Source organism: Pelobates fuscus, chromosome 6 (genome assembly GCF_036172605.1).
Source record: "Pelobates fuscus isolate aPelFus1 chromosome 6, aPelFus1.pri, whole genome shotgun sequence".
Lineage (NCBI taxonomy): Eukaryota > Metazoa > Chordata > Amphibia > Anura > Pelobatidae > Pelobates > Pelobates fuscus.
In genome coordinates this window covers 23,407,666-23,479,754 of record NC_086322.1, presented here as the reverse complement: position 1 = coordinate 23,479,754, position 72,089 = coordinate 23,407,666, and the positions used below count along the sequence as shown (strand labels likewise).

The following is a 72,089-nucleotide window of genomic DNA, read 5'->3' as shown; positions in this document are numbered from 1 at the left end:
ATTCTCTGTCAAGTGTCCCACCACCAAGTGTTGGTAGAGGGTGGATATAGGTTTTCCCAGCGATGAGCCCCTTTCGCAGTGCCGTTCAAACCAGGTGAGGTCTCTGTGTAGTTTCTCCTTGTTGCGTACATTATTGTAGTAGTGCTGTACCTGCATATAACGTAGTGTGAGCAGAGGTGTCCGTGGCGATTGTCCCAGTAGGGAATCCAGGGATTTCAGGGCGCCATTACGCAGGACTGTGGATATGGGAACATGGGTGCGGCTCTCTGCAAAGGGCCATGCGCTTGGTGGGATGCCCCCGCCTAACGCCGGGTTATGGGTGATGGGGATTAAGGGACTAGGTGTGGGCGAGACATGTGGTTGTTCTCTCGCGTGTTTCCAGCTGATGAGCGTTTGTGTTATGATGCCTACCGAGTTCCCCTTGTCAACTGCCATAGGTCTTCCCGCCCAGATGGCGTATTTCAGTTGTGCCTCCTGCCCATCTTTAGTCAGTGTCACCCACTGTTTCTGGTGCGTGGTTGCATGCCATTCCAGGATGCGCTGGAGGGTCGTGGCCTGGTGGTATTTTTTAAAATCTGGCAATGCCAGTCCCCCACGGCATCGTGGTAAGCAAAGTAGATCGTGGCGGAGCCGCGGTCTCTCGCCTTTCCAGACATAGCGGAGAATTGCCGATCTCAGTGTGGAGAAGAAATGTGGAGGAATGGCCCAGGGTAGAGTTTGAAATGCATACAGGAGCCTGGGTAGAACATTCATTTTAAGGACAGCGATTCGTCCAAACCATGAAACGTGTGGGTATGCCAGGATCGTCTTCAAGAGTGGAGGGAAGTTTAGAGGGTATAGGTCGCTCGGGTCCGACGTGAGCCATATCCCAAGATATTTCATTTTACTGGGACACCAGCGGAAGGGGAACAGGGTATCCAAGGCCCAATATTCAGCTTCCGGAATGGTAATATTAAGTACCTCGCATTTGGACAGGTTAAGTTTGAAACCTGATATTGTGCCGAATCGCTCAAGCGCGGCCATCAAGCAGGGCATGGTGACGCGAGGTGAGGAAATGAAGAACAAAAGGTCATCCGCATATGCGGCCACCTTATGTTCCACCCCTCGCCACGAGTATCCCCTAACGTCTGGATGTTGTCGAATAGTTTGAAGTAAGGGTTCTAAGGACATGGCAAAGAGCAGGGGCGACAGTGGGCATCCCTGCCTTGTGCCGTTGGAGATTGCAAAATCCGCCGTTAGCGCCCCGTTCACACGAACCGCGGCCCGCGGATTGTGGTACAGCGCCCGTATCCATGTGAGGAACCCCTGTCCCAACCCCATAGCGCCAAGGGTGGTAAGCATGTATGGCCATTTCACCCTGTCAAACGCCTTCTCAGCGTCGGTGGAGAGGAGGAGGAGAGGTTGTCCCTGCGTGCGTGCTCTATGTTGAATTGCGAATGCCCTCAGGGTGCTATCTCTTGCCTCTCGGCCGGGGATGAATCCTGTCTGATCCATATGTATGAGTGCCGGTAGAACAGATCTGAGTCTTGTTGCAAGTGCCTTAGTAAATAGCTTAGCATCCACATTTAGAAGGGAAATTGGGCGATAATTGCTACATATCGTGGGGTCTTTTCCCGGTTTCGGCAGGACAGTGATAATAGCAGCCTGGGATTCCGTTCCGAAGGTCTCCCCTGTAGCTATCGCATTCAGAGCCTTCGTGAACCAAGGTAACAGTATGGTCGAGAATGCTTTATAGTACCCCACGGAAAATCCGTCTGGGCCCGGTGCCTTGCCCGTCTTGGTCGATTTCAAGGCCGTTTTTAATTCCTCCTCAGTGATCAGCCCGTCCAGCGTCTCTGCTGTATCGGGATCGATCGTCCTCTCCACCGACTCTCGCAAGTAGTTCCGCGTCAGGATGCCTTCGTCAAGTGCAGCAACATCGTCGTCTGTCGCGTGTATATTGTAAAGTGAGTGATAGTATTTCTTAAATTCCTCAGCTATCTCAGCCGGGAAGATCGTGGAGGTGCCCGAAGAGAGGCGTAGGCTGCGAACCTGTGAACGGGGGGCATTCCCCTTCAGGAGATGAGCTAGGTATTTCCCCCCCTTGTTGGCGTGAGTATAGAAGAACCCCCGATTGCGTTGTAGGGAATTGAGATAACGTTTTGTGAGAAGATCCTTCAGTTGTCGTCTGGCCTGCATGAGTTTCCCATATGTCTCCATTAGGTGAGAGTGTTTGTGTTGCTGTTCTAGAGCTGATATTGATTTGTATAGATCCGCCATTTCGAGTGCAGCTGCTTTCTTTTTGTGGGACGCTATTCGGATGAGTGTGCCTCTAATAACGCTTTTATGTGCCTCCCAAATCGACACTGGAGAGGTTTCCGGCACGTCGTTTTCTTGGAAATACTGTTCCAAAGCTTGGGCAATTTGGGCCTGTGTCCCAGGATCGAGTAGAAGGGCTTCATTCAGCCTCCACGACCACGACGAGGGCCGATAGAGAGGAGATTCAAGGTCCACTGTGACCGCGTTGTGATCTGACCACGTGGCTGGATCTATGGTAGCGGAGATGAGCCTCTGTAGGCCCAGTTGGCGAATAAAAACATAATCGATGCGGGAGTACCGATCATGCAACGCCGAATAATAGGTGTAGTCTTTGGTGGAGGGGTGAAGGGCCCTCCAGCAGTCTACCAGACCCATATCTCCCAGCGACCGTTTCATAGAACGCAAGTGTAGATGGGAGATACTGCTATGTCCCGTGGAGGTGTCCATGATGGGGTCCAGGGATGCGTTGAGATCCCCCCCCAGGATGAGTGCACCTTCCGAGAAGTTGTTTAGTTTATTCAGCATTCCTCTGAGGAACTGAGCTTGTCGGGCATTAGGTACGTAGGCCGTGGCAAACGTGTACATCATGCCCGAGATCGTCCCCTTCAGAAAAAGATAGCGTCCCTGTGAATCAAGCTGACTGTCCAGCTTCTGGAAGTCCAGGTGCGCTGCTATTAGGATGGCCACCCCTGCTTTCCGCGATGTCGGATGATCGCAGAAATAATTGATCGGGAAATGTTTGTTATGTAATCTGGGAGCTGCCCCAGTTCGGAAGTGCGTTTCCTGTAGCAACGCCACCGAGATATGATTCTTTTTTAATTCTCGAAGTAGATGGGTCCGTCGCTCAGGTATGTTCAGGCCTCTGCAGTTAATAGTGCGGACAGACAAGGGAGCAGGGCGATAAGCACCAGGCTCCGCACTCCCCTTTCCGGGATCCATTATAATGAAGTATACCCTCCCGTCACCTTAGGTGGGCAAATCCAGGGGGGGGTCACAACCGTCCTAGCGCGGGTCAAGGAGAGGCCCAGAGGGACAGACCACCCCGGGTGCAGGGCAGGAGGGGGTAGGTCAGAGGAGGGAGAGACTCAAGAACGAGGAGTGAAGATTAGAGAAGAGAAGTAAATGCCCGTGGTAACGGGTGTTACAGCTGAGACAGAAGGCGTCTCAGAAGATCCACCCCCTTATGGGGGGTGACTCGTGCTACGGTCGGAAGCACAGGGAGTCCGTACCGGCAGCTAGGCCAGGTATCAGGAGGCCCCAGGTTCCGCCGTGTAGGGTAAGCACGAGTGCGTGTTGGGATGTGCGGTTCGGCACCAGACAAGAGTGTTAGAGTATGTACGGGATTGGGAGGGTCCCCACACCCCAACCCCTGACAATGTGTTACGTGAAGTACAGATTAGCGCGATCCGTAAAAAATTTTTTTGTATGCGTGGATAATAGAACAGCCATAAGGGCATAACCGTAGCCCATGGATGATAATAATACAATAATTCAATAATTCAAAAGCCAGTAACTATGTAATTTAAGCGGTGTAATAACAAAGCGCCACAACTTTTGTCCTGCATCCCTACCAGGTGAGGCCCCAAGTAGCCACAGAGGTCTAGCCTGCCCCGTGTCATATGCATAGTCGTCGTCGGGGGACCTGGTGTCCAAGGGGGGGGGGGGGGGGAGATTCAATATTGTGACATAATACCGTGATCATTACTGGAGCCCCATTACTATGAGTGTTACTAAAGATACTATACCGTGAGTGTGACTAGAGACACAGTACTGTGAACTTTACTGGAGACACAATGCTGGGATTAGTACTGTAGACACATTACTGTGTGCATTACTGGAGGCACAATACTGTGATTATTACTGGAGACACATTACTGTGAACATCACTGGAGACACAATACTGTGAGTGTTACAGAAGGCACAATACTATGATCATTGCTGGATATACATTACTATGAGCATTACTGGAGACACAATACTGTGAGCATTATTGGAGACATAATACTGTGAGCATTACAGGAGACACAACACTGTGAGTGCTACAGACAATACAGTGACACAGTACCGTGTGCATTACTGGCTATACGCTGCTGTGTTACTGAAGACACATTACCGTGAGTGTTACTTGAGACACAGTACTGTGAGCATTACTGGAGACACAATACTGTGAGTATTACTGGAGACACATTACTGTGAACATTACTGGAGACACAATACTGTGAGTGTTACATAAGGTACAATGTTTTGAGCAATATTGGAGACACATTACTATGAGCATTATTGGAGATACAATCCTGTGAGCATTACTGGAGACTCAATACTGTGAGTATTAGTGAAGGTACATTACTGTGAGCATTACTGGAGACACAATACTGTGAACATTACAGAGAATACAGTGATACAGTACCGTGAGCATTACTGGCTATACACTGCTGTATTACTGAAGACACATTACCGTGAGTATTACTGGAGACACAGTACTGTGGGCATTACTGGAGACATATTACTGTGAGCATTGCCGGAGATACGATACTGCGAGTATTACTGGGGATACTGTACTGAGGATGTTACTGGAGACTCAACATTGTGAAAACTATTGGAGACAGAGCACTGTGAGTGTCATTGAAGATACAATATCGTGAGTACCATTGGAGACAGTATTCAGAGTGTCGCTGGATATACAACGCTGTGAGTACCGCTAGAGACATGGTATTGTGAGCATAATAAGAAACAATAACGATATAAAAGGGTGGGTGGAAAGTAGTGAGACCCATGTGCAAGCAAGCCCGTGTAAGGGGCACTCCAGCCCTAGTTACAAAATGTAAAAATAGAAAGTGCAGTGCGCAATAGACAGTAAGCTGATAATGCGGTAGCTGGGGGGGGGGGGGGAATATACAGGGAATATTTTTTTTTTTATTTTTTTTTTTTTTGCATAGTATTTTTTTTTTTTTTTTATTTATTTATTTATTTTTTTTTTTTTTGCTTTATTTATTTATAGGAGGGGGGGGGAAGGGGGGGGGGGAGAGACATGCATATTCTGGCGAATCCTTTATCGCTCTGAATAATATATCCTAAGTCTTGCTTACAGTGTGAATTTTTATAGAGGGGTCGTTTATTTATTATTATTTTCCCTTCCCTTTCTCTTTCTTTTCTCTTTATTCCTCTTTTTATTTATTTATTTTTATACGTATTGTATGTGGCTTGTATTTTTTATTCCTGACGTTTGATACCTTTGTCTAGTCGGGGGAGAGGAAAAAGAGGTGGGGGGGGCAAACAAGAGCATATGGGGGAGTGGTAAGACCCAATCACAGAGTAAAACACATCGTAGGCATAAGTCCCCACATCAACCATGCCTGCAATTATAGTCCAATGCATGCCGTCCCAAGACCCCCTCCCAAAACCCCCAGCGTCCAGAAGTGCATTCCTGCGATTCCAGGAACCAATTGCCCCCACGTTGACACTGTCCTGGCAAGGGGCAAGGGGTACAATACAGGCATAAGGATTACTGCATAGGGACGGTGCCCCGGAACCCCCAGTACCCACACCCCCCCAAACAAATAGAGTGTAACCACATCAGCCCTGTGATGATACCTTTGGCCCAGGAGGCTCCAATGTCACACGGGGGGGGGGGGGGGGGTGTGGCGGACCCAGCTCGGTAGGCACAAGGGGTGACCCAGGTAGGGGAGGACAGTACTTACTCAGCTTGGTCCCCGGAGCCCTGTCGACGACGCTGGTATGGTCGACCCATTGGAGATACGCCTCCGCGTCTGCGGGGAGCACCCCTCTGCCTAGGTTCCTGCCCTTGAGGGCCTAGGATCCAATTCATGACCGGAGTAGGTGGTAGATTAAGCTCTTGTAGGAACCGTGGAACGTCCTCAGGCCATCTAGCCGATATCCAGGTATTGTGGTGGTGTGCCATCAATGCAAAAGGAAATCCCCACTTGTAGGTGATGTTGTTTTCGCGGAGCATTGTTGTCACCGGCCGGAGCGCCCTCCTTGCTTCCAGAGTGAGTGGAGAAAGATCATTATATAGGGATATAGGAGTACCGTGGAAGAGCCATGTGGGCTGTGTCCTGGCCTTTTTCATGATCATGTCCTTAACAGGGAAGGATTGGAGGCAACAGATCATATCTCTTGGGCCATCATCCGCTGCCCGTGGTCGTAGTGCTCTATGTGCACGTTCAAAAGCAAACGTTTGAGGAGCTTCTGCGCCCAGTACGCTCGTGAAGAGCTCCGTGAGTAGGTCTTGGGGATTCTCCCTCCCTTCAGTCTCCGGGATCCCCCGGATCCTGATATTGTGCCTCCGGCCCCTATTATCCAGATCCTCCAAGTGCCGTCGCATGTGGAGGATTAAGTCTCCCTGTCTGGAGACAGCAAGGTCGGTAGCCGCGTGCTGTGCAGCCTGTGAGGCAGTAGAGTGTTCCAAGGCCTGTATACGGCCTGCCTGTTCTCCCACTTCCGACCGCAGCCCAGCCATCTCAGCTCTCATGGCGTCTTGGATCGTGGTGGTGAGGGTGAGGAGATCAGCCTTAGTAGCCATGGCAGCCATGGCAGCTGCCATGGTCCTCAGTTCGGTGCTGATCCGGTCCAGGGCTGGGGAGTCGCCACTTGCCATCGAGGTAGGTAACCGCGTGGTCGGGCTTGGGCCCGGGTTCTCAGTCTCACCCGGTGGATCACGAGGCGGCTGCAGAAAACCATCCATCGGCCCCTGCTGTGGGTTTGAGTGCGGGTTCTTGGGGGTCTGTGGGTTATCTGTGCGGCAGTTACGGCCCATTTGTGTTCTATTGCGTATGGGAGATCGCTTCATAGGGGTGAGGTGTAGCGGAGCTCAGACTCTAAGCAGCCATCTTAGTCGGTGTCGAAGCCACGCCCCCCAAAATATGCCTTTTGAAATACCCTGGGATGTCATCTTTAAGAAATAGTATAGCTTTATGGGGTATTTGGATTTTATAGCCTGGTAAAATACTCTAAAATGGAACATGGACACAGCGCAAAAATTTTAAGTTTGGAAAAAACTGGAATGGCTGTGTCCCAAATGTGCCCCTGCAATGTCCACATATACCTGGCAAAGGTACATACGGGGTATTGCTGTACTCAGCAGACATAGCTGAGCAACATATAAAGTATTATACAGTTGTAGCACACATAAGGTTTGCAAAATATACTGTGCAATCTCACTTTGTGTGTTTAAAAAAGGCAGAAAAAACGCTTATTACCACTACACTTGGTACAAGCTAGCGGACAAATGATCCGACGCTAAGGTTCAAAATATGCCTTTTGAAATACCCTGGGATGTGTTCTTTAAGAAATGGTAGGCCTTTATGGTGTAGTTGTAATATGTAGCCTGCTCAAGTGCTCCAAAGTGGGACACGGACACATCAAAACCCTCCATGAAAATTCACACTTAAAAACCTGAACTTGTCACGTCTCTTTTACAGCACTGTAACTTCACAAAAGAGTGTCTAGGTCATACATTGGGCATATTGTTTTACTGAGAAGACTTAGCTGAGCATAATTTGGGGGGTTTGAACTTAGTGGCACATATGAAATATACAAAATGCCCAGCAAAAATGTAATCCATATGTAAAAAATGCCCCAAATTATTTTTTACCACATACTTTGGCATATATAGGTGAAATAATGGGGGGATGTTAAGGCACAATATGCACCTTATGATATACCCTGGAGTGTCTACTTTTACAAATGGTAGGCCTTTGTGGGGCTTTTCTGAACAGTCAAACTGTTATAATACCCCAAATGGAAGCATAGGCTAATTAAATCCGTCTCTCAAAATTCTGAATACTGAATACTGAACAGGACAGGTCTCCTATATGGCTCTGTAGCTTCACAAAATAGTGCCAAAGACATACAATGGGGGTGTCATTTTACTCAGCAGATGTAACTGAACACAAAATAAAACTTTGTACAGGAATGGCACACACTAACTTTACAAAATACACATGAGAAGTTCTTTGTTATAAGTTTGTGTGACAAAAACAAAAAAAAACACAATTTTACTCCAATATTTAGCAGAGGTTGGCGGTAAAATGGCTACGTAGAAAGTGTCAAAACAACCTTAGGTAAATAGCCTGTGGTGTCTACTTTATATAAATATATACTTTTGTGTGGCAATTTTGTTTTCTTTTATGGCTATTAAGCTTACAAGACAAACATACCAAATTCTAAAATCGCTCAGGGCTGGTGCTAGGATTTTTAGTTACACAGGCGAAGATTCATTTTGGCGCCCCCAACCCTCATTAAAACAAAAAACAAAATGCATCTTCACCTGTGTGTCTTTCCTCCCAAGCCACAGGCATAATTTTTCAGTCACAAAGTCAAAGTCATACAGGTACACTGTCATACAAAGACAGAAATAATCATACAGAGAAATACAGACACATACAGTCAGAGACATACAAGCAGAGATATACATGCATACAGAGGCATACCGTCATACAGACACATACATACAGACAGGCATACAGAAACATACATACAAAGACATTCAGGCACATACATACAGACATACAGGCATAAAGAAACATACATACAGAGACATACAGGCATGCAGACACATACATACAACAGAGGCATACCGTCATACAGACACATACAGAGGCATACCGTCATACAGACACATACATACATACAGAAACATGCATACAAAGACATACAGGCATACAGAGACACACACATACGTACATACAGAGACATAAAGGCATACAGTTACATACATGCATACAGAGACATATATACAGACATTCAGAGACAAACATACATCCAGTTACATACATGCATACAGATGTTATGGTACTTTTTGAAAGTAAACCAAAATGTTCAAATGTCTATCTGTTCCTGTCCAAATCAATAAAATTAAATTGCGTATATACGCTGAAGTAATTAAGTCTGACACACAAGGTTCAGGTTAAAATAACTTCGAGAAAGTTTATTGGCAAGTGAAGTAAAAGCGGGCGCGCAGGCCCTTTTAAGAGGCATTTTGCGTCATCATTGATTATTAGAATATCAGCAAATAAACATCATCAATTGGATTAATTTGTTAAGTGTCGGGGTTAGTGTCTTACCTATTGGTTCAAAAAAATTAAGAGGTTAGTCCCGTGTCCACCCACCGGAGGTGGGATTATTCTGGACACGGGTGGGGATAAGGGGGTCCTGAGCGTCATTTTACACGGTCAATGATATCAGGCTTCATGTCCAGGTGCAAGGTCTCTTATGAATAGAACATTTCATTACTACTGTGTTCTCGTGGCCTTCAAACTATACTATCTTACAAGTCCTAAGGAGTAGCCGGCAAGTCTTAAGGAGTAGCCAGCACCTCCTGGTACTTGTCCTTGCAGGAAACACAGTCTTTGTCTACTGTACTAATTGGGTTGAGAAGTTCAGTCACGTAAGTTAGTTTTAAAATGAACAAGTTAAGTCATGAGAACAAAATGGAGGATTGAAGAAGTCAGGTTAGGAGGACAAAATGGAAGAAGAAGTCACAGTATAAAGTTAAAATGGAGTTAGTACAATAATTCAATACAAGTACAATAAAGATTTTTTAATAATTCCACATCAGTCCCCCCTATGAAATGTTAGATTCTAAGAGATAAAACTTTATTATGTTAGTATCAGAAGACGTGTTAACCCAAAGGCACAGAAACCCCGTGGCCGCTAGCTAGGTGTTAATGCAAAGTGCAAGTCTGTCCCTGGAGCTGACCCTAATAATAGGCTAACTCATCCATCAGTATGGCTCTCGAACACTTCACACCCATGGGTGTCCCATGGCAGCTAACCCACCACTTCTCCGCACGGGGCCTTTACCATTCACTGACAGATGCTGTCCCTGAGCTAGTCCCTTCCTAGAATTCCTGCACTTTATCAACAAAAGGGAATGTTTGCAGCGGCAGACAGGGTGAGTTGATGTCTTGGAATTCTTGGTCATCAACTTCGAGATGGGTCAAAGTGGGTGCTGCTTGGTCAACAGTCTTCATGAGGGATTTTCTCAGACATGGGAGGACACAACAAAAGAGAAGAGCAAAAATAAAAAGAAAAATTAGTATAGCCATACCAATCTGCATTAAAGCCTTTTGCCATCCTGTCATCCAACCAAACCATCTTTCCCAGGGATCTTTTATCCCAGAATTCCTTTTTAACTCTTCAGACAGGTCATTTAATTTTTCTATGGCTAATGTAACTTTACCATTAGGGCCTGTGTTTTCTGGGATATAGGTACAACATGTCATGGTGTCGGGCAAAATTTTACAAACCCCTCCTTTTTCGGCTAAGATCATATCTAGGGCCATTCTATTCTGGAAAGCCATTTGGGATGTGGCCTGCAGCTGTTCGGCCAACCCCTGGAGGGCGTCTCTGGTATAATTAACAAAACGCTGTTGATTATAATAAATGTAATTTATCCAATTCAAATTCTTGTTTGCGGTAACTATGGTAAAAATTGATTCAAATCCTGCGGCAACTTCATCCCTTGCTTTAAACTCATTGGGCACCCCCCTAGGCACTCCAATGGCATCAATATACACATGAGGATCAAAACTTCCTTTCACTGGGGCGTCACGCTTAACCTTAGTGTGTTTGGACCCATGGGTGACGAGGTGTGTGTCAGAGATGATATGTATAGGCATAATAGCTTTAGCCAAAGTACACTCCCCCCACCACTGTTTGTCCATTCTGGATCTTAGCTGTAAATCCCCACACAACCAGTAAATATCCCCTAATGACCTGGTGTGAAACTGCAACAAGTCCATAGAGACATTTCTGTAGGTAGCACAATACCCCTTGGAGAAGTTACCCAAGAATTTACCTATTCCATCGTAATTAACATAACAAGTGTAATTACCTTTATAAACGGTAATACCATCTGGGGGTTTGACATCCTGGGTTAGGAGAGGATACTCCTTTGTCCATGCAATACATATGGACCTGTTAAAATTATAGTGATAGGCAAAAAGGCTTAAAACACATTCTTCTATATCTACTGGTAGGATTAAAGGCACGGTACCCAGGTGAGGCCGGGCACCGCCACACACATAACATGCAGTTCTATTATGCTTATTAGCATTATATTTCATCCATTCTAACCATAGATTTACATCATTAAAACCTGTTTCAGCGGCCATGGTATCTTCAAAGGTGGGGTTAGCAATGGCCATCATGTCTTGAAAGGTCTGGATATGAGGTTTTAATGGGTTAGGGACCATATGGGTGGCCCCTTGCCACTCAGAAGAGTTGCACATATCTTTGAGGTAGAAATGCCCTAATTTTTGGTAGGAACCCTTTTTCCAATACATTCCCATCACGTACTGGTCTGCATCTGTTGGGCTTGGATGCTCAATGTTAAGGATTAATTTCATTGGTGTACTCCCCCCAGGCTTTCTCAAAGTCATTCTCTGGAGAAGAGATCTACCATGATCATCTACTTTAGCTACGGCACTTTTTGGTTTGTAACCCCAGGCGGGCCCGGCATTCCATCCCGCCGCCCCCCAATGGTCACAATTGTGCCCCCATTGCTTGTCAACTACACAAACATATGGGTCTTTCGAATGAGGGATATCTCTATAGATGCTCTGGATTTGTGGTGTGGGAAATGGGCATTCTACAATATCACAGTAATCAAAGGTATAAGTAGCCACCTGGGTGCACGATGAATTATACCAGAAGGTGTACCCACTAATATCTTTGGTAATGGCTACTTGCTGGGCCTTTATAAGGCTAATTAGGGAGAAGGTGTACCAGAGATACATGTTTGTGCGGTACTCGCTTCCTCTGGGGCAGGAGATTTCTTGCAGTGGGAAGCGTGGATCCAATTTGGCCTACCGGCAAGTTTGACGGAGGTTGCGGTAATCAGAAGAACTTGGAATGGACCGTCAAATCTTGGTTCCAGGGTATTTTTCCGCACAAACTTCTTGACCAGGACCCAATCTCCGGGAAGCAGGTTATGGGAACCTGTATCCAATTCGGGATCTGGAATTGAAGAGAAAACTTGGGCATGTATTTTGTTTAAGGCACTTGCAAGTTCAGTTACATAATCTACTAAAACATCTGATTGGAGCTGCAACTGTTGCGGATAATAACAACCTAGTCTGGGTGCTGTCCCAAATAGAACTTCATATGGGGACAGTGAATGCTTCCCTCTAGGTGTGTGCCTAACGCTAAATAAAGCTATTGGCAGGTTTTCTGGCCAGGGCATCTTTGTTTCTTGTGACATTTTTAACATTCTGGTTTTTAGAGTGCCATCCACTTTACCACTACTTTGTGGGTGGTAAGGGGTGTGGAAGGCTAGAGTCACCCCTAGAGCAGTCCAAATTTCTTTAGTCACTGTTGCTGTAAAGGCTGGGCCTTGGTCACTTTCAATGACTTCTGGAAGTCCGAACCTACATACTATCTCGGTAAGTAGGCGTCTTGCGGTTGTCTTTGCAGTGATATTGGCCACTGGGTATGCCTCTGGCCATCCTGAGAACATGTCCACTATGACTAGTGCATATTCATGGGGCCCACTCTTGGGCATTTGGATGTGGTCAATTTGAATTCGCTGGAAGGGGTACATGGGCTTTGCCAGGTGTTTTGCAGGCACCTTGACTGGTCTTCCTGGATTGCATTTTGCACAAATGACACAGGCTTTACAGAAGTTGCTGATCAATGTTGTAATTCCAGGTGCTTCATAATACTTCTGTATGAGGGCGGCCATCAGTTCTTTTGACAGGTGTGCAGGCCCATGAGCCCATTGGACCACTGCTGGGTATAAATTTCTGGGAAGACAAAATTTGGAGTTGTTGTAATATATTCCGTCCTTTTGGACAGCTCCTTTCTTTTTCCATTTCTGGATTTCCTCAGGAGTGACTGCAGCTTGCTGTTCTCGCAAAATTCGTAAATCAGTAGGAAGAGTTTGCAGAGCAAAAATAGGAACTTCTTCTTCTTCTTGTCCGGACACTTCTTCGTCCACTTCCTGCAGATCCCTGGCCGCTAGCTTAGCAGCCTGATCAGCCAAATGGTTGCCCTTTGCTTCATCTGTATCCAATTTCCCATGGGCCTTGACTTTTAAAACGGCCACCTCTTTGGGGAGTAGGAGGGCATCCATTAGCTCCTTGATTGCAGTGCTATGCTTGACTGGTGTACCGGCGGTGGTAAGGAATCCTCTTGTCTTCCAAATTAGGCCGAAGTCGTGTGCCACACCCAGAGCATATCTTGAATCTGTATAGACGTTGGCACGTTTTCCTTCGGAAATTTTGCATGCTGAGGTCAGAGCCTGTAATTCAGCTTCTTGCGCAGACATTGCTGGCGGTAAGGATGATGATTTAATAACTTCATCTGTTGTGGTTACGGCATATCCTGTATGGTATCTTCCTTCTTCATCAGCATATCTTGAACCGTCCACAAACAGGGTAAAATCCGGATCTGGTAATGGATTCTCATGCACAGTTGGTAAGTGCACTGTTTCCATTTTCATCTGTTCAAAACAGTCATGAGGTGTTTCTGGGTCATAATCATTCTTTATGACCAGATCTTGAAATTCCTTTTCCAGGAAATGGCGTGGCCATGCTTCTAGAAGGTCAGTTGTTGGGTATTTGACAATACCATTTTCCTGTAGCTGTTCTTCATTCATGGTGGCCCATAGTTTTGCCATGGGCCCAAGATCATTCCATGACCTTGTCTTCAACTTGGTAACAGGAATATGTGGGATAGCAGTATCCCAATGACGGTAAAGGTAGTTAAGTTGTTGAGGTAGCTGGACCAAGACCATGCTATTGCCTTCAGAGTCACAATAGAAGTCTTGTGCAGTGAGCTTTACATCGGTCCAGTGGTAAAGCTCATCTTCATAGCAAGGTTCAGGAGTAATGTTCGGCTTGTACCACATGGTGCAGAAGGCGTAATCCGGGCCTTCACAAAGAGGTGTCTCATCTTCGTAAAATGACAAATGTGGATGCATGACTTTCTTGATACATCCACAGAGCAGGTAGATGTAGGTTTCATCTGTGATAAATCCATAATAGATACCCCCCTCAGGGAGTGGAAGAAGAGTGGACGGATTAAGCACTTGACATCTTTGGATGGAAATGTTGTCAGGCAAAAGAAGATGACACTGTAGGCGCAGGTGTCTGGCTGGAGACACGTGCTTGAGCTGGACTTGGTTGATAATAGCAGAAATGTCATGAGGGGCCAAAACAACCAGAGGGTGGCCAAGGACCAGGTCTGAGGTTCTCTCTATGAGTTCTCTCGCAGCAAAAACAGCCCTGAGACAGGAAGGAGTCCCTCTGGCCACAATGTCCAGTTGACATGAGAAATATCCAATAGGCCTCTGGCGGCCTCTTAAGTCATTAGTTTGGGTGAGAACTCCTGTTGCATGGCCTTGTCTTTCAGAGACATATAATTTGAAAGGTTTGGAGTAGTCAGGTAGGCCCAAGGCAGGAGCAGAAGCAATGGCATGTTTGAGAGCATTGAAATTGTCCAGAGCTTCATTAGGCAAACAGAATGGGTCAGACTTAAGTGCATCATAGAGAGGTTGCATAAGCAGAGAGGCTTCTGGGATCCATGCTCTGCAGTAGGAAATGAGGCCTAGGAAGGCATGAAGAGACTTTGAAGTCCTTGGAGGTGGAATGTCCAGTACAGCTCTTACCCGGTCCCGAGTAAGATGTCTGGTGCCTTGAGATAGGCAATGTCCAAGGAAAATTACTGAAGGTTGGCAGAATTGGAGTTTGATGAGCGAGGCTTTGCATCCTTGTTCTGCCAAATAGCAAAGGAGACTAATTGAGCAATTTTCAGTAGTGGGTATATCAGCTCCACAGAGTAACAAATCATCCACATACTGGAGCAGAACAACTTCTGGGTGCTCGGCTTGCCATGGATCAAGGATGGTACCCATGGCCTTCGCAAATTGACTTGGAGAATTTTGTGCCCCTTGGGGCATGACAGTCCAGGTATACTGTTGCATCACATGAGTGAAAGCAAACAGGTATTGACAGGAAGGGTCCAGGGGGACACTGAAAAAGGCATTGGCCAGGTCAATGACTGTGAAGAATTTTGCAGATGGTGGGACTCCAGAGAGCAGAGTATGGGGATTTGGTACAAGAGGGGTATCCAGGACGGTAGCTTCATTGACAGCACGGAGATCCTGGACCATCCTGTACTTCTCTGGCTCACCCTTTGGAGTTTTCTTTTTCACAGGAAATAATGGGGTGTTGCATTCAGATTTACATTTTACCAGGGCACCCTTCTCTAAGAGTGCCTTGATGTGGATAGAAATGGCAGCAGACTGTGCTGGTTTTAAGGGATATTGTGGTTTTCTTGGTAGCTTAGCTCCTGGAATGAGCTTTACCATCACAGGGGGAACATTCAGGTGACCTATGTCCTCTGGGCCTGAGGACCATAACTTGGCGGGCACCTGTGTTTTTAATTCCTCTGGGAAATTAGACCTTAATTCTGCTGCTTCCTCACGGGGCTTTTCTAAATGCAGCATCAGAGGCAAGGAGCACAGGGCTGAAGTGTCTGATACAGATAGAGGTGTAAACATTTCTACCTGCCCATCCGGGGTAAAGGTGATGGATGCTTGCAGGCGTGAGAGAACATCAGCACCTAACAGGTTAATTGGGCATGTGGAGGATACTACAAAGCGAGCGAGCAGGCTAGAACCAACTCGTAGTGGAGTTGTTAGAGGGCTATGTCTCGGCTGGCCATCCACTCCAACACAAGAGACATCAATATTTGACAGAAAAGATGGGTCTGGCAGGTCTTGTTCTCGCAGAACACTACGGGCTGCACCTGTGTCAACAAGGAATGTGGTAGGGTGGCCTTCAATGGGCAAAGTCACTGTGGCAAGTGGCCCCCCTTTATCCCCTGGAGACACTGCCATTACAGGGGTTACAGACACAGGCTTGCCAGCTTCCTAGTCATCTGGTTCTTCAACAATTGGAACCTTTTTCTCGGTCTTGGGGCCTGGGGCAGGCTTGGAGAACTTTTTGGGTGCCCCTGGTTCCCTTTTAGGTTCCGGACAGTCACTTCTGTAGTGTCCCTGAGCCCCACAATTAAAACAAATTACATCCTCTAACTTGACTCCCTTGGTGCCAGAGGTGATGGGGGTAGCGCGGGCCACCATGAGGGGAGCTGGATTGGGTCTCCTTGGGGTCTGAACAGATTCCAAACCTCTAGCAACTAAAAGCAGGGTATCCAGGGGGACAACCTTATATTCAGGGCGTGCAGCAATGATTCCCTTACGTATAGAGTCTTTAACACCCTGGACAAACGCACCTGACAGCATTTGTGAATGAATTTTGTCAGTAAGATCAAATCCTAAATCTGTAAACATTTGATACAGTCTTGCATGGAACCTTTCTACTGATTCTCCTTTATCTTGAATAACATCAGTGAGGCCAGCAGCCTGATCTGCAAGTTTGTCTTTAGCCCATTCTCTTAATTGGGTGCAAAAGGTTACCCCGGAGGGGTAATCAACATCACTGGAAAGCAGATCTGTACTGAGGTGACGGGCCATACTCGGCCAGTATGCATCCCCTGCTTTAATAGCACAAATGCTCAGCAAATCACGCCATGCGGCGGAGTAGGTCTTTTGAATTTGAACTATCCCTCGGTAGAAAGGCATAGGCTGTTTTTCTGGGTCAGGGAGTGTGGCGAAACCAGCTTCGCCACTGTGAACTGGAGAGGCCTGGCTGCTAGCCTCCTGCCCTGCGACTACGGCCCATGGACATATTGCTCTATAAACACTATATTTGGGCATGTAATAATTTATATTGCTGCTACTGGCCCTTTAAAATCAGCGATGGACATATTGGGACTTTTGGGACTAATGTCCCTTTAAGACTTTGTAACATATCACAGTAATACTGTCTTAAATATTATGTAGGTATTTATGTGTTCAGTTAAACTGGGGATATGTAAAATGTGTGTCTTATGTGTTAAATGTATCAGTATGTAATTTTATGTCTTTTACTGTCTTTTTGCAACCATGTGGTTAATGGAGTCTGACTCTAGTCCTAGATAATTGGATTACTTCTCCAATTATCTCCAGGGCAGAAGGGAGGAAGCCGGGATGCATTGTGGGGGATGTTTTACTTCTGTTTGGGCCAGATTGTGCCATGCTGCAAGCCAAGGCCCAAAAGATACTTTTAGTAACTTTTAAACCCCTGGTCGGATCCATGCCATTTTTTAATATGTTGTTCCCCTGAATGGATTGATTGTGGATATGTATTTTTATGTGAATGTGATGTATGGTTTTAAAGTTATGAAAGTTGTGTAAAAGTATATTTTACTCTGTATGCATAATGGGATTATGTGTCACACTAAGGGGAGGGGATGTGTGGGAGGTAACATCTATGTCATTGGTTCTTTTATGCCTCCCCCTGGGTGTGGCCTGTATGTGTGAGTTGGAAATAAAAGCCAGACTGGGGGTCCCAGTCTAGAGTTCTTGCTTAACCCTCAAAGCGATGTGTCGTCTCGGTCTTTGGGGGAATGGGATTGTATGCTGACTGCCAAGAGTGTAAGCCGATGTCTGCTTTTCTTGTTCAGCTGTTCCAGTGTTCGTGTGGTTCCAGTCGGGAGAATGGTGTTTGCAGTAGCTGCCTGTGCATCTGGAAAGGGGATTATCGCCTAAACTGGGTTTTATCCTCTTGTAAGTGAAACGGTCCGTTACAATTGGTGGCAAGCGGCGGGATCGTTCCTACAACCAGAGGGACAGCTACAGACAACACCAATTCCTTGGAGTTACAAATTGAGGGCAACGTTAGCATTCGTGCAGCGCCCCTGGCAGCAGAGGGATCCAGCGACTTGGAGCAGACAAGTATGGAAGGCTCTGACGCTGAAGATGATTTTATGGCCAAGGTGAGGCAGCAAGTGGCCCAGTATGGGGGTTATATATCCATGGACACATTCCAGGGGATCTGGAACCAGGTCATGGCTGAGCAAAACTCAAAGATGGACGAAGAGTATGATGAGCAGGAAGAGTGGTACAGCAGCAGAGTAGAGGCTGCATCCGAGGAGGTTAGCCGCCCCCCCCCGAGGCGGCAGGAAGAACCCGAAGTAGGGGTCCTCATAGATTGGTCCTGTGAGGAACCACAACAGGCAGGTGGAGATGGGACCGAGGTCTCTCTACCGGCCCTACAGGGATGCTGGGCAGTCGGCCCAGATCCCCAGCGGCAGTGTGTCACCCAGGGAGCTGATGGTGTCGTCCATCCTCCCCAGCGTCAGAGTAAGTCCCAGGGAGCTAAAGGTGTCGTCCTTCCTCCCCAGCGGCAGTGTGTGTCCCAGGGAGATGAAGGTGTCGTCCTTCCTCCCCAGCGGCAGGCTGAGTTACAGGGGGCAGAGGTTGTTGTTCCTGCCCCCCAGCAGAAAAGTGATATGCCAGGAAGGCAGTGTGAAGTAAAGGGAGAGGAGAGCAGCGTCCTCCCTCCCCAGCGGCAGTGTGTGTCTCCGGGAGCTGATGGTGTCGTCCATCCTCCCCAGCGGCAGGCTGAGTTACAGGGGGCAGAGGTTGTTGTTCCTGCCCCCCAGCAACAAAGTGATGTGCCAGGAAGGCAGTGTGAGGTGAAGATAGAGGAGAGCAGCGTCCTCCCTCCCCAGCGGCAGTGTGTACCTCAGGGAGCAGAAGGTGCAATCCTTCCTCCCCAGCGGCAGTGTGTACCCCAGGGAGCTGATGGTGTCGTCCTTCCTCCCCAGCGGCAGTGTGTACCCCAGGGAGCAGAAGGTGCCATCCTTTCTCCCCAGCGGCAGTTTGCCATCCAGAGAGAGGAACTTGTTACACCCTCTCTCCCACGGCAACCTAACCCACCAAGGGGAGATGTTAAGCCCCACAACTGTGCAGATGGGACCGTAGTCTCTGCACTTACAGCACAAGGGATAGGGCCGGTCGGTCCTGTTCCCCAGCCTCAGTGTGATGGATCCAAAGGGGAGACAGTCGGTCTCCCCCTCCGGCAGTCGAGCTGTGCACCTAAAGGGGAGACAGCCAGTCTCCAGCAACCAGGCGCCCATCAGACTACTCCCGTGGTAGTGCTGGCAACAGGACAGAGTACCGCTGGTCTCTGCCCCCTCAGCAACCCACCAAGGCAGCCTACCCGTCTCCCACCCAGCAGTGGTGAAACACCAGAACTTGGACAAAATCCTTCCTCACCCAGATGTAGTAACCGGTTAGTGTAGGTGGGCTGCTCTGTTATTTCTGTTTCGTGGGTGGGTTGCTGGACTAACCAGGGCACTGACCGGCAGAAAGTCAGGTACCCTGTTAGTCTAATTGGCAAAGGGGAGAAATGTGGCGAAACCAGCTTCGCCACTGTGAACTGGAGAGGCCTGGCTGCTAGCCTCCTGCCCTGCGACTACGGCCCATGGACATATTGCTCTATAAACACTATATTTGGGCATGTAATAATTTATATTGCTGCTACTGGCCCTTTAAAATCAGCGATGGACATATTGGGACTTTTGGGACTAATGTCCCTTTAAGACTTTGTAACATATCACAGTAATACTGTCTTAAATATTATGTAGGTATTTATGTGTTCAGTTAAACTGGGGATATGTAAAATGTGTGTCTTATGTGTTAAATGTATCAGTATGTAATTTTATGTCTTTTACTGTCTTTTTGCAACCATGTGGTTAATGGAGTCTGACTCTAGTCCTAGATAATTGGATTACTTCTCCAATTATCTCCAGGGCAGAAGGGAGGAAGCCGGGATGCATTGTGGGGGATGTTTTACTTCTGTTTGGGCCAGATTGTGCCATGCTGCAAGCCAAGGCCCAAAAGATACTTTTAGTAACTTTTAAACCCCTGGTCGGATCCATGCCATTTTTTAATATGTTGTTCCCCTGAATGGATTGATTGTGGATATGTATTTTTATGTGAATGTGATGTATGGTTTTAAAGTTATGAAAGTTGTGTAAAAGTATATTTTACTCTGTATGCATAATGGGATTATGTGTCACACTAAGGGGAGGGGATGTGTGGGAGGTAACATCTATGTCATTGGTTCTTTTATGCCTCCCCCTGGGTGTGGCCTGTATGTGTGAGTTGGAAATAAAAGCCAGACTGGGGGTCCCAGTCTAGAGTTCTTGCTTAACCCTCAAAGCGATGTGTCGTCTCGGTCTTTGGGGGAATGGGATTGTATGCTGACTGCCAAGAGTGTAAGCCGATGTCTGCTTTTCTTGTTCAGCTGTTCCAGTGTTCGTGTGGTTCCAGTCGGGAGAATGGTGTTTGCAGTAGCTGCCTGTGCATCTGGAAAGGGGATTATCGCCTAAACTGGGTTTTATCCTCTTGTAAGTGAAACGGTCCGTTACAGGGAGCGATTTCATTAATGCGCTAGCTTGAGTGGGGTTAAAGGCAACATATTTAGGAGGGGTCCGTTCACCCCGGCCCTTGTGTCCAAAGGGATCATCGATGGAACGATGAGTTGAGGCTCCTGCAGCGGCTCCTGCAGCCTCCGACGAGTCCTGGGATGAACTATCCTCATCTCTCTCATCTAATTCTATGATCTGAGCTTTCTTTCGTGCAGGGCCCGGGTAAGGTGACAGGACCGGAGGATGAGCGGGGGTCCCAGATGCGGGGGTGGCTAGCGAGTCATAACCGGGGGATAGGTAGTCACCGGGAATTACCGGCATCAGGGCTGTACTGGGGGCCGCCATATTAGTGGCCGGAAAGGGTATTGTATTAGGGTTAAGGGAAGAAGTGGCGGCCATGTTGGATGTGGGCACATCCGGGGCAGACTGTGTCGGACTGGGCATGACCGGAACCTGGGGAGTGGCTTGGGGAAGGGGTAGTGGATATCCGGGATAGGGCAGGGCCATGGGATACGGGAAGGGGTAGGGCCAGGCTGGGGAGGGGAAGGAGGTGGGGTATTGGACTGGGGTGGAGATGGGCGGGGACGGAGAGGGATTGGTAGGGGTGGGTGTAGAGGGAGGAGCTGGGGCGAGGGTGGAAGAGGTGGTTAGCTGGGCGGATGAGGAGCGGAGGGGATCATGAACGGAGAGGGAGCGTAGGGAAGGAATGGCAGATGAAATGTTAGGGGAAGGTACAGTAGGTAGCGTAGGGATGGATGAGGATGATGGGAATGTTAGAGACGGGGAAGGGGAAAAGAAAGATCCGTCAGAATTCAGGACCGGGCAGACAGGGGAGGTGATGGGAAGGGTATTGGGAGGATTAGGAGTGGGGAACATAGTCAGCTGACTATCACTTATAGCTGATTGAACCTTGGGGATAAATATCCCCTGGGCGCCATTTTGGGGCGCTGGCTGAGGGTAAACCCCAGTAACACAATTATTATGATACACAAACAATTTCACACCTTTGTGATTTATTTCTTCCTCAACCCAACCTTCTAGCTGAATAGCCTTCGCTACTCTGTACCATGCTTCAGCAGTCTTTAATAAACCATTATCTGTAAGCTTGCCTTTCATTTCTGCCAGTAACTTACGCCAACTTTCTGGTTGCAATCTTCCACCCGTTGGTACATTAATTTTACATACTTTTGCAATCTTTACAACACCTTTAACCATCTCCTCACCCTCTCTGTTTTCTACCAAATCACATGCTAACCAGCCCTTACTGGGCTTACCTAAATCCTGCCCCATAATCCCCCTACCCCTATACCAGCGTCCTAGATATAGAGAGAGAGAGGGAAAACTGAACAAGAACGTCTACAATGCTCGACTGCCACCTGAGAACCGTGGGACTTTCTCAGATGCGTCTTCCCAAAACGTAGACTAGTCACTGAATCCGCCTACCCGGGGTGGTAGACACGGATTGGAGCGAGGTGAGAAGTGTGTGACCAATCACTTCTCTTTTAAGAGGAATGGGAGTGGATAGTATAATAATATAGGAAGTACAGAAAAGATGAAAGGCAAGGAAAATCCTTAGAGACAGACACAGGAGTTCATAAGACTCCTATTAAACAAACAGGGCAACAATACAGTTGAAATACAATGCATGCATTACAGTTCGAATGAAATCAACAATAATCCCTTTCCTTTTTCATGTGCTTACTCCAAAGTCACCTCCCTCAACCTCGTAGTGTCCCCGCTCGGAGAATGACTTCCTCAAGTCTCACTACCAGCGGCCAAGGATAACAGCTAACACCGGTCCGAAATCCTTTCTAGCCTCCCTCGTTACAGCAGTCCACTTAAAGTGGCCGCGCCACCCTCACTCCCGTAGTGCCCCTATAAAACCCACTTTATAAGTCTCACTACCACGTGATGCGGAAAACAAGCAATGCCTGCCTGAATCCCCCCCAGGAAACTGAGTCCCCTGCCACAAGGCTAAGTCTCCTACCACAATTAAATAATCAGTGGACCTTCAACTCAACTAGAGCCGAAGGGTCCGGGTCAGGACGTCCCCAACTCAACTAGAGTTGGATGGTCCGGGTCAGGACGTCCCCAACTCAACTAGAGTTGGATGGTCCGGGTCAGGACGTCCCCAACTCAACTAGAGCTGGATGGTCCGGGTCAGGACGTCCCCAACTCAACTAGAGCTGGATGGTCCGGGTCAGGACGTCCCCAACTCAACTAGAGCTGGATGGTCCGGGTCAGGACGTCCCCAACTCAACTAGAGTTGGATGGTCCGGGTCAGGACGTCCCCAACTCAACTAGAGCTGGATGGTCCGGGTCAGGACGTCCCCAACTCAACTAGAGTTGGATGGTCCGGGTCAGGACGTCCCCAACTCAACTAGAGCTGGATGGTCCGGGTCAGGACGTCCCCAACTCAACTAGAGCTGGATGGTCCGGGTCAGGACGTCCCCAACTCAACTAGAGCTGGATGGTCCGAAAGCGCACAGTGAAGCTAGCTAGGCTATCAAAGTGACACAAAATTGGATCACAGGAAACTATGATGCTACACAGATCCCACAGTTCCACAAACTTCTTTTTCCATACAGCCACAGCCACGAGGCTCCTAAAAGAAGTAAACAGGCAACAGAAGACCCCCGGGAACACATCCACAGGTCAACCCCCCTTTATCCCAAAAGGGGTAAAATACAAACAGATAGACAGATATACTGAAGACCCAGGCAAATCCCCCCAGGTCCGCCCCCCCTTTATCCCAAAATGGGGAAACAGGCAAACAATTCAGACACACCCAGGCAACAGATAGACTAAAATGCAGGTAAACAAGTGAGTAACGAGGCACCGGGCAAGATATTACCTGTCTTTGATGTCCTCCCGGGAAGCAGTCACAGACACGTGGACGGGTCAATCAAAGGGGCCGGAACATACCGGTGGCTCTGCAGAAGTCTCTACCGTGTACCTGGAGGTGATCAATCTCCTTTCCTTCCCCCCGGATTCCTCCGTCCACCCTTGTCTTCCTTAGGACGGCTCACCGGCCGGACATAGCCCGATGCCCCACGTTGGGCGCCAAGTTGTTATGGTACTTTTTGAAAGTAAACCAAAATGTTCAAATGTCTATCTGTTCCTGTCCAAATCAATAAAATTAAATTGCGTATATACGCTGAAGTAATTAAGTCTGACACACAAGGTTCAGGTTAAAATAACTTCGAGAAAGTTTATTGGCAAGTGAAGTAAAAGCGGGCGCGCAGGCCCTTTTAAGAGGCATTTTGCGTCATCATTGATTATTAGAATATCAGCAAATAAACATCATCAATTGGATTAATTTGTTAAGTGTCGGGGTTAGTGTCTTACCTATTGGTTCAAAAAAATTAAGAGGTTAGTCCCGTGTCCACCCACCGGAGGTGGGATTATTCTGGACACGGGTGGGGATAAGGGGGTCCTGAGCGTCATTTTACACGGTCAATGATATCAGGCTTCATGTCCAGGTGCAAGGTCTCTTATGAATAGAACATTTCATTACTACTGTGTTCTCGTGGCCTTCAAACTATACTATCTTACAAGTCCTAAGGAGTAGCCGGCAAGTCTTAAGGAGTAGCCAGCACCTCCTGGTACTTGTCCTTGCAGGAAACACAGTCTTTGTCTACTGTACTAATTGGGTTGAGAAGTTCAGTCACGTAAGTTAGTTTTAAAATGAACAAGTTAAGTCATGAGAACAAAATGGAGGATTGAAGAAGTCAGGTTAGGAGGACAAAATGGAAGAAGAAGTCACAGTATAAAGTTAAAATGGAGTTAGTACAATAATTCAATACAAGTACAATAAAGATTTTTTAATAATTCCACATCACAGAGACATACAGAAACATACGTACAAGACATACAGACACATACATACATAAAGAGGCATACCGTCATACAGATACATACATACAGACAGGCATACAGAAAAATACATACTCACACACAAACTCACAGACACATACTCGAACACACACACACTGACAGACACACATACTCACATGCACACACACACTGACACACACACTGACAGACACACACTCACTGACAGACACACACTCACTCACACACTGACAGACACACACAAACTCAGACACATACTCGAACACACACACACTGACAGACACACACACTGACATACACACTCACACACACACACAGTAATTAATTATCTAAATTACATTTAAATTTCCCACCCAGCCTCCCTACCTGGAGTGCTGGCGTGGGTCTTTCATTGGTGGTCCAGTGGGGCTGCTGGGAGGCGTGCGGCTGAAGTTGATTAGGAGGCAGCGAGGGAGCTCTCTGATCTCTCTGACCGGCTCCCTCGCAGGCTGTTTTCTGATGCCGCGGGAGCCGGAATATGACGTCATACTCCGGCTCCCGCGGCATCAGCAAAAGGCGCGTGAGGGAGCCGGTCAGAGAGATCAGAGAGCTCCCTCGTCGCCTCCTAATCAACTTCAGCGCCGCTCCGGGGATCCAGGAGGTGACCAGGCAGGAGGGAGCACTTCCCTCCTGCCGGTCACTGGAATTTTGCGCCCCCAGAGCCGGTGCGCCCTAAGGCGGCCGCCTGTGCCACCTTATGGACGCGCCGGCCCTGAAATCGCTCCACATTAAAAGTTTATTTTACTCCTTGTGCTTTGTGACCTGTAACTACCAAAAAAAAACTTAAAATCCCAGACACATTATATATTCTGTAATTCAGAACAACTAAATTAATTTCTTTTTAATTACTTTCCGTAACCTGCACTAATTGTGCACACATTATTATTGCAAAAACTGTAAAAAAAACTTTTTTTGCATTTTTCAATAATAAATAAGCATTTATATATATATATATGTTACATCAAATTAAAGCCCTTTCTGTCCTTTAATAAACGGTATATAATATGCGTCGGTGCAATAAATTAGTAAAATGCAAATTGCAGTTGAACGCAAACAGCAGAAAATGCCGTTGTCATTAAGTGAAAGACAAGCTTTCGAAGCTCTGTCCGTAAGGGGTTAAATTGAGTCAGTAATACCCCATCCCGGCCGGTAGCCCCTCCCACATGTCATGACGTATTGTTATTTTCAATTACCGCTAGGCTTCCGCCCTTTCCGGTGACGTTGACCGGCGTCACAATAGTGGGCGGGGCTACTGTGACCAGTGAGTCTCGACATTGAGTGCGCAGAGGGGAAGGGGCGGGGCTCTAGCACGTGTCACTGTGTGTAGTCTCGTTGGTTCGCGCGCGCCTTCACGAGGACACGTCCGGTCTTCCCCCCTCCCCGCTCCTTAGCGGCCCCGCCCCTTTTTTCCACCTCCGGACAGGTTGCCGAATCGGAGCCCGAGGTCAGTTGATTGACGTGCCAGGCTGGCCAATCGCAGCGGGCGGGAGCGCGACCGGCAGCCAATGAGCGTCGCGGGGCGGTGGTGTAAGAGCGGGAGTGCGCGCGGTGAGTGAGGGTCGCTGAGCTCGGTTTGAGGTGATTCCCGCGAGACGCTGCACAGAGAGCCGGAGCCACAGGACCGCCGCCCCCTCCCGGCACCCAGCTATCCGAGCGGGCCGCGCCCCGGGCCTCCAGGTGAGACACTGACACCGGAACCGCTTAATCCTCCTCCCTACCGGCACCGCACGGGTTAACTAGCCCCCTTCCTCCTCCCAATACTGCACGGGCTAACCCCCCCAGGCCCTGATACCGGCACCGCACGGGTAACCTACTCCCCCCGATACCGGAACCGCTCGAAACTCCTCCCTACCGATACCGGGCTAACCCCCCCCGGACCCCGCACGGGTAACCCCCCCCCTCCGGGCCCCGCTCGGGTTATTCCCCCCCCCCCCCCATACCGCTCGGGTTGGTTCTCCCTCTCCCGGGGTCCGGCCTAGTCTCCCCCCTGACCGGGTCCATGGTGTCCGCCATGTGCTGGAGCTGCTCGCTCTGTTTACATGGAGTCAGTCGAATCCTCCCTGACCGGAAACTTTACCCAGCCTGGGCCTAGTGCTGGGACCCCAGCTCCCAACATGCTGTGCGAGACCCCCCCACTGGGACCCCAGCTCCCAACATGCTGTGCGAGACCCCCCCACTGGGACCCCAGCTCCCAACATGCTGTGCGAGACCCCCCCACTGGGACCCCAGCTCCCAACATGCTGTGCGAGACCCCCCCACTGGGACCCCAGCTCCCAACATGCTGTGCGAGACCCCCCCACTGGGACCCCAGCTCCCAACATGCTGTGCGAGACCCCCCCACTGGGACCCCAGCTCCCAACATGCTGTGCGAGACCCCCCCACTGGGACCCCAGCTCCCAACATGCTGTGCGAGACCCCCCCACTGGGACCCCAGCTCCCAACATGCTGTGCGAGACCCCCCCACTGGGACCCCAGCTCCCAACATGCTGTGCGAGAGCTCCCAACATGCTGTGCGAGACCCCCCCGCGGGGACCCCAGCTCCCAACATGCTGTGCGAGACCCCCCCACGGGGACCCCAGCTCCCAACATGCTGTGCGAGACCCCCCCACGGGGACCCCAGCTCCCAACATGCTGTGCGAGACCCCCCCACGGGGACCCCAGCTCCCAACATGCTGTGCGAGACCCCCCCACGGGGACCCCAGCTCCCAACATGCTGTGCGAGACCCCCCCACGGGGACCCCAGCTCCCAACATGCTGTGCGAGACCCCCCCACGGGGACCCCAGCTCCCAACATGCTGTGCGAGACCCCCCCACGGGGACCCCAGCTCCCAACATGCTGTGCGAGACCCCCCCACGGGGACCCCAGCTCCCAACATGCTGTGCGAGACCCCCCCACGGGGACCCCAGCTCCCAACATGCTGTGCGAGACCCCCCCACGGGGACCCCAGCTCCCAACATGCTGTGCGAGACCCCCCCACGGGGACCCCAGCTCCCAACATGCTGTGCGAGACCCCCCCACGGGGACCCCAGCTCCCAACATGCTGTGCGAGACCCCCCCACGGGGACCCCAGCTCCCAACATGCTGTGCGAGACCCCCCCACGGGGACCCCAGCTCCCAACATGCTGTGCGAGACCCCCCCACGGGGACCCCAGCTCCCAACATGCTGTGCGAGACCCCCCCACGGGGACCCCAGCTCCCAACATGCTGTGCGAGACCCCCCCACGGGGACCCCAGCTCCCAACATGCTGTGCGAGACCCCCCCACGGGGACCCCAGCTCCCAACATGCTGTGCGAGACCCCCCCACGGGGACCCCAGCTCCCAACATGCTGTGCGAGACCCCCCCACGGGGACCCCAGCTCCCAACATGCTGTGCGAGACCCCCCCACGGGGACCCCAGCTCCCAACATGCTGTGCGAGACCCCCCCACGGGGACCCCAGCTCCCGGCCTGCTGTGCGAGACCCCCCCACGGGGACCCCAGCTCCCGGCCTGCTGTGCGAGACCCCCCCCACGGGGACCCGAGCTCCCGGCCTGCTGTGCGAGACCCCCCCCACGGGGACCCGAGCTCCCGGCCTGCTGTGCGAGACCCCCCCCACGGGGACCCGAGCTCCCGGCCTGCTGTGCGAGACCCCCCCCACGGGGACCCGAGCTCCCGGCCTGCTGTGCGAGACCCCCCCCACGGGGACCCGAGCTCCCGGCCTGCTGTGCGAGACCCCCCCCACGGGGACCCGAGCTCCCGGCCTGCTGTGCGAGACCCCCCCCACGGGGACCCGAGCTCCCGGCCTGCTGTGCGAAACCCCGTCCTGCTGTGCGAGATCCCCTCCACTGGGACCCGTCCTGCTGTGCGAGACCCCCTCCACTGGGACCCGTCCTGCTGTGCGAGACCCCCCCCCACTGGGACCCGGCCTGCTGTGCGAGACCCCCCCCACTGGGACCCGGCCTGCTGTGCGAGACCCCCCCCACTGGGACCCGGCCTGCTGTGCGAGACCCCCCCCCCACTGGGACCCGGCCTGCTGTGCGAGACCCCCCCCCCCACTGGGACCCGGCCTGCTGTGCGAGACCCCCCCCCCCACTGGGACCCCGGCCTGCTGTGCGAGACCCCCCCCCCCACTGGGACCCCGGCCTGCTGTGCGAGACCCCCCCCCCCCACTGGGACCCCGGCCTGCTGTGCGAGACCCCCCCCCCCCCACTGGGACCCCGGCCTGCTGTGCGAGACCCCCCCCCCCACTGGGACCCCGGCCTGCTGTGCGAGATCCCCCCCCCCCCCACTGGGACCCCGGCCTGCTGTGCGAGATCCCCCCCCCCCCCACTGGGACCCCGGCCTGCTGTGCGAGATCACCCCCCCCCCACTGGGACCCCGGCCTGCTGTGCGAGACCCCCCCCACGGGGACCCCAGCTCCCAACATGCTGTGCGAGACCCCCCCCCCCCACTGGGACCCCGGCCTGCTGTGCGAGACCCCCCCCCCTCACTGGGACCCCGGCCTGCTGTGCGAGACCCCCCCCCCCCCCACTGGGACCCCGGCCTGCTGTGCGAGACCCCCCCCCCCCCCACTGGGACCCCGGCCTGCTGTGCGAGACCCCCCCCCCATGGGACCCCGGCCTGCTGTGCGAGACCCCCCCCCCCCATGGGACCCCGGCCTGCTGTGCGAGACCCCCCCCCCATGGGACCCCGGCCTGCTGTGCGAGACCCCCCCCCCATGGGACCCCGGCCTGCTGTGCCAGACCCCCCCCCCCCATGGGACCCCGGCCTGCTGTGCGAGACCCCCCCCCCCATGGGACCCCGGCCTGCTGTGCGAGACCCCCCCCCCCCCATGGGACCCCGGCCTGCTGTGCGAGACCAACCCCCCGGGCGCGCTGTGCGAAATCGCGTCCTGCCATATCCAACTTTTCAATACTCTGACATGGTCTGACCTGCTCTGCCACATGTGACCACTTTTCTAATGCTCCGGTCGTATGGGCACTAAAACTTCCATAATGTGGCACTACAACCTCTCAGAGCACTGCCAGACATATGGTGGATCCCCCCCCCTAGTAACGCTCTACCATATTATGCCACAATTCTATAATGCTCTGTGGCACTACAGCCCCCTAAATGCTCTGCCAAGCATATGGCGCAACAATCTCCGGTGCTGCTCTGCCAAGCATATGGTGTGATTTCCCTTGTAAAGCTCTGCCAGATGTATGGCGCTCCGGCTTCAATGGTAATGCTCTGCCAATTGTATGGCACGATAGCCCTGGTCATGCTCTGCCAAGCATATGGTGCACAACAGCCTCCAGTAATACTCTGCCAGCCATATGGTGCTCTGGCTTCCCTGGTATTGCTCTGCCTGTCATGGGGTGGTACACTTCTGGCACTTGTTGACAATCCCGAGTTGGTCATCACTAGACTGGTCCTGTAATATGAGCCTCTGCCGCTATTTAAATTCTAGTTTGATAAAGGCTGAGAACTGAGAAATTTCTTATCCAATAAACTTGCCATGAAGCTTATGTTGCTTTCTTTGTATTGTAAAATTCAGACTTCCTCTGGTTTGTCATCACTGGACCTTTCCTGAGTGCAACTCGGTAATGGCTATGATAACTGTAGCTGTCCAGGACATCTTTACATCGAAGCAAAGAGCTGCCTGAAAGGGTTACTCTAGTAACCTTTTTGGCTGCATATGCATTCATGTTTTTTTGTAACCTAGTTCAAGAGGTTTATTCAAACCGCGAGGACTCCTAAGGCCTTCAGTCGCTGGAATTGCAAATGTGGAAATTAGACAACTGCTTTTTATCAGTCATCTGTATTTTAATGCCATTCATTTGCTGAGCACATGAGCTGACCCTAATACTGTATGTAAACTATGGATTAGTAGTTTGATTTTGCTAATGTTCACGTCTGAGTCGGTACACACAACCTTCGACTCCCCAGTTTATTTAACTTTAGACTCCTTATGCTATGCGGGTATTTCATTTAAATGTGTATGTTGGTATATAATTCAACATTTTTGGGGGCTGGCAGAATCTGGTGAATTAGGGCATTATTTGGGACACCTCTTATTTTTGGGGTGTTGACTTATCTTCTGGCATATGCAGTTATTTTATTTAGTCTGTACATTTTTAATGTCTCATGTAATCAAATTGCTTATGACTCCAGAGCACTGATAATGGGAACTTACTCATTAGCCGTTTTAATCAGTGGGAACCTGGCTGTGTGTGCCTAAAGGACCCACAGTTTGAAAACTCATGAATTCCCTGCAATACATACTATAGTATATATACTCCTGTAAGTCTTTTGATAACTATGGTTGTGGTTTTTCTGTGTGCTTCGATACTGAGAAAAGCAAAAACACAACCCTCTTAAAACTTGCGTAACTGCACTTTGCATGGCACAAATAGGAAAAAAAAACAAAGCATGAAAACAAGATAAGGCCAGGAACTGATAAAAGTATTTAGAACATTGGGAAGACTAGATGGGCCAAATGGTTCTTATCTGCTGTCACATTCTATGACTGAACACACAAACCATAAGCACTGTAGGCTATTGTATTGGGTTTATTACCCACTGAATAGTGCAGTTGGTGACCTTGTATAAAGCAAAATTATAGTAAGCCATGGTGGTTGTTACTACTTGTCCCCTAGATCAGAATTTAAAGGAACACTGAAGTGTCAGGAATAAAAACCTCTATTCTTAGCACTATAGTGTTAAAGGACCACTATAGTGCCCTGAGGCTGCCCCCACCCTCAGGGTCCCACTCCCGTGGCGCTGAAGGGGGAGGAAGGGGTTAATCCCTTACCTTTTTTCCAGCGCCGAGGTCCCTCTGCGCTGGGACTCTCCTCCCTCTTCTTCATTCATCGGCTGCATGCACGGCAAGAGCCGCTCGCGCATTCAGCCAGTCTCATAGGAAAGCATTCTCAATGCTTTCCTATGGACGCTGGTGTGTTCTCACTGTGAAAAATCCCATTACGGATTAACCCAGTTTCTCTGAAACTGCTATGTTTACTGCAAAAGGGTTAACCATAGCTGGACCTGGCACCCAGACCACTTAATTAATTCTGAAGTTGTCTGGGTGCCTATAGTGAACCTTTAAACTAGCTATTTAGGTTGTTCTGGTGATTATCATTCCCTTCAGGCTTTTATGCAGTAAACACTGTCATCTTGTAGAAAAGGCAGTGTTTACATTACAGCGAAGGGACACCTCCAGTGGTCATTCCTCAGACTTCAGATAGAGGTGCTTCCTGGGGCAGTCTTGCACAGTGTGACTAACATTCAGTGTCTCCACACTCTGCATGGAAACACTGAACTTTCCTCATAGAGATGCATTGATTCAGTGCTGATTGGTCCAGGCAGTTTCTGGCTATGCCCCCAAGCCTCCTTGGCTGAGATCAGAATTGACAACCTCTGCCAATGATTTTTCTGTGGTAAAGCATTGTGATTGGCTGAGGTTATCACTTCTGATGTTGTCTAGGTAGGCAGGTCATGGACAGAACCAGCATCAGCAGACTGAAATAAAGGTAAAATTTTACTATATTTGGGGGGGAGGGGGCGGAGCTAGATAACTTAACACTTCTGGGTCAGGGATACTGGTTTGTGTTCTTTTAAAATGGACACTATAGTCCATAGAACCACTGAAACTTACACATATTGTATTTATGTTCATGTTTTTTGAAATTTTAAGAAATCAATAGTTTACCACACCACCTTTTGACAGCCATCTTTAATTGCTTGATAAAAAAACAAATTCTGGAAACAAAACTAGAACATCATTTTAACCCCTTAAGGACGGCAGCGTGCATTGCACGTCCACGCCGTCCAGGGTACATAGCCACTCGCTGGCGATCGCAATGGGGGGACTTACCTGGCTCTTGGGGAGTATGGGGTATGTCCAGTTGTGTTTTTTTTTTTTGGTTTTTTTTCCCCCTTCGTATAGTGGCAGTAATCACAAGTGGGATGTTCCTTCCGGTCTTGGACAAGAAGCTCCCCCTTCTTTTGAGTTTTATAGCTGTGCTCCACCTGCTGCCTCCATAAAACCTGTAAGCCCTGAACACACACCAGTTCTTCTTGTCCCGGCAAACGGGACGGACAGGTTCCCCCGGTCTGGTGGAGAAAGGTGCAATCAGCACAGGCTGAGGTGAGTGCCCGATAGCTCCCTGGGCGGGAACTGAGTAGCACAGTACTTCCAGTCTCGCGTTACAAAACGCGACGGGTACTGCAATTTCTGTGGTTTCCTCGATGAGTTCCCGGGCGGTCCTCCTCGTCGGCATTACACAGCGGTGGAACGCACGCCCAGAAGGCGTTGCGTTCCACCAAACACGGATTAGCGCTACTGCGCATGCGCAAGACTGTGTTTTGGTGCCAAGTTTGAAAATATAGCTGTGCAGAACCTTTCTGACTCAAAGGGTGGGTGTACAGTTTGGGTTCTCCGTGTCACCAGCCCTCCTACACGGACCTTAGGTGATTTAAGGTGAGGTTTAACTTTTTTAAACTCTCCTTTAATTCACCTATACTTATGCATGCTTCAATTTATCAATTATTTACTATTCTGGTGTTTCACTGATATGTCCAGCCCTATATCTCCGGATAAGGCAGATAAAGACAAGATGTCAACATCTGTCCCCAAAAAAGCCACAAGCAAGTCTAAGCACTTATGTTGTCTGGAATGTGCTGTACCTCTACCTGACAGATGTCGCAAAAAGACATGTAATCAGTGCTCTTCAGAATTACTAGAGAAAGCAAAACAGACGGATATGGCATGCTTCCTGGACTGGTTTCAGGAAAATTTGTCCCAGACATTTGAGTCTTTTAAAGATACTGTGAAGAAAGAGCCGGCTATTCAAGAGAAACTGGCTAAAAAACGTAGGAGGAATAGATCTCCTTCTGTGTCTGACGTCTCTTAAGGAGAATGCTCTTTTTCTTCTCCTTCGGATATCTCCAGCCTGGCTTCAAGTGTGGAGGAGGGCTTTCCACCAGAAGAGCTGACGACATTTTTTTAAAGAAGGGACGATGACTGTACAAGAAACCGAACCTACCAAGGGTAAGGTTAAAGGTTTCCCAATGTCTCCTAAAATTTTGGATCTCCTTCATAGCGAATGGAAGAATCCTGAAAGACGTGCGTTTATTTCAAAGCATTTTAAACTGCTGTTCAAGCTACAGTCTGAAGAAAAATTGGAAGATCTTCCTAAAGTGGATATTCAGATTGTCCAGCTGTCAAAGAAAACCACTATGCCCATTGGAGAAGTCTCAGGTCTTAAAGACCCAATGGACAAACGAGCTGAAACTTCATGTAGAAGAATATTCCAGGCTGCAGGATATCAGTGCAGAGCTGAAATTGCAAGTTCAGCGGTGCTGAGAGCTCAGAGCGTTTGGCTACAAGCCCTGGAAGATTCCCTTATGGGAAAATCCGATACAGATCCTTCCCATCTCATGTTCCTACTTAAACTTTCGGATGCCTCCTGAGGAGTTTCTTCGTTTATCAGCAAGAATTATGGGGTTGTCGTCAGTAGCCAGAAGAGCGCTTTGGCTACGAACATGGACAGCTGATTCAGCGTCTAAGGCAGCCTTATGTGAATTACCCTTTGAGGGGGACACACTTTTTGGTACTCCTTTTGGAAGACATTATTAAACAGATGTTGGATACAAAGAAAGCCCTACCTCTGGAATCAAGAACCCAGGGATATAAAAGATTTCAGTACAAGGGTCAGCGGTCCTTTCATTACCAAGGGCGGTTTCGCAGGTTTCAAAAACATGGTGGGAACAGCCAGTGGTCTAGACATGAATCCAACAGGCAAGACAAAAAGAGGAAGTTTTGACGCCGAAAGAGTGGGAGGACGCCTTCGGTTCTTTGTCCACGAATGGAAAGAGTACTTCAAATGGGTGGATTATAAGAACCGTTTCAGAAGGTTACAGGATAAAGTTTTCGTCAAGACCACGTCCATCCTTCCTACTGTCAAGCTATCCTTCAAGTGTAAAAACAGAGGCTCTCCTAACAGAAGCGCTCCTTCTTTTAAGAAAAGATGTGGTAGCGAAGGTACCCGAACGTTGGGAATTTCAGGGAGTTTACTCACGCCTTTTCCTTGTTCAAAAACCAGATGGATCCTTTCGGCCGATCCTAGACCTGAAACAAGTCAACACCTGCATACCATACCAGAAGTTCCATATGGAAAGTATTCTGTCTGTAACGCACATTTTACAAAAGGGAGATTACATGGCAAAGTTATATTTAAAAGATGCTTATCTCCATGTACCGGTTTCAGAATCTTCCCGGAAGTTTCTCAGATTTGCAATTCTAACAAGAAAGCGAAGGATTCTCCATTTGCAGTTCAAGGTGCTTCCTTTTGACCTCTCCTCAGCTCCTCGAGGTTTTACAAAGATCCTGGTACCCATAGCAACAGTTTTACGTCTGAAAGGTATCTTGACTGTGCCATACCTGGACGATGGGTTCCTGAAAGCACAATCAAGACAACTGCTAAAACTTCATCTCAAGATTGCGATGAAGGTTTTAAAAGACCACGGTTGGATCCTGAACCTGGAAAAATCTAAGTTGACTCCGTCACTGAGTCTAGAATTCTTGGGGCTTCGGGTAGAATCACAGTCCCTCTCTCTTTTTCTACCAAAAAAGAAACAATTGAGGATTTAAAAAGCCGTATCAAAGCTGAAAAAAAAAAACTAAGCTCAATCAGGGATGCTATGAGGTTTCTAGGCCTCCTCACTTCTACAATCCCAGCAGTAGCCTGGGCAAAGGCGGAATCAAAACCATTACAATGGGACATTCTTTCCCAATGGACACGAAAACAGGAAGATCTAGACTCTGCCTTCCACCTATCCGAAGGGGTGAAAAGACGACTGAACTGGTGGAAAGACAGAAGCAACATCTCAAAGGGCCTATCGTTTGCACAGAAACAGTGGATTACGATAACCACAGTTGCCTCCCAGATGGGTTGGGGCGCCCGTCTAGGTTCTCAGTTCCATCAAGGTCTTTGGAACCGAGAAGAGGCATGCACTTCCTCAAATTTCAGGGAATTAAAAGCGGTTTGGAAGGCTCTGGTTTCCTTCAGTTCAGTCATCACCATTCAGACAGTAAGGATTCAGTCGGACAACGCCACTACGGTGGCTTATTTGAATCACCAAGGAGGCACAAAGGTAAAAGCTCTACAAGATCTCTGCTACCGCATAATGTCCTGGGCCCAAGCGAATCTTCTAGCAATATTAGCTACCCATATCAGAGGGTCTCTAAACATTATTGCAGAAGCCATTGGTCTCAGGCAGACTGGGCGCTATCAAAGTTTTCTTGGAGCTGGTTTCTCGCTTCGGCAGGCCAGAGATAGACTTGTTTACCACAAGGAGAAACAGAAAAGTACAAAGATTTGCTTCTCTTCGTACAGGAGATTACCCAGATGTCCTAGACGGTTTATCGATCCCTTGGAACTTCGACATGGCTTATGTTTTCCCTCCTATCGCTCTTATACCACGGATTGTTCAGAAAATAAGATGGGAGAAGGCAAGAATTTTGGCAGTTCTGGCCGAACAGAAGTTGGTTTTCAGAAGTGGAAAACATAATCATCTCACGTTGGCATCTCCCAGTCTCTTCTCACATTTTAGAGAATGTGAATCTTCCCGTAGAAACCCTGGAGATGTTTCACCTGACGGCATGGTTGCTGCAAGGATGATCCTTCAAGGTCATGGTCTTTCTGACAATTTGTGACGTTTAGCTGTCCACTTCGAAAATCTATTTCAGGGTTTGGATGAAGTTCAGAACCTGGTGTTCACTTCGGGGTTCGGATCCTGCCAAAGCCTCAGTCCCGGAAATTCTTTCTTTTTTGCAAGATGGGTTTGAAGCCGGCCTAGGGGTATTTACGCTCAAAGGCCAGATTTCAGCTGTCACTTCTTGGTTCGTGACATTTCCTCAAACATGCTTGTACGAAGGTTTATTAAGTCCATACGGTTGAAGAGGCCTCCCAATCTGGTTCCCTTTCCTACCTGGGATTTGTCTCTGGTTCTTCAAGCCCTTTGTGAACCACCGTTTGAACAGTTACTTCAATTCCCCATCAAACTGCTTACCTTCAAGATGGCCTTACTGGTGACTCACCTCCGCTAGGAGAATAGGTGAGATCCGAGCTCTATCTTCAGAGTTCACCATATTTCATCAAGAAAAAGTGGTCCTGCATCCCAGGCTTTTTTTTTTTTTTTTTTTTCTGCTTAAGGTTATATCAAGTGCTGCGATTAACCAGCCTATTATTCTGCTGGCCTTTTGTCAGCCTACATCAGATCTGGAAAGAAAGTAGCATCTCCTGGATGTTAGGAGATCCCTGAAAATCTACCTTCGGAAGACTCAGGAGTTTAGATCCTCAGATCATCTTTGTCTAATTTCAAGGCAAATGTAAGTGCGGTCTCCGGACCCTTGTTAGCTAGATGGTTGGCCTATCACTCCAAAGGGATTCCTCTTAGATTCCCATTAAAGGCTCATTCCATTAGGGCTATTGTGACCTCCTGGGCTGAAAGAGCAGCAGCATCACCTGAAGACATCTGCAAAGCGGCTACTTGGTCTTCATTACATACCTTTATCAAACATTATAGGCTGGACATATTCTCATCATCTGAGGCTGCTTTTGGGCGTAAGGTGCTGCAAGCTGTGACCTGCTGAGTCCCCACCCTTTATTTTGTTGCAGGGATCTTGGTATATCCCTTGTGAGTACTGCCACTATACGAAGGGAAAGAGTAATTTTACTTACCGTGATTTCCTTTTTTCTTTGTATAGTGGCAGTACTGGCTTTCCCTCCGCTTTGATGTGGATTAAATGACTTTGCATTATTTGGTCTCCGTTTGGTTCTTTTTTTTTTTTTATTACGTGTGTGTGTGTGTGTGTGTGTGTGTGTGTGTGTGTGTGTGTGTTCAGGGCTTACAGGTTTTATGGACGCAGCAGGCGGAGCACAGCTATGAAACTCAAAAGAAGGGGAGCTTCTTGTCCAAGACTGGAAGGAATATCCCTCTTATGAGTGCTGCCACTATACAAAGAAAAAAGGAATTTACGGTAAGTAAAATTACTGTTTTTTTAGTAGCCACTTAGTCACAAACACTGGCCAAAATTGGCCAGTGGCTACTAAAAGACTGGATATACCCAATTTGCAATACCTTGGGCTGTCTACTATTGCAAATGGTATGCCATCATGGGGGTAATTTTCATTCCTGGGCTACCATATGGTCTCAAAGGCGACGTAAACCAATCTGGTGAATTTCAGTGTGAAAAAGTAACCTGCTATATTTGACCCTGTAACTTCCCAAAACACCATAGGGGGTACTGTTTTACACGTGAGACATCGCTGAGTAAAAATGTGTATTTTATTGCAGTAAAAGCAAACAGTATTATGACGTTCAGTTAAAATGTCATGTAGAACTAAAAATAACAATTTCTTATTTTCTCCCTTTTTATTTTATTCATATTCAATTATGTTTCATAGCTAAATATTTGATGTTAAATGAAAGCCCTATTTCTCCTGAATAAAATATCCAATTGTGGGTGCACTTAATATAAAAGAGGTGAATTATGGTTGAACAGACAGTCAAATTCCAATTTTTCTTTACGTTTTTTGATCAAAACGTGTACATTTTGCTCAGTCTTTAAGGGGTTGAAAAGCTGTGGTGAACAGGGTAGCATTGAGACAGATAACTGACCCAAACTGCATTAAGATAGCTGTCAAAGAGTAGTGGGAATAGAAGGCAAGCAATTTCCTCAAATTTCAATATGAGAAAAAATTACATCAAAGGCACGCTCCATATCCTTTAAGCATTTTAGGTTGCTGAAAATCTGTGTGAAGTTGTGGGTTTTTTAAATTTATTTTTGGCAAAAGGTGCAGATTTCAAAAGAGAACACTTTGGTAAATTAACCTTGATATACCCCCACTTGGATTTCAAGCAGATAACCAAACCAGTAACATGACTGGTTAGCTCACTGGAGCCAAACTCAAGAGGTAGGGACTTCCGAGAGCACCTGCCTTGCAAAGACGTGTAATTGAGCTGCATTGGGAGTTCTGTGATTGGCCAGTCGCAAAGGCTGCAGACAAGAGACCTGCAGGTTTTTCAAGCTGTTCTTAAATTTGCCCTCAGTGAGAAAATGCATAATTAAATGAATGTTTTCATTTGGGGTGATCTAGACCAGGCATCAGCAACCTTCGGCACTCCAGATGTTTTGGACTACACCTCCCATGATGCTTTACCAGCATTATGGGTGAAATAACATTATGGGGAATGTAGTCCACAACATCTGGAGTGCCGAAGGTTGCTTATCCCTGTACTAGACGGTTGTGACACATCCCCTGTCCATGGATTATTTTCTTTTTGGTTCGGTATACGAACCATCCCCATACAGACTGAACAACTTGGTTAGTATACAGACTTATCTACTGAATGGATGGACCACTCAGAACAGTTGTGTGCTGCTCATTGACCTGGCTGACCTCCTTTGACACTCTCGAAAACTGCAATACTCAACATTCTAAGTGGTCTGCTAGGTGGCCGTAGTTCATATGGTCGAACACGAGGTGGTGGTAATCTTTACTTCACACACTGGGACAGTGGTGTTTTGATAAAGCAGACACCCCAGGGTATCTTATATGGTGTATATTGTGCATTTTTTTCACCCGTTTGTGGTGAGGGGGGGGGGGGGGAAATGGCATTTCTACATGTTACATTTTTGCTGAGTTTTTCTTACTTGATATTTACCACTGTCATTAAAAAAAAAAAAAAAAAAAAATATGCTCAGTTACATCTTCTGAACAATATGCTAAAATGTATGACCTAGACAAGGGCCAGGCAACCTTTGGCACTGCAGATGTTGTGGACTACATCCCCCATAATGCTCTTACATGGCAAAGCATCATGTTAGGTGTAGTCCAAAACATCTGCAGAGCCGAACGTTGCCTGTGCTTGCCCTAGAAACTGTTTTGTGAAGTTAAAGTGCTGTAAAAGACGTGACCAGTTCGGGTTTTTAAGTGTGAATTTTCATGGAGGGTTTTGATGCGTCAGTGTCCCATTTTAGAGTATTTTAGCAGACTACATATTCCAACTACACCATAAAGGCATACCACTTCTTAACGAAGACATCCCAGGGTATTTCAAAAGGCATATTTTAAACCTTGGCGTGGGATCATTTTTTTTTTTTTCTGCTAGCGTAGTGGTAATTTAAAAAGGTTTTGCAAACCTTGTGTGCTACAACTGTATAATCATATGGTCTCAGCTATGTCGTCTGAGTACAGCAGTACCCCCGTATGTACCTTTGCCAGGTATATGTGGACATTAAGTGGGCATGTTTCTCTGTCAGCAGCAGTTGCAAGTGTTTTATATCCTGATCTGTGTAAGTGCTTGTTTTGGAACATTGTTCTCTTTAAAATGTCCATTGTGAAGTCTGCAGTGTTTATTATTATTATTGCCATTTATATAGCGCCAACAGATTCTGTAGCGCTTTACAATATTATGAGGGGGGAGTGTTCTCTGTAAAATGACAGTTCAAAGAATGCAGCCACTTTAACATTTTGGAAAATAAACTTGCTTACAAAATATTGTACGGTTTAAGGTGGGGTGACATTTTATTTTACTTTTTTTTTTTTTTTTGGCTTTTTCGATTGTCTCCATAGTTTAGTCAAAGTACGATTCTTGTAAAATTTACTCTGGTATGATTCTCAGACCTAAAAATGTCAGCAGAACTTCTGGCAGTACAAATGTACAGTGTATATGCTTCCAGTTGTGGATCCTTTTATGCTTTTTTTTTTTTTAAATGTTTCTTCAGGGAGACATGCCTCGAGTCAGATTTTTCTACATCAAATCCATTTATAGAACTTTCACTTCTCAAATGTAGCCTGTAATAAAATAGATCTATTGTACTTTGACATGATCTACCCTTTCCCAGAACACTTTTTTTGCCTGGAATAAAACATTTTTTTTTTTTTAGCTAGTGTGCAGGCAGCCTGGGAATGTGGGTGTTTGTTGACCAGCAGGGACCACTCTGGGGTTCCTGGTCGCATATTTGCAGGCAGTGAACACTTTCCTTGAGTGCCTACGTTATTGGCAAGCAAGGGGCCACTCTCCAAGGATGCTTTGGTGTTTAATGCTGAGCAGGGGCCAATTTACTGGTTTACCTGAGTAGCTATTGGTGAGAAGGGGCCATTTTCCTGGGCACATGTTGGGGGACACATGCAAAACCTTTACCTAAATACTAGTTACGCAAAAGTTATTGTGGGGTTTTGAAGTGTTCTCTTTATTTTGTCTTGCATAAAGTGCATGTTTCAATGGAAATCAATACTTTCATTAAAAATTGACCTGGTCACACTTCCCTGGCTGTTAATCAACCCGGTCCTGTTACTTCCTGGTTTAGTACAGTGGAGCTAAACTAAGAGGCAACAATGCTCAGAGCACCTGCCTTGCAAAGACTTCTCATTGGGAAGTCTGATTGGACAGATTAAGTTTTGGCAGGGTTAGAAGGTAGGGATTGCAAAGGCAGAACTGTAAAAAATTTTTTATTTTTTTTCATCAGATGTTTTTAAATGTACCTCAATGAGGGAAGGGACAGGTGGAAACGCATTATTAAATGCGTTCAAGTCTTCATATGGGTATATCTATTTACCTAATCGTGATATTTCTCTTGTATTTGGGCTGTGAAGTGTTCCTTTAACCCCTTAACGACCAGTGACTGTTCAGAGCCGTCGTTGGAAAAATCCCCTTGAGGACCGATGACGGTCCTGAACTGTCATAACTGTGTTATGTACTTACCGGATCGCTGTTGTTGCTCCCGGTGTGGGGAGACTGCCTGACAGCCCAGGCAGTCTCCTTTCTGTGAATTAGGACCCCACGGCCATGTGATCGCTCAACAGAGCGGTCATATGGCAACAATAGTTGTCAAAGTATGTCTACAGGGAGACTGCCTGTGCTGAAAGGCAGTCTTCCTGCATGTGTAAAAAAAGTGTAATTTGTGTATAAAAATACTTATTAAATTACACACGCATATAGTGTGTATATTATAAAACACAAACAAATTAAACGTAAATAAAGTTTTTTTTATTTTTTTACATTATATAAAATTCTGTTCCAACTGTATTTTGATAATTATCAAAATACACTTGGCATGAGATTATATAGATCTATGTATATATCAAAATACAAAATATATATCCATATACAAAATTACATAAATAAGTTCATAAATATACACATGGACTTCAAATATATATGTTTATATATTTAAATTCTACATGCGTATTTATGTAGTATTTTTACATAATTAAGTAATTTTATTGACTGCAATTTGAGGGACCTGCCTGACAACCCAGGCAGAAAGTCCAGAGAATGTAATTTGCTAGCACTATATTTAACTCTAACTTTCTTTGACACCCTGAAACCTGTACAGGAGACTTCGCTGAACACAAATATTAGTGTTTCAAAACAGAAACATATCACAGCAATGATTGCCAGTGAAAGTGCCTTTTTTGCATTTTTCACACACAAACAGCACTTTCACTGATTGTTGTGATGCGTTATTTTTACTGTTTTGAAACACTACTTGTGTTCAGCGAAGTCTCCCGAGTATAACAGTCCTCCTCCCCTCCCCCCATGTACAGATTTTAGTGTTTTTGAAAGTTACAGGGTAAAATATTAGGTCAATTGTTTTTACATTGAAAATTGCCAGGTTGGTTAAGTTGCCTTTTGAGATCGTATGGTAACCCAGGAATGAAAATTACCCCCATGATGGCATACCATTTGCAAAAGACAACCCAAGGTATTGCAAATGGGGTATGTCCAGTCTTTTTTAGTAGCCACTTAGTCACAAACACTGGAAAAAATGTGTTCAAATTATTTTTTTTGCATTTTTCACACACAAATATAAATTCTAACTTTGGCCAGTGTTTGTGAATATGTGGCTACTAAAAAAAGACTGGACATTGGTTTATGGTATCGAATGGTACCCGTCAGGGATGCCCCTTATCCCCACTACTTTATATTCTAACAGCTGAACCCCTGGCATATGAAATACGAAAAAAATCCTGAAATAACAGGGTTTAAAATGAGAGATTTTAAGAAGTCAATATGCGGATGATACACTGTTAACATTAACCAACCCAATTAAGTCAGTCCCAGTTGCTATGAAAGTAATTGAAAGATATAGCCGTCTGTCAAACTATAAACTTAATGTTCAAAAAACGACGGTATTACCCTTCTATATGCAAGAGGAAGATTATCAATATCTAAATGAACATTATGCCTTTAAATGGGGGGAAAAAGGATTTGTCTACCTTGGGATCAATATAGTGAAAAATCCAGGTAATATAATGATGCCTAATGTAATCCCTCTGATTGGAGAATGTACTCAACCTCTAAAACAGTGGAATTCTATGCAGTTATCTTGGTGGGGTAGGGTTAATTTTATCAGGGCATATATTTTTCCTAGGTTTATTTATTGAGGATGATTCCGATACAGATGCATCCCCAACGGCTCAAACTCATAAATAAGATTTTTAGAGGTTATATATGGCTTGAGAAGAAACCCAGAATAGGACAGGATCTCCTATATTTGAAAGATAAACAAGGAGGTATTGGTTTTCCAAATATCTTCTTATATCAAGCGGCTCAGCTAATGCATACCCTTCCCTTAATTAAACAGGATAGAATCTCACAAAACTGTTTTGAAATAGAAGGGGAAGATATTACTGTCCCATATAATAATGTCGGCCTAATGTGGCCTATAAGAAATAGTGGAAATAGAAATATAGGGTGTTCTTCCGATAATCTGATAACAAAACCCCTTGTTAAGCTCTGGACTTACTTTAAAAATCAATTGGAACTAAGAAATAAAAGATTACCTGCTTTGCCCTTCAAAAACCTGGAGTTCTGGATGGAAAATCTAGATACGTCTGAATGGATTGGTAATGGGATCAAAAAAGTAGCGGATATATTAGAGGATAGTAGGATTATCTCCTTTGCTGAGATGCAGAGAATCTTTGGTGTATCATATTCACAGACTTTACTTAATTAGAATTAAAAGTTTTCTGAAAAGTTCCCTAGGTACTATATCGAAGTCATCCTCCATAACTAAATTAAATGAACTTATAGACTCAGAGAAAGACACAAAAATATTAACCAGATGTGCTGAGATTATGAAAGGTATAAAAGGACCTGACCTGTTCAGCCCCTAGCTAAAATCAAATGGGAAAGATTTATCAATAGAAATCGATATAAAGGAATGGAATAGGGCTCTTCAAACAGTGTACTCTACGGTACACTGCTTAAATATCAGGGAAGCTCATTATAAGCTTCTAAATAGATGGTATATGACACCAAACAAGATCCAGAAATTTTCGAAGGAAGATCTCTAGATGCTGGAGATGTGGTAATGAGGGGGCAAATGAACTACACATGTGGTAGGAGTGCGCTCCAATTAGGGAAGTGTGGGATCAATTTTTGGGTCGTATAAATAACCTTTTGGATATCACGCATATCTGGACTCCAGATATTTTGCTCTTAAACCTCCCACAATTAACTAAAGATAAGAAATGTTTGCTGATACATGCTCTGATGGCTTTTAAGATGTCCATAGCAAAAAACTGGAAAAAGACATCAACCGATTCATGGTTGTATATTCAGGCAATCATTATAACCCAATGTAAAATGGAAAGAGGTATAGCCTCCAATTTAAGGATTAATATTCGTCAATATGAGATTTGGGATAAATGGATAAAGGTCCTCAAATCCAACAGAGGAAAGACTACTTAACATTAAATAGGAATTTTTAGAAAAGTGGGAATCTAATATGAACTAGGAGCGGTATCATTTACAATATGAATGATAAAGTAAGAAATGTCAACTTAACTGTTTGTCTATTTGTTTATTTGTATGAGAGAGTTGGAAGTGAAGGACATCTAGTTTCCGGCACTTTCTCCTCTATTGAAGATTGTATGCAAAAAAAGGACTGGACATACCCCATATTGCATACCCTGGGTTGTCTACTTAAAAAAATAAAAATAAAAAATGTACATGTGAGGTGTGGTTCAGAGATTTGACAGATACTAGTGTTACAATGTGACTATTGATACATTTTAAAAATATATATTTTTGAAACCGCAAGTTCCTATTTGTACTTAGAGCCCTATAACTTGTTTATATATTTAAAAAAAAAAAAAACCTGGGTAGTGGGTGTTTTTTTAACCCCTTAAGGACCAAACTTCTGGAATAAAAGGGAATCATGCCGTGTCACACACGTCATGTGTCCTTAAGGGGTTAAACTCAGGACAAAATGTGATTTTTTTTTTTTCCTCTTGTTTTTCACCAGCAATTTTTTTTTTTTTTTGTAAATCATGATGATACAACTAATAGTATGTAAAGAAAGCCCTTTTTGTCCCGAAATTTTTTTATAACTTGTATGGGAACAGTAAATGAGAGTAAAATGACAGCTAAACGCAAGTGTTAAAAGAGCCCTGGTCCTTAAAGGGACACTATGGTCACCTGAACAACTACAGCTTATTGTATTTGTTCAGGTGAGATCTATAGCTCTCTTCAGGTAATCTAATGTATACACTGTATTTTCATAGAAAATAGTGTTTACATTGATAGAAATACCTCCAGTGGACAGCCACCAGAGGGATTTCCAATCATGTAGGGCCCTAAAAGGGCCTTGTACACGTCAGACGTATTAAAATACGTCTGACGTGTGCAGAAGAGAGAAGGCACTGTGTGCGCGCCTTTTCTCTCCTGCCTGTCAGCAGAGGAGTGGGGGCGGGCAAAGACCGTGAGCTGTCAGCTCAGCTCGCGGCTACGCATGCGCGGTAGTGCGCTCAGGACTTCATAGGGCGGCATGAATGCCGCCCTATGAAGTATGTGTGGCGAATCCGCGCACGAGGGAGCAATGACTCTTCCAAATAGAAGCATCTGCCTATTTTGGCATTTTGACGAAATAGGGGGCGCGGCTTCAAGAGGCTCCCGGCGCTGGAACCAGGTAAGTAAAATCGTCTGCCTGGAGAGTCCCTCTAATGTACAACATGACCAAAACAGTCTGGTCCTGAAGGGCTTAAGCACTCCACTGTGATGGGTATGTTGGCATAACTGACCTATCCAAGGTGTGTAAATGTGATAAATTTAATTTTCTACCTCTATTCTCAATAAATCTGGTGTGCTCCAACACGCGCTATATGCTGATGCAGTGTTTCTCATAGCATGTTAATTCCAGCTGAATTGGTAATGTCAGCCTGTGACCTATGGTGTTCTTCTATACAATGGGAGCACAGCAGTGTTCAGTCTGAGCAGTCAGTATCTGTGCAGTGTTTGTACTTTATGACATGATGCAACATTAGTCACAGGATGTTGTATCAAGATATGACTGTGCAGATGTCCTTAGGAATATACTGGGTGAGTGCCACTTGGTTTCAGTGTTATAGCTGCATAAACAAAGCCTAAGTAATGGACAAACTAAACTAGGGACATGGTGGAAAGGGACCTGTTAAAACTGGCTTAGTCTGTGGAGTGCAACTGTCTGAGTCTAGAACAGAAGAGATCTTGCCAAGTGTGTGATAAGTGATAGTATTTAGATTTCTAATGCCATGTTAATGCGTACTGTACTGAAGCACAGCTTGGCAAGTAAAGCTTCATATTTCACAATCTTTCCTATAACTCTGCATCTACATCTTGGCTCCAAGATGTTTTATTATTTTTTACATTTTTTAATTCATGAATTTTAGGTATTGACGCGTTTAACGGATTAAAGAGCAGCATTTAAGTGAAAATCCAGCACAATCAAAAGATATTTCATTAAAGGGGCACTTCAGCATTTTTTGTTTACAGAAGTTAGTCTCATCTGCAGCCTTTGCAATTTCTATCGATCATCTGTAAACCTAAACTCTGCAAGTGTATTTTAAAAGCCACTAATTGTGTTTTTTTTTTTTGTGTGGTTTTTTTATTTATTGTAAAATTTCTTTGCTTTTGAGGTCTTTACCCGCAGTTGTTGCTAGCATATTCTATAGAAAAAAAATATTTTGTACTTGCCTGTAACTACAGCAAGCTCCTGGTAAATGAAAACTGAACAGAGCCCTAGAATGATAATTGGGGTGTTCATGAGGGAGAGCTTTAGGCAAGTAAGCCTCTCCCCCCAGCCCCCATATGATCACGCAGCTTTAAATGTATAGCATAATGAATAGTGGATGTCTGACAGTATAGAAAGACTGCACCACTTTCTCTAAGGTACAGTCACAGCACCTTTAGCTTATAGTGGGGAATTCCCTGATCTGTGAAAATACATTCATAGTAATGTCAGTCTGAAGTGCTGCAACATTTGTGCCTGCAGTGTGTATGTATTTAAATGGCAGGTTATCAAAGGGCTGTGCATGGCTGCTTCGCACAGTCTGTGTAATCTTGATTTCAGCATCTGTCTCTTGTTATACAGGCTACATGAGATTAAAGCTCCAGCTAGAAATACCACAATACTCACACACACTTGTAGGTCTGGGGGAGGGAGGATCCTACAAGAAGCAGCAACTAATCCCTCCCAGATTTTACTGGTGGCTTCACAATATGCTTGTGCTGCTCATGGGTGTGTAAATGAAGTGCATTTTGGCATGATACGGATAGTTTGGATGCCTGGTTAAGTTATAGGGTTTTACTGAAAACTTGGTCTTCTATTGGCTATTGACATGCTTGTGATGATGCAGACTAATGTGGGTTTGTGGGATACTTGCAGATCTCTCATGGAAGGCCCATGATTTGCGATGCGATATTTAACATTTCATGCTTACTGTGAGCTTGTCTACAGTCAGCTAAACCTGATAGTAAACGAGAACTTTCAAGGTGTATGAACTATACACCCCTTGTAATGAAAGCTCCTGGTTATAGAAAAGGGCTGCATTTTGGGCAGCGTACATTGAAGGTTTTCTACTTCTCTTTCCTTCTACAGATTCTGCCATGATGAACGGTTCAAATATCGGGAACTCCACATCCAACAACAAATCCAAGGAAGAGCAAGTTGTAAATGGACATGACGAGAATGAAAACAACCCCTTTGCTGAATATATGTGGATGGAAAATGAAGAAGACTTCAATAGACAGGTGAGTGATGTAACTTATGGAAAATTAAACAAGTCAAAAGGAACACGAGTCGGGCAGCACAAAGCACATAATGTATTCTGCTTAATGTATGGCACAAAGACAGACTGGTTTCTCTTCTTGACTAATGTTACACCCTGGTAAACTCCCATTTGCATGATTGGATAAGTCAGTGTCACGTTACAGGCTTACACCTGTGTGATCCTTTGTATAATTCTTCAAGTCTGCTTTTCAAAAGCATGTTTCATCCCTACTTGTTTTATTTTTATTAACACCCTATGCTAAACTACATCTAGCAGTAAAATCTGTACACTTTGTAAAAATTCATGCAGAGATGACATTCCTGGCATTTTGGTTCAGAATTGCCTAGCCCTAATTGAATTCTATTAGTTTGATATGCAAACAGTATAGTGTTCTTGTGCTCAGTAATGCCATTGGCTCACTGTTTCTGACTAGTGAGATAACGTGAACGGTGAAAATATGGCCAGTTTCCTTTCCCTCACACTCTAAGTCCTGTAAGTCACATGTTGAGTCCTTCTACCTTCTGTGTCAGAATAACTTTGTTCACAGTGAAGTGAGGTTAACTTTAAAACATCAAAGGCTTGTAGAAAGGTGCAACAACCTCCTGTAAGATCAAAAGAAAAGTACCTAAAAGCTTTAAGTTCATTAACCCCTTAAGGACCCCTTGGAGTGATCACTTCCGGGTTGCTCCACGTGGCGCATGGCTTCTGATGCTCTGCCGGTGTGCTGTGTGCCTTGAGCCCCTTAACCCCTTACCTCCCTCCACCCATTCCCATGTACTTACCAAATCGCCTCCGTTCCCCAGCCGGCGATTGGTGTTGGTGACAGCCCAGACAGTCCGTCGTCCCCCCTCCCCCCCTCTGCAAAAAAGGACGCAAGGGCCATATGATCACTCTGTAAGAGCGGTCACATGGCTGCAATAGGTGTCCATAGTGTTGCCAGCAGGGGGATTGCCTGAACAGCCCAGACAGTCCGTCCGTCCCCTCCCCCTCTGCAAAAAAGGACGCAAGGGCCATATGATCACTCTGAAAGAGCGGTCACATGGCTGCAATAGGTGTCCATAGTGTTGCCAGCAGGGGGATTGCCTGAACAGCCCAGACAGTCCGTCCGTCCCCTCCCCCTCTGCAAAAAAGGACGCAAGGGCCATATGATCACTCTGAAAGAGCGGTCACATGGCTGCAATAGGTGTCCATAGTGTTGCCAGCAGGGGGATTGCCTGAACAGCCCAGACAGTCCGTCCCCTCCCCCTCTGCAAAAAAGGACGCAAGGGCCATATGATCACTCTGAAAGAGCGGTCACATGGCTGCAATAGGTGTCCATAGTGTTGCCAGCAGGGGGATTGCCTGAACAGCCCAGACAGTCCGTCCCCTCCCCCTCTGCAAAAAAGGACGCAAGGGCCATATGATCACTCTGAAAGAGCGGTCACATGGCTGCAATAGGTGTCCATAGTGTTGCCAGCAGGGGGATTGCCTGAACTGGCTGGCAGGCCCCCTGCTGGTGAAAAAGGTAAATAAAAAAAGTTTAATGAATTCAAAAAAGTTTATTTTTTATTTTGTATTTATTAATATATACATATAATATAAAAATACATATACACGTGTAATTTTACTGTGTATATATTATAAAAAATAAAGAGAATAAATTTACATATATTTGAACTGTATTTTGATATCAAAATACACTTAAAGGAACACTATAGTCACCTACATTACTTTAGCTAAATAAAGCAGTTTTAGTGTATAGATCATTCCCCTGCAATTTCACTGCTCAATTCACTGTCATTTAGGAGTTAAATCACTTTGTTTCTGTTTATGCAGCCCTAGCCACACCTCCCCTGGCTATGATTGACAGAGCCTGCATGAAAAAAAAACAACTGGTTTCACTTTCAAACAGATGTGATTTACCTTAAATAATTGTATCTCAATCTCTAAATTGAACTTTAATCACATACAGGAAGCTCTTGCAGGGTCTAGAAAGCTATTAACATAGCAGGGGATAAGAAAATCTTAATTAAACAGAACTTGCAATAAATAAAGCCTAAATAGGGCTCTCTGTACAGGAAGTGTTTATGGAAGGCTGTGCAAGTCACATGCAGGGAGGTGTGACTAGGGTTCATAAACAAAGGGATTTAACTCCTAAATAGCAGAGGATTGAGCAGTGAGGCTGCAGGGGCATGTTCTATACACCAAAACTGCTTCATTAAGCTAAAGTTGTTCAGGTTACTATAGTGTCCCTTTAAAATGAAATATCTAAATAGATATATATTCTCAAAATATACATAATTTAATAAATATACACGTAGACTTCAAATGTGTGTGCATATTTATATAATATTTTTAACAGTGTTTCAAAACCATAAAACATATCACAGCGATGATATTGTCAGTGAAAGTGACTTTTTATTTTTCTCACACAAATGGCACTTTCACTGATTATATCATTGTTGTAATAAGTTTTACTGTTTTGAAACACTAATATTTGTGTTCAGCGAAGTCTCCCGAGTAGAACAGTACCCCCATGTACAGGTTTTCTAGTGTCTTTGAAAGTTACAGGGTCAAATATAAGGCCGTGTGTGTTATTTTTTAGTTTTTTTTATTTAATTTAAATTTGTAGATTGGTTATGTTGCCTTTTGAGAGATTATGGTAGCCCAGGAATGAGCATTACCCCCATGATGGCATATTTCAAGAGAAGACAGCCCAAGGTATTGCAAATGGGGTATGTTCAGTCTTTTTTAGTAGCCACTTAGTCACAAACACTGGTCAATGTTGGCGTTCATAATTTTTTTTTTGCATTTTTAACACACAAATATAAATGCTAACTTTTTGGCCAGTGAATATGTGGCTACTAAGACTGTTCATCCCCCATATTAAATACCCTGGGTTGTCTACTTTTCAAAAATATATGGTTAGTTGGGGGTAAATTACATTAGCCGGCTTCAAAATGTGAAAATTCCAAGTTGGAAAATTGTAATGCGCACCCAGAGAACCTAACACACATATACGTGGGTGGTTTCACATTACTCAGGAGATGTTGCTGAAAACATATTGGGGTGTTCTTTGGCAGTAAGCCTTAAAGTTCTCAGTACACATATTCTTAAATGGCTTTGTGTGTCAAGTCACCAATTGTTTTAATTTTTTTTACATTTGGCATACAATGGTGGTAAAATGGCTGCATGAAGAGTCAAAATACCCAAAGGTTTAATTCCTTAGGAATCCCTGAATAACCCTTCACATGTATATATTTTTAAAAGAAAACAACCTGACAGATTTCAGTGTTACAATGTAACTTGTGTTAATTTTGGGGGGAAATGGCAAAGTGATACTTGTACTTATTGCCCTATAATTTCCAAAAAAACTCAGGACAAAATTTAGAAACTATTTAGCATGGGTGTTTTTTGGCGGTTGTAGATGTGTAAGATTTTGGGGGTCAAAGTTCGAAAGTGTGTGGTTTTTTTTTTTTTTTATAGTAAATTATATATGATGAAAATAATGGCGAGGGAAAAAGTGTATATAATGTGTGGGTACAGTAAATGAGTAAGAGAGGGAAAACTACAGCTTTACACAAACACCAGAAATGTAAAAACAGCCCTGGCCCCAAACGGTAAGAAAATTGAAAAGCAGTCTGGTTACTAAGGGGTTAAATCTCTTCTCTTCTGAGAACCCCCCCCCCCCCCCAAAAAGATTTTTTTTTGTATAGACAGATTTTATAATGTCCACTGTACCCCAGTTTCCTGTCGTCACAGGAGTACGTTGTTTGTGTCTGCTTTAATTTTGTTTGGACTTTGACCTGTGGCTTTGATAGCCAGATACAGTCCATTCTGCCAAAAGTTTTACAAATCTGTATAAGAAGTTAAGCAGGATACTGAGCACTCAGTCTAAACTATTTGAAGACTGCACAAACTGAACGGCGTTCCTTTTTCAACAAACTGCCATTTTTGTGGGGTCCTTTGGTTACTGTTCAAGCAGCATTTTTAAGCAATATCTAGATTTTGTACTGTTACTACTTTCATGACAGTTCAGAATTTTATTTTAAAGGGTCACTATAGTCACCAGAACAACTACAGCTTATTGAATTTGTTCTGGTGAGTAGAATCATTACCTTCAGGCTTTTTGCTGTAAACGCTGTCTTTTCAGAGAAAATGCAGTGTTCACATTACAGCCTAGTGATAACTTCACTGGCCACTTCTTAGATGGCTTCCTGGGTCATGGCTGCCTAAAATTCATCCAAACATTCAGTATATCCTCCCTCTGAATGGAGACTCTGAACTTTCCTCAGAGATTCATTGATTCAATTCATCTCTATGGGGAGATGCTGATTGGCCAGGGCTGTGTTTGAATCATGCTGGTTCTGCATCTTTGTCAGTATCAGCCAATCCCATGGGGAAGCACTGTGATTGGATCAGACTACCACTTCTGATGTCAGCAGACTGCTTGTTTTTCTGAGGCAAACTGCATGCATAGTTACAGCTCCAGACTTGAAAACAAGTAAGATTTCTATATTTAGGGAGGCATGGGGGGGCCAGGGTGGCTAGATGGTGGTGGTTTTAACCCTATAGGGTCAGGAGTACATGTTTGTGTTTCTGACCCTATAGTGCTCCTTTAAGCTGTAGACTGTTGGTTGTATTTTGACACTCTTCAAATAGCTGTTTTTCACCAGTCTGCGATACAATTTCACACAATGTTGGCATGTCTCAATGTGCCCATCTTCATTGGTTCGTGAAGATTGTCATATGGCCAGTGCAGGAGTACAATGGTGGCTTTAAATTTTTATTTTTTTTTTTTTTTTTTTTACACTCCAAAATATTTCAAATGATGTTTTGGGGCAATTTCTTCCAGTTTGGTGGTTAACATACTACAGTATTGCTGTGAATTTAAAGGACCATCTTACTGCAGTGGTCCCATATTTGTATATGCCATATGGGGCAACAGGATTTATGGATTACTAGCAGTTGCAGGACCACTTCCTGACTTGTGTATTTTTTTTATATAGAAATGGTTATATATAAGTTATGGTGCTGCTTCTTTGCTGTATGGATACAATTTAGTAAGCAGATTCCAAATAGGAAGGGGTTTAAAAACACTCTAAAATTTTACACACATTTGAATCCCCATACTAAAATGTATTAGTGGTGATTGGTTAGTGTTGGTAATCTTGTAAAATGAAGAAAGAATTCGATTTCCTGAATGTGCTTCACTTATGTTCTTGCCCATTCAGGTGGAAGAGGAGCTTCAAGAGCAGGAGTTTCTGGATCGTTGCTTCCAGGAGATGTTGGATGAAGAAGACCAGGACTGGTTCATCCCATCCCGTGACTTGCCGCAGGGTGTGGGGCAGTTACAGCAGCAGTTAAATGGTCTCACAGTCAATGAAAACCATAATTCCGAAGACATATTGGTATGAATGCTTTTTAATATTCCAATGTCATACATTGAATGTAATTTTAGTCTGTGGTTCTTGTTTTGCATTAGTTTTCTATGAGCTGTCCTGGTTTTTTGCAAAGTACATAAGGAATCTCTACATATATATTTCTGCATTTAATATTTGTAGTCCATGATATTCTTCTGATGGTCTCTGGTAGTGCAGTGGAAAAAATGCTTTGAAATAACACTTTACAAAAGATGTGATAGGAGTCGGGACACTTTTCTACAGGTGTCTGCAGATATCCTGGGTAGACCATACTACAAATATCCTCTTGTCAAACAACTTTTTATTGCGAAATGTTTGACATTGTTTTATCTCTGCTTGATAATGTAGACTGTAAATGCTGAGAATAATCCAGACGACCACAAAAGGGAGACTACTGGGTTTACCGCGCCAGACCTGGCAGAGGAAGGGGGCTCATGCAATCATGGAAGCCATAGTTCCCGTTTCTTCTGCCGACTGGCTGTATGCAAAGTTCACGTTGACCTTACCTGTAATGTTGTGCGTAGACCTTTGAAATCCAAAAAGGAACAGGGCTCATGTAGCCAAGAGAGTACGGGCCCCGCTTCTGTCTTTCAGCCCACTGGCATAAAACCCAGGGAATCTGGCTGTATACAGACCGGTCTGTCCTTGCTGGAGGAAGACCCTGCTTGTCATGGAAGTCCAGGGCCAAATTCCTTCCATGAGAGGTCCCCTGAAGGAATACCCAACTCACCTCAGGGTTACCAGTCTCCACATTCCAGACTGTGCCAAATGGAGGATGTGGCCCTGGTTACTCCTGGCAGTGGTAGGCTTTCCAAACAGTCTGGATTTTCTAGAAGGAAGAAGACCCGACCATCTCGGCTGCCCACATTGTTTAAAGAGGAAAGTGCTTGCACTGCTTGTGGGGTTCCAGCAGTGTCTAGCACAGTAAAAGCAAAGTCTCGGAGCAGTGTAAATGTGTAAGTTCCCCCTTTCTACTTGGCACAGCTCGCATAACCTGTAGGTGATTGGTGCATGGCAGCACACCTCTATAACCACCACTATTTTCACTTTCCTGCATTGACAAATGTTTTTATACCGAATGTTTAACCCCTTAAGGACCAAACTTCTGGAATAAAAGGGAATCATGACGTGTCACACACGTCATGTGTCCTTAAGGGGTTAAAGTTGCTGGAGAAAGTTAGTACAGTGGTGCTTAGCATGTCCTTTAACCCCTTAAGGACCAAACTTCTGGAATAAAAGGGAATCATGACCTGTCATGTGTCCTTAAGGGGTTAAACATCGGCTTTAATTTATATAGAAAACGAGTTCTTTGACCTGTAAATAATCTCTGGATTGTGCTTTGTGTGGGTTTTTTTTTAATTTTATTTTTTTTCCCCCTTCCCTTCTCATTTGCACCTCCTCTCTGTATTGTGTGTTCCAAAAGACAGCTAGGGTATTTCCATGATAAAAAATATGCATTTATATCAGTTTGTTTGCATTTAAGATTTAATAAAATTTATAGTGTATGTATCTGGCTTGGTACACAGAAGTGGTTTCTCCCAATCCAGAACCATATTGAAGTGGAATTCTATGCTACAAGGACTCGTGTACTTACATGATTGAGTGGCTTCCTATACACTGTAGCAAAAAGCTTGGTAATACACATGCATTCACGTTACCATGCTTTATAGGACAACCTGCATGCCCCATTTTGATGAGTGTGCTTCCATCTGCCGATATCTATCTATGGAGAAATACTGTAAACTTATGTCTTGTTTTTAAGTATACTGGAAATAAATTGATATTCTAGCTGTATACTTTAGTTAGTAGTTTAACAAAAATTGGTTGTCAGAAATATGCACTCTGCTCTTCAGCTATATTTGGCCAATAAGTGGCTTTAAAATATGGATGTAATTGGCTGTGGTGCAATATACATTTTTCTACATACTGATAGTCCCACAGGTGTCTTTGTATCTCAGTCTTGGTCAAATTACTAAAATGGTTGGATAAGAACCTAGGGAAGCCTAATGGCATCAACCCATTCTATCTGTTTGTAGTAATGTTGCCTAGATTGCACTTTATGCCTTAAGGACGAAGGCAATTGTCAAAGTCCTGAACTAAAGCAAAACCTATAACTTGCACTGTCTGTTCAACAATTTTTATTTTTTTATTTTTTACTGCAGGCTGTCACACAGCCAGGGAGGAGTGCCTAGGGCTGCATAAACAAACTGTGATTTAACCCCTAAATGGCAGTGAAACCTCAGAGGCATGATCTATTCAGTAAAATCTATAGCTTCATTAAGCAAAGTTGTTTTGGTGGCAATGTCCCTTTATAAGTGGGAAGAAAATATTAAAGGGATTGAGTGGATACATATTTCTATTTTTACACATTCAGTTCAACCAACTAAAGTGAGTCATATTGCCAAATTGGCAAGTTGGTACCATCTACCTAGTAATTGGGATATTTTAATTTTTTTTTACAAATGGAAAGCCACATGTAAATCCCCACAAATTGTGTCGAAAGCTTGTAATGAAAAATATAGTAACAATAATTGCAAACATGATCTAATTTTTTTATATATATAAATTTTTTTACATGTTTATATTGACTAATGCCTCCTCCTTTATATCTTCACAGAGCAAAAGCAATCTGAACCCTGATGCCAAGGAATTTGTTCCTGGGGTGAAGTACTGAACATTACTGGCAACTTTTTAAAACAGACTGTTTCCTTAAATCTTCAGGACAAAACTGCACAACAAAGTGGGATTGTTCGGGGAGGTGGTCAATAATGATGCTTTAACTCGGCACTGTGACTCGAGTAACTTTATTGTGGGATTATGTTTTTTCTTCAGGCGTCTACGCGTTTCCCCATTTTACAGCATATTTTGTTTGTATGCTTGTTGGACTTCAATTTTTTTTTTTTTAATTTTATTTTTACGGGGGTGCAATTTTCATCACAAAGACCATGTGCTGTTGTATTAAAAAAAAAAAAAAAAGGAACAATATGGAAGTTACCTAAATAAAATCATGGTGGGTTTTTTTGTTTCCCAAAAAAACAATTTCCCCATTTTAATTCTCATCTATTCATCATCCACCATGAAATACTGGAGACTGGTGTAGTCACTTTTGATTTAAAGATGTTGAATTGGGTTACATTGATCATCTATGAACTTTAATGCCACAAGGCATCCAGATATACAGATTGAGGTGTAGGTATATCGGTCTCCAGAGAGGATATTTTGTTTTTAAGTTTTATGACTTGTCTGTTCTGATTGCAGCTGTAGTGCATTTAACGATTTCCAATGTTGGATTTTTTTTTTTTTTTTTTTTGTGAAACATAATTCCACCAGCTTTTCTTTTAATTGCTCTGATACAAAATAAATATATTGCATTGCTTGCTTGAGCAATGCTGATCCCATAAACAAAACAAAAAAAACCTGTTTTGACCTATTATGCTGCAATTTGTAAACCATTTTGCTTTACAATAGTATTACGGTAAGCATTAGACACTACAGAACGCAAGAGCTACACATTCAGGCTGTTACATGAAGCTTTAGGGAACGTTACAGGGGTTTGGTTTTTGTAACACCCACTAGAAAGGTCTTGATTATGCCATTTTTCAGCAGATACTTGTCTGAGCTTTTACTATTAAACCAGGATAGTGTTTATTCAATTGAGTGAGGGTGCTGGTTATTTCATAAACTCGAGCAGTGATCTGCATGTACCAGTCTAGTCTTTGAATCTGTGAAAGCAGTGTTCCTGTGCATTGATGCCTCTACTCCTAGAGTTTGACCAGTCCTAACCGTACATGACTCTCTCATATGATGTCAATTGAGGTAGTGCCATTCTGATAATTGCAGCAAAACCGCCTGTAAAAGGGACTTTAAAAAATAAGCGTTTTTTTTAAACTGCCTCAAGAAATGTATTTGTTTTTATGAAATTATATGAACAGCCACCGTAAGAGAACCTAATAAAGCAGCCTGATCATTCTCTGTCTGGTAAATCACTGTGTAAAGGGTTGGTTATATCTGTTAGGTCATTGTACTCACTGCCAGTCAGCAATGATTCTTAGTGTTGAGGGGTGTGGGGGGAGAGGGGATCACACAAAAAACAGCCATTTGAGAAGCAATGGTAAAGTTGGATGGAATTTATTTAAACAAATGTGTGTAAAAAAAAAAAAAGGATATATATATTTTTTCTTTTTTTTTGCCAGTTGCCTTTGGTTTGTGCCCATTTAGCAAACAAATTTGGTCCTGCACTTGTACAAGAGTCCAGCTCACAATTATTTGTTGCAATTCTTCTCAAAGGTGTTCAATGGGGTTTTGGCCAGTACTCTGTACAGGTCACTCAAGTTCTCCAAATCATGTGTGGACCATGCCTTGTCCACAAGGGAACGGTCATGCTAGAACAGGAAAGGGCATGCATGAAGTGGTAATGTAATCCCCTCCTTTCTGTGCTTTAACACTTGGAGCCCTCACTCTTGTCGCAACCACCCAGCCATGAAGTGGTAGGCCACACATTTCAGACTCTTAACAGTAAGCAGTTGGCTTTAGCAGAATTGCCACAACAAACATTTGGCATTCTGACAGTACCATGTTTAAAGTAACGGAGCCTGACTATTGCCTAGATTTGTCTATGGAGATTTCATGTTCTGAATTGTGTCCACCTGAAGCTGAAACCACTGAACCCAAATTATTGGAGTTGTCCACAACGATCTGGCTACATAGTGTAGAGCAGGAGCATGCTGCAGGTATCAATGAGATACTGTCAGCACTAGCTACCAGAACAATGACATTTTAATGTTTGGGTTCTTGTGGCCATGGCATGTCTATGCTGGCATTTAAAGGAAACTGCCACTTCAGGGAAAATGCAGTGTTTAAATTACAGCATAGGGACATGTCTAGTGACAGTCACTCACATTGCCATTAGATGTGCTTCCTAGTCAGTGCTGCACAATGTTTAGCATGGAGGTGCTTAATGTTCCTCATAGATGCATTGATTCAATGTATCATATGAGGAGATGCTGAATGGAACAGTGGAATAAAAACGTGAATTGCTGACACTAGTGTTCCTTTAAAGTATCTCCTGGAGACCACATACCTTATTACATGTAGAATTGCGTTCATTCTTGCCTGAGTAATTTGTAATGCAATCATGTAAGTAAATAACACTGGATTGGTGCCTTTACAAACTTTATGCTTACTCTGAGCAGAGCCATCTCTTTATCCCTCATTGGTCAAAAGCAGATTATGTGGCTGGGGTGGGGGTGTGAGTTTGCAAATCCTAAAATCATGTGCAAGTACTAGGAATCTCTAAAATGCACTCTGGGTTGTTTCAGCCTTCATAGTAGTATATTAGAAAACTGGTACTGGCAGAAACTGGTACTGTTTTTGAGCAAAGTGCTAAAAAAAGATCAGTCGCTATTGTCCCCAATAGAATGTGTCTCAACATAAAGCAATTTGCACCAAAAAAAGCACTGGATTTGCCTGGAGATTGGGGTGAGAAACCTCTCAAGAAAATTGCTATTGTTACCAGAGATCTAGGATATGCTCATATATAAACTGACTTCAGTTTCTCACAAACTGCAATATACAATATTTTTTTTTTCTGCTCCTGCTGTTGTGTATGGAGTTAGATGTGCTGGTTTAAAGTAGGAGTAACCACATTACAGCTTTTGGTTGTCTTAGCCACTTCACATCCTGTTTGTTATTGAAGCATTGGCTGACTGTGTACCTTTTAGATCTTTGCTTGCCGTTTTAGTTCTTGATTGTGAGTGAGCAGTTATGGCTAAGATTGTACATAAAGCAGTATTGATATTTATGTAGATCATATTCTGCAGAACCTTGCAACTATGAAGTGGGCATAGCAGAATGTCGTTGACGGACAAAATAAAACTGACCTCTGAAGATCCCACTTACACACACACAAAAATTTTTTGTTGGTATTATCACTTTGATTTCATGGTGGCTCTACACCAGGAAACTGAAACCATGCCCAGCTTCCCAACACATTGATGGCCTAGCACTCCTGGCATTCTTTGAAGCAGTAGATGGTCAGAGAATCATGGAAGCTGTAACTCTAACATCCAGCGGTTGGAGCCTGAGCTGCCTGCTCTAGCCTCTCGGCTGTTGGTGTTTCTCTAGAATGTAAGCTAATTTGAGCAGGGCCCTCATCTACCTATTGTCACTGTGTAATTGTCTCATTTATTGTAAATATACCACTTTCATAATATTGTAAAGCACTGTGGAATTAGCTGGTGCTATATAAATAGCAAGGATAATCGTATAGATTGATTAGTCCGCAGGAGGACAAAAGTTGGTTTTGTTGCTCAAACAATATGTAATTTCATGGGCAATGTGGTGTGTGTTCACCAAATTGCTTTACAGGTGTAGTAGCATGCAAAGAATCAAGGATTTGGAAGGTAAATGATTTGTCCAAGTAGGATCTTTGCCAAGATGGAGTAGTACCAGTTAAATTAATAAAGCACCAACCTAGTCCACAGTGTGGTACAATAGGCAAACAAGACAAACCTTTTAATTATAATGAAAGATGTATGACTTACAGGAGCAATGGGTACTGTGCAGTATAATCAATGGTAGGGTTTTCCTAGTGCTTTAAACACTTGAATTCTTTAATCATTACAGATGCTACTCTTAAACACTCCAGACCCTTAGAGCACTCCAGCTTGCTGGAATAGAAATTGACACTTTTATAAATTAACCTTGTTACATCCCTCCCCCTATCTGTCAGACAGCCGGTTACTTCCTGATTAGCTCAGTGGAGTTTAATCCAAGAGGCAGCAATTGCCCAGAGCACATGCATTGCAAAGACTTCTCATTGAGTTGCAGTGGGAAGTCTGTGATCGGACAGCATGGGTAGGCAATCTTTGTCACTGCAGATGTGAACTACATCTTCCCTGATGTTTTGCTAGCATCATGGGCGATGTAGTCCATGACCTCTGTAGTGCCAAAGGTTGCCTTCCCCGAGTCTATAGGCTTTGCAAGCCTTCTCCTTCTAAACAAGCCCAGGCAAGATCTGCGTCTTTTGCAAGCTGCTTTTCGATATACCTCCAATGGAAATGCTTAAGCAAATGCATACATTTTTCGTTGGGGCTATATCTACTACTTAGACCATGACTTTTATTTTTGTTTAGGCAAGGGCATGTTAAGACCTCTCTAAAATAATAACCGTTGTTCTGCAGGGTGGGAAAGTTCATTGGCCATAATAGGCGAAATACATGTATAAACATCTGAGGTGGAAAATGTTTGTGCTAATGGCTGTAAGCAGGAGCTAATGGGATAATAGGTTTAACCATGGTAGACCAGCTGAGACTTGTGGTGGGTTTAACACTATAGGATCAGAAATACATGTTTGTGTTCCTTTAAGATGTACCAACATGGCAAATAATGTTATCAGCAGGAAGGAGGAAAACGGAATTTGGCCTATATTATTTATAAAGTCTCAGTAAATTCTGCAGCGCTGTACGATGGGTAGATTAACAGACATAAAATAAAAAAATATTTGTAACCAGACAAGTTGGACACCCAGCAACAGACTGAGTGAGGGCCCTGCTCAATGAGCTTACATGCTAGAGGGAGCCGGGTAAAGTGACACAAAAGGTAAGGATAGGGGTAGAAATGTAGGTTGCTAGGATAGTATTCACTGAGGGCTTAGTGTGTGTTTTTTTTTTTTGTTTTGTTTTTTTGGGGCAGTTGCAGGAGAGGATAAAATGGCTAAATGACTTGTCAAGATGCTATTGGTAACAGCCTGGAAGGATGTAATTTCTACTAATACTTTTGTATTGTAATCTCTGACCTTGCCATAACTCCAATAGGTGCTTGGCTGAGGGTGGACCATTCAGTATTTAAAATGGTTTAACAAAGAGTGGAGGGGCAGTGCCTGTGGCCTCCAGGCATTATATCCGATTCTATGAGATGAAATAGTGCCAAAGGCCTAAGTTGCAGAGCAGTGAGACTGGAGCAGCATGACTTATACATGAAAACTGCTTTATTAAGCTAATGTGGTGGTGTTTAGACTGACCCTTAGAGATACTCCAAGCACCATGACAACTGCAATGATTTGAGCTGGTCTTGGAGTCTGTATGTGCAGCGCTCGAACGCAAAAAGGAGTGTAAAGGGATACTTAACTGTGCAAAAAAAAAAACACTGTTTGTAGATATACTACCAATAAAAATGTATTATGCATTTAGTTTTCATAGGGCAGTATATCTAAAAACAGTTTGCAAACATCTGTAGATCTCTTGCTTGAATGCTTTGCCATCCCTCACCTTATTCCTCAGACTTTTTCTGGCTGTCCTACATGCATCTCAATGAGAAGTCTTTGCACGAGTCTCTGCCTCTTGAGTTTGAGCTAACTAAACCAGCAAGTGACAAGACCAGTTATCTGACAACCAGAGGGGTCGTAACCAGGTTAACTTATAACAGTCAATGTACAATATATGTAAACTGGGGCTACAGCTGTAAGTCTGCAGAAGAAATCTAAATGTAGAATAATTCAGTAAAAACAACGGTGCTGTATGATATGCACTCACAAGATAGAATATTGCTTCCGTGCAAGGAAGAATTATCAGAGCTCAGGCTAGGTATCGAGTAATTACACTTATTAACAATAAAAACTATATATAAAATACAAGTAAAGTGCAGCAGTCCTACACATTTTGTCCTAACACTGGACTTCCGCAGCGACCAATACAGTGTAAAAATAGCAATAAAGGCAATTCCCAGAGAACAGAGCTTCGTGTATGCCCCCTCCCGAGACCTCCTTTATATAGGGCTCGTCCCTTCATCCAATTGCTGGTTCTGTGGGTGTGCTTCCATGTGTATCCATTAATTAGCTTTTCTTTCTTCTAATTACAGATTTGGACTGCTGCACTTTATTTCTATTTTATATATATATAATTATTGTTACTATAATTACTTGATACCTATCCTGACTCCAAACGCAATTGTTCCTGGCGTGGAGGCGAAATTGGCCAGCCCCCAAAAATTTGGGGGGAGGCACCCAGGGCACTTTATCAACATTCTATCCTGTGAGTAAATTTCAAAGGGCACAGTTTTGCTTTTTAATGTATTTCTTTTAAAACTGTTACATTTATATTTGTTCTGTACACTTACAGCTGTATCCATATATTATATGTTGTATATTGGCTGGGGAAGCTGTATGTTAAAATAACTAAATACATTTTTATTTTTTTTTATAATTCTTATTTTTGTATTTTTGCAGCATAACAGAAGTTTCGGGTGAGTTGTGGTATTTCTAAAAGTGTAAAGTTCTGTTGAAATGTGCACATTTAGTAAAATTGGGGCAGGGGGGGAAGGATATAATCTTTACACACAAAGTGCTACAGCAAGCAGAAGTGTTTTAGGGGTCTGGAATGTCCCTTTAATTTCTCGACTGCCTTTGCTGTAACTCCAACTCTGACAGTGGGTTTGATCAGCGAGCCCAGAAGAGTTCCCAGCTTTTTGATGTGGATTCTGTGCAACCTTGGTTGAGTGGTCAGCTGATGCTGTCAGACCGTGAATGACGACTATGGCTTCTTCAGGAGATGGAGGTATCAGAGCCCAGTGGGTACCCAGGTAAGGGGGCAAATCACTGCTGAACAGTTTGCTTCGTTACTGGGTAACCAGGCCAGGGTATCTTTGTATCATAGCCGCTACAGCGACTTGTTCATACACTTTTTTTCACTTATTAGAAAATTAGATATTTACTTTTTTTTTTTTTTTTTTTTAAATAAGTGTTAAATATTGGCAAACGAGGGATCTGCAGTTCTAATTTGGAATATTCCATATATTAATAAACCCAATCTGGCTTTTTACCTTTTTGGACACAGGGAAGGAGAACCGTGGAATAAATTGGTAAATCAAGCTGCATGATTAACAGTCCTGAAATACAAAAAGTGTTAGTCTAAAATCAGTCTCCAAAGATATCGGTGATTGCTTAATGCAGCATAGCCTCCATACACTATGCCCTGTTAGTGAGGCGGATGGTTTTGGAAGATTTTGAGTTGTGCCCAGAAGGTTGTTTAAGCTTTCTTTCTGAATGTAACACATGCTAAATTCCTAAAAGACTAATGGCCTCCAACCAGTTATTATTGAGAATATTCCTCGGTGACCCCAGTGATTTTATTTTGGCTCTGGGTGCCTTAATGGGAGGTTTTCAGTCTTGCATTTGTTTTTTTTTCACGGTTTGTTCTATGTGCCAAAACTATTCAGATTATGATTTAGTACTTTGTCAAAATGACTGTGACTGACTACTTCAAAATAGCAACTTTGACCTGGCATTCCAAACTAAAACAGGTTTAACGAAAATCCTAACTCATTCTCATGTTCAGAGAGAACTGATTGGTCCACATTCAATATTAAAACTATTATGCCTTCCAGGGATTCAGATATAATCCCAGAACATTTTTTTCTGCCTCCCTTTCAGATCATTTAAAGGGACAATGTAGGTACTATAACTATTTCATATTCCCTTTATGATAGTGCTGTGGAATAAGTTGGCAATATAATATCAGTGCATTGGCAATAGTGCTTGGAGTCATCTGGCAATGTCACCCTCTCTAATCAAGATTTTTGAGCAGTTTAACACTGTATAAGAGTCCATGGCCACAACAGTCCAGCCCATACTGAAGGTATGGATAAGGCAGTGTTTACACACCAACCTCTACGCTTCCTGAAATATATAGGGATTGTGGACACCTTGGGTTACAATGCCCACAGTGTCTCTTTTAAGCAATAAAGGTTTCCAATATTCAGTGGATTATCAACGACATTAAAATGGTAAAGTTGTTTTAACATCCCATTCTATTTCACTGCACAAATATTAACATTGCGTGTACCAGCAACTTACTCGGAGCCAACTATGAACTCTATAGTTAGCTCTCTAAGTAACCTTGTCTGATCCAGAAAAGTATAGTGTTCTTAAAAGACCCCTCTGGTAACCGTAAAGACTTCATCTCAATGAACTGTATTTGAAATAAGGTAAGATGGACCTCCAGTGACCGTTATGACTTCACTGAGACAGTTATTAATATGCCCAGAGTCTTTTTATTGATGAGGATGGTGTAGAATAGGGGTAGTCAACCTGGTCCCTACGGGCGGTTTGCGATTTCAGGTGGGCTGTGGTGGATTCTGCATAAAACACTCGAGTGTGGCTCAATACGGGCAGGGGAGATCCTTTCATCTCCCCTTCCAACCCATGCAGAGCCAGCCTTGCTGTAAGTCATCTCGAGCTGGTGAGGAGATAAAAGATCTCCCTCATCGGCCTGCTGGCACTTCGCTCCAGCAGAGGGAGTGAAGGGCCTAGGAGGCTCCGTGTTCCTCCCGCGAGCAGGCTGGTCAGAGCGTTGCCATCCGTTACCATGGCAACACTATACAGTGATGTGCCTGCAGGAGGACAGGAGAGTCAGCCTGCAGCCGGAGGAGGTGCAAGCTAAAGTGACCATGCCACCACTGGTCCACCAGGGCTTGCAGCATTATGACCCCCCCTCCCTGGTGAAAGGTAAGAAGAAGGGACGGGGAGACATTAAGATAGATTTTCACATCTCCCCCATCTACACACACTGTCCCCTCACACACACTACACCCTTCACACAGCACCCTTGACACACACAGCACCAACCGCACACACTGCACCCTTCACACACACCCCTTACACACACTGCACCAACCAAACACCCTTCACATACAAACACACACACACACAGCACCTCACAAACACACATTGAAAAAAAAGTAGAATAGAAAAAAGGAAAGAAAAAGATATTTGAGTACATATATAAAAAGAAAAAAAGTAAAAATAATTGCACTTGTGCTATAATATCATAGACGTGCGCACGGGGTTTGCCGAGTGTACCTGGGCACACCCTAATCCCCGCGGCACGCCTATGGATTGAGACCGGCAGGGGAGATCTCAGGATCTCGGCTCATGCAGAGCCGGCACTATCTGATCGCCGGCTCTGCTCTAAGCCTCCCCTCACGACCCACAGGCAGTGAGGGAGGCAGGAGAGGACCCGGGGAGATCTTGCCAGCAGCTCCGCCGGGTTCCTCTCGTGAGGTCGGAGCGTTGCTGTTGCCATGCTCAGCTCTCGCGAGAGTGAACTCTAGCCCGCAGGCTAGAGTTCACTCTCCACTGGACCACTAGGGATGGATGGCGGCAGACCCCTCCCAGACATAAGGTAAAAAGGGAGGGGGGATATTTACTAAACGGCCCCCCACACAATCCCCCAAACATACAGCGCGCACACACACACACACACACACTAACAGCACCCTCACACATATATCAACCTTACACACACAGCACCCTCACACGTACACACTAACAGCACCCTCACACACATCACCCTTACACACACACATTAACAACACACTAACAGCACCCTCACACACAGCACCCTTACATATACACACACACACACACTAACAGCACCCACACACATACAGCACCAATACACAAACATACAGCGCCTTCACACACACAGTATATGTGTGTGTATGTGTATATATATACACGCGGCATGTGTGCTTGTGCTTTAGGGAGCATACCCTTATACAATAGGCTGCGCTCGCCAATGTATAAAATTAGTTACTGTGGGAATGGTGGGCCATCAACAACGATACAAAAGTGGGCGGTAGGTATTAAAAGGTTGACTACCCCTGTTGTAGATTGACCCCTGGCAGGGGAGAGCTAGAAAGGAGGAGGCAGGGCAATTGCCCCCGGGGCCACTAGTATAGGGAGGTTTGTGGGCAGCTGCTTCACAGTACTAAATTAAATTGTGCAACTTTATTCCCTTAGTATTATTGTGTTCTAGTTTTGTAATGTAGAGAGGGCCCTGGTGCAAGGAAGGTTTTGGGCCCCTCTAGTGTAAGTGGAGCCAAAAAGTAGATCCTCATCAGTTGTACAATTCCAATGATGCTATGCTAGGTGACGATCTACCATTTGCCCATCCTTTATATTTGGAAGCAGTGTTTGTGCATTTGAATGGAAGCATGTTGTGTAAAGTATATGTATGCACAGAGGCGTACACACATTCCATGGGCCCCAGTGCGAAACTGAACCTTGTTTAGTGTTTAATACAGGGGTACATTTGTATGTAAAATAATGTTTGTGTTTGAATGCAGGGGAGTTTGTACGTAATGTTTGCTTTTAAATATGGATGTACATGTGTGTGTAGTATTGGTGTTTGAGTAAAAGGGTGTGTTTGTATATAATTTTGGAGTTTTAATGCAGTGGTGTGTTTGTATGTAATATTTGTGTTAGATTGCAGGAGTGTGTTTGCATGTTGTGTTGGTGCTTGCTTGGATGTATGCACATAAAAATCATACATACACATTAACACACAGATACAAACACGTAAACACACGGACACAAAATGCTCTGCAATATCGGCACTGGCCACCAGGGTGTGTAGTGCTCTCAGGCCGTGCTGGGAAAACTCGTTGGTGTTTGGCTGTCTGGAGGGGGCTGAGATGGGATGTCACAGCATGACGCTGCCCTCTCCACTAATAAAGTCCGCATGGGGGGAGCAGAAGATACATGACAAGGAAAGAGTCGAGAGAGAGAGCGTGTGAGTGTGTGTGATCAGATAAGGCTCTCTAATTAGGCGATTTAGGCTGCCGCCTAAGGCCTCGCAGTGATTGGGGCCTCGTGGGCACCTAAATTGCCTTAGGGCAGTGTGACATGTTGGCCGAGGACCCGACACAGGAGGGGGCACGGCGACTTGCCCTTTATGCTGCCGGGTGCGAGGCCCCTCCACTTAATCTGTCCAGAGGGAGAGCCAGCCTCTTGTCTGCAGCTCTGCTGGGTGCAGAGCTGCAGACTGAGGTGTCTCACAATCTCAGCCAATCAGAGCATTGCTGCGAGTTACCATGGCAACGCACTGACTGGAGATCGCAAGACTTACCATGTGGTCTATAGCTGTGCACCTGGCGGAGCTGCAGACCGGAGAACCAGACCACCAGGGAATAATTACAAAAAAAACTAAAGGTATTTACCTTTCTACAGCCCCCTAACCTGCTCACAGCTCCCCTATGACCTCACAGCCCATCACCCTTACAGCCACCTTACCCTCTCAAAGCCCCTACCATGTCATAGCCCCTACCTTCTCACAGCCCTCACCCCACATACACGCTGTCACAGCCCCCCTCACCCTGTCCTCACAGTCACCCCACTAACACCCTGTCACAGCCCATCATCGTCACAGCCACCCTACCCGCTCACAGCTCATCACCCTGACAGCCACCCTACCCTCTTACAGCCCCCCACTAACAAACTGTCACAGCCCCTCTACCTTCTCACAGCCACCCACCCTGTCAGTCATCTCCACCCTGTCTCCACACACTCTGTCACAGCCCCCTCACACATCCTGTCACCCCTCACACACACACACACATACAACCTGTCACCCCCATACACACACGGACACCCCTGCATACACTATCACCATCCCCAATCACTTTCAGCCCTCACACACTGTCAACCCTTCACCCAGCTCCACTCTCATTAACCCCTTTTAATCCTGTCACTCTCACCCACTCCAAGCATTCCACACATCCATCGTCGCTTTGCCACATTTACCCTATCATTAATCCCACAATCCTGCTAGACTCGCCTTCTCTTGCACTGTCACACTCACCCCCTTCACCCTGCCACACTCACCCTATCACATAAACCCCTCCAATTCTGTCCTCCAACTGTGCCACACTCAATCCAAATCCCATCACACTCTCCCCCACAACCCTGCCACACTTATCCTGCCACATTAATCCCCCCTTAATCTTGTCACACTCCCTCCAAACATAGCACATGTGATGAACGGGTTTTGGTCTGGTCGTTCACCACAAGCTCCCGAAGGAGCCTGTTAACCAGCCTCCTGCCCCAGGACTATTGGCAATGGAACTGGCTCATAAAAAGACTAACTGGCTCATAAAAAGACTTGGTTCGTGGGATTTAGTTTTTCTGTTTGGGAACCAAACCAACTCACAAACTGCAGACCACCTCTGTGCTTGTTAACCCCTGTTAACCTCTTCTGACACTTATATCATCATGGGTTCTAATTGTGCTGCACGAACATGTGGGAACTGTGTCTGCGGCCATCTTGTTCGCGAGAATGCAGTAAACGGTGTTTGGGCGTCGACCACATGGAACTCAAATCGGACCCTGAAACTCCCGAACACTGCTGAACTTTAACGAACGCCTGCTTCTTCCCCACACATGGCCGGAGAGCGCTGTTCAGTAGGTTTGTTCATATGAACATGAGGAACAAACGCTACCAACAAGCCAGAGTGTGCGTTTGGTATTTCTTTCGCATGGAACTCCCGAAGTTGACCAGCAAAAGCACCAAACGCCCTGGAACTGTTTTGGGCATAGGACCATGTGTGCGGCCAGTCAGAACTTTACCCAGGTGGTGTTTCGGCTGTGTTTGTGGTATCTGAGCACTTTTTGGATATGTTGGGTGCTCAGATCTAGGCTATCCGTGGATATATAGACTGTGGTGGATCCTATGTGGGAAATATGTATTTTGATATGTTTTATCGCTGAGTAATGAAGAACACTGCACTTTGGGGACATTTTGTGGGAGTGTCTTTGGCGGGTTTGCTATAACTCTTAAATGTATAAAAGCAGGCAATCTGGACAGATTAAAGCATTCCAGTTTGTACTCCCAGAACTGTGTGTCGTGTACGGAGGGGAAAGGGCTAATCCCTGTTCCAGCTTGTACCAGCGTGGAGGATTCAGCAGGGAAAGTCCTTGTAAAGACCACAGCTCCCAGGACTGTATGTCGTCCAGTCCCTGGGAGAGGATAGAGCTAGTCCCCTATAAGGCTCCAGGACGGAGAGGTTCCAAGACCCTAGTAAAGCCACGGCGATTAGTAGGGGCAGAAGTGCTGAGGTTTCTCCCCTGTTCCAGCTAGGAAGTGGTCCTTTGGCGGAGGTACCCAGCCGGGGTACAGGGAGCTCTGTCACAGCACATTCACCCCAAACCTGTGATACACCCCCCAACTATGCCACACTCACCCTGTCACTTTAACCTCTTCCAATCCTGTCACGCTCCCTCCTTCAGCCATGTCACAACCCCCTATCATTCTCACCCTCCCTTATTCTGTCACACTCACCTTCCCAACCCTGTCTCATTTACCCCCATCACCATGTCAAACTCACCCTGTCACACTCACCAACTGAAGAAATTCATAATTCGCACACACACACACAGACACACACACACACACACAGACATGAAACATAGCTATGCCATAACACAATGCACAAAGGCCACAGGCAACCCTCATAAACATAACACACTGCAAGCAGCTACCCCACACACATAGGTCACAGACACATATTCACAATGACATACATTAACACACAAGGATACTCTCTGTCAGACACACACTTTCAAGCACATACACAGGTAAACAATGTCAGACACACTCAGAAATACACACACCTGCACTTATGTATACACGACTGCCAGGCTGTGTAACCATACTCTGCAATCATGTTTAGACGATTAGCATAATCGGTAATTACATTTATTACAAAATAATTGAATTAGCAAATTATGCCATAGCTTCAGTCAGAAAGCTCACAACGCAGCGGCACAGGGATCTGCGACACTGCAAGTCTCTGAACAATGAATACAGAGACTAGCTTCCTTCAATATAACTACAGCACCTAATACACACACAATGAACCTATTTATTTTCACTTGTTAGTGGGGGCCTCGTATTTGAGTTTTGCCTAAGGCCTCACAAAGTCTAAAGCCACCACTGTGTGTGATGTGTGTTCGATACACACAGTTTACAGACACTGTCACGCTCAGACAACAGTATCAGTAGTACACACACTATTTTACACATTTAGACAACAACACACTGCTATACACATACTACCACACACACACTCATACAGACACACACTCATACAGACATTATGTACACACACACTGCCTCACATACACAATGAAATACGCACAGTCAGACAAAGTACAAACATTGTAAATAGTTTATTAGTGATTTAGAAAATATTTTCCTTACAAATGTTCTCATTCGTTTATGTACATCGGGTCCTGTTATGTCACGCATACATAATTAATTATGCAAATTAGCATGGCCGGTATTTTTTTCAAGAAAAGGTGTCGACGGGTGGCCCTAAGTGTATGGGCCACCCAATGCGGCCCCCGGTGCAGCTGCCCAGGCGGTAGTTCCACCACTGTGTGCAATGTCCGTGTGTATGTTGATGCAACTGTGTATGCAATTTTACTACATGTATACAATGTAAGGTTTCTCTTCCTTGCCACCTGAAATGTTTTCCCAATTTTCTCTCCAGAGCCCCTTACTATCTCCCCACCTTGCTTCCTGTAGCATGGCCTAGCTGTCAGTGCAGCACTGCCTGCCTGTCCACCCTTAAACCCCAAATGTCTAGTGGGAGGGATGTGAAATAATGGCCTCTTTAGGATAAAAGACAACACTGGAAACTCGACCACACTACCGCATTAACTCAAGGGTAGCTGGAGATCTGATCAATTGCGGGAAACCTTAAACTCCCCAGTGACCTTTATCTATATGCTTCCTTTTAGATGGTTTTTCTAGGCCCGTCTCCAGTGTTTTCGGCAGCCCTGTCTTAGAGGAGAGCATTGAATCGCTCAGCTTTCTGTAATACCATCAGGTATATTTTTAGTTCACGTGTACTGCAACACATTCAATCCATCTTGTTGGATATTCAGAATTTCTAAAGATCCCATTACTGTGTCCTAGATATGCCCATCACAGCCAAATACATTTCAAAAACGCCTTTACTAAACAAAAGGCATCCTGCTCAGTCTCTCACAGGTTGCTTGAAATGGTCTAATATTCATTAATATCTGTGATTGGAACAGCAGGACTGCAACACACTCTCACACGTCAGAGTATTGAGCATGTAAAAACCACCATGGCAAAGTATGAACATTACTGTCACAGCTGCCACATTGTGACAAGTAACGTGACCAAACTGTGAACTCAACTGGAGAGAAAAATTCTTCATTACCGTAATATGATTTCACATGTCTGAGGTTTTCTTTCTTTAAAAAAAAAAAAATCACTTTGTAAGCTTGGAATGTGGAAGAAGGTGTAATGAAACATATCTACTAAAAGATTGACATAGAATTTTCTAGACAAATAAAAATATGGCTAATTCAGAGAAGTGTATGAAGAAATGTGGGAGCCTACCGATAAGATTAGCAGATCTCTGCACAGCCGTATGGTCTATGGTACGATAGTTAAATGGTTGTAATTTTGGTCCTTTTGCTTTCAAAGTCACACTGTGGGATTTATTGACTAAATCGCGGCTGGTAGGTGAGTTCATGTATATTGAATTTTTTTTATATAGTCACGGGAGATGGGACTTCTCGGATGTGTTCCCTTATTTATACACACAAGTTAACAATTATTTGGTAGTGATTCCATTAGAATACAGGGGGATATCAGATGAAGTACAAATAAGGAAACACGTACGAGGAGTCCCATCTCCCGTGACACCTGTCCTATATGAAAGGCCAAATCTAAGTTTTCTTTCTTAGCAAATAGAGTGAGATTGACTTTGCAACTTGTTTTAATTTGGTGGGGTGACATTTTTTTAATCACCACAACTCACATGCATCTAGCTAGTAAATATACCGTACAATATGTTGGTGGGCATCTATGACTCTTCAAATACTGCACATTAAGCTTTAAATGAATGATGGTTGTCATCACATGCCCAAGGAGCCTGGGCAGTCTGCGTTTCTTATCAGGTGATGCAGCAATTAGATTGCACATTTTTGCCCCTTTGAAAATGTGCGGATTGAAGTATGCTTCATTAGTTTGGAGAACCCCAAAGTAGACACACCATCTTAGATATTTATGGGGGTGATCCTATTATGATGGATAGACTAAAGTGTACCTAGAATCCTGAATGGTCAATTGTTTATTTTACTTTTTTTTTTTTTTTTTTTTTTAAACTACAAACATATATAACAAATATATATAGTTATTGTAATTTGTCAAGTTCCATGTCTAATATAAAGTCCAATAACTCACTGGAGTTTGCTTGAAAGTAGTTTCTTGGAGAACTGGTGGACTGTGGTTGGTATTGGTTAATACCAAGTGACTCTCCTAAAAGTGAAAAAGC

At 45.1% G+C, this 72,089-nt stretch overlaps 1 protein-coding gene across 1 annotated transcript; it reads left to right on the top strand.

Moving 5' to 3' along the window:
• The first annotated feature begins 25,981 nt into the window (after positions 1–25,981).
• Positions 25,982–56,912, top strand: PAIP2B (poly(A) binding protein interacting protein 2B). Its single transcript, XM_063457575.1, has 4 exons — positions 25,982–26,151; positions 47,370–47,521; positions 52,755–52,931; positions 55,561–56,912. Exons 2-4 carry the CDS (start codon positions 47,378–47,380, stop codon positions 55,615–55,617), a joined length of 378 nt encoding a protein of 125 aa, XP_063313645.1. The 5' UTR covers positions 25,982–26,151; positions 47,370–47,377; the 3' UTR covers positions 55,618–56,912.
• Positions 56,913–72,089: the final 15,177 nt, after the last annotated feature.

What these genes read in the sequence shown, in the direction of transcription:
- PAIP2B (XM_063457575.1), top strand. Translation starts at nt 47,378, where the DNA reads ATGATGAACGGTTCAAATATCGGGAACTCCACATCCAACAACAAATCC. An exon ending in AAGAAGACTTCAATAGACAG is followed by an intron (nt 47,522 to 52,754) that starts GTGAGTGATGTA and finishes TTGCCCATTCAG; the next exon opens with GTGGAAGAGGAGCTTCAAGA. An exon ending in ATAATTCCGAAGACATATTG is followed by an intron (nt 52,932 to 55,560) that starts GTATGAATGCTT and finishes ATATCTTCACAG; the next exon opens with AGCAAAAGCAATCTGAACCC.